Below are 61,714 nucleotides of genomic sequence, written 5' to 3' on the forward strand. Positions count from 1 at the left end.
CATACAACAAAATAAATGAGCCTGGTGCATCAGAAGGATCTATTTCTTGTCACATTGTAATGTAGTGGTCCTTGCCAGGGCTGTGTTCTAGCAGTGCCCCATGGCCGCTGGCACCTTTCTTTTGCTCTTGGGTATTTCTTTGCTGGGTACCCTGCTCAGAGCAGTTGGCTCCCTTCAATTAGCACTCGTGACAAGACTCTGTCCTTCACTTTGGAAGTGAAAGGTTCAAATATTACTGAGGTGTCATTTAACTTACTTAATCTCTGTTGTAGGTTGTTCTCTCAGGCGAGACAAAATTACTGGTTCCCCGTAAATTGGATGAGAAACAGTAAAATGGAGGATTGTTTTGTAAGTGTGTTCTTACTATTTTAAAGTCAAATTCCACCCACTAATTTTTCCTAGCCAAACGGAGAACATTATTTTAATTTATAATAATTTTATTGGAAACCAACCTTGTGTTTCAGGGATGTTCATATTGAGTTTTCTCTGTGTGCATGAAAATAATATTTATAATATTATACCTGTTATTATTAAAAGTGTCATTGCAGCACAAGGATGTTCCATTGATTATGTAGTCTCCCTTTTGTAGTTTCTTTGTTTTCTTGCTTTAGAAAAGAGATTTGTGTTTGTTACAGTGACAAAAGGAGAAATCTCATCTCATTTTAGTTCACTTTCGGGAAGGTTCAAGCCTAAGAATTTTCTTAAAATTTCAGTAAAAATTATGTGTTGGCCAGTTCAGGTATGGTCTGGTGTTCCATGATATGCACATTTCAACATTTTTCTTCAAAATCTAAGATAAGTGTACAATTTACATTCAGACGCACTGTAGGTCAAATGGTGAAAAAGGTGTTTGATCCTCTGAGCCTTTAAAATGCGGGAATTTCATGACATCAAATCGTGAAAATCTAAGCAGGTTTTTGTGGCTCACTTCATCCCCAAAATGCAAATTTGTGATCAAAATGTGGCAAAAAAATCTTTATTACATCAGCGCACTACCTTCCAATCAAACCATGTCTTACTGTAAAGTGTGTCAAGAAAACACTTCTATACACACTGAATAACTGGCTGCCCGGAGATCATGCTATATTTTCGTTTCACTTGATAGAAATCTTGCCCGACCGTGTGCAGAGAACAACCATGAAAGCTGCTAAAATTTGGCTTGATGAAACGTTAGAGAGAAAGTGTGAGAGCTGCTTAAATTCGGCTTTATCCGGCTACGAAAGATTGAATTCATGAGAGTGGAGTAAATTCTGTTTAATTCCACGAAAGAGAGAAAGTAGAAAATTCGCAAAAATTTTTGCCTGATCCAACGAAGTGGAATGTATCAGAAGAGCCGCTAAAATTTGGCTTAATTTCACGTTAAAAGGAATGTATCAGGGGCACCCAACGAGAATATAGTTCAAAACCACTTAAACATAGCATTGTTAAACGTATTTTAGCATTTAAACGATAGATATAGGCATATTTTTATCCCCTATTTTTCATCTATTCGGAGTTCCAAGCTGAAAGTCTAGTGATCCGAAAATTATAGGGATCGAAACTTATCTTTTCGAAAATTTCAGCCAGAAAAAAGGCTCCCGAAAATTCTAGGTGACCTTTTTAGAGTAAAAATCCGTTAAAAAATGGGCAGTTATACCATTTTTTAGATGTTCGAAAATCCTAGGAGAGGCAGGTAAGCAAGAAATTTTACAACAAATGTTCCGAAAATTCTAGATCTCAAATCGTCTTCCGAACAGATATTTTCCGAAAACTGACGTTGGGTGCCCCTGATGTCTGAAAGCTTCTAACATTTGGCCTTGTCCCACGTAAGGGAATTTATGAGAGTGGCTTGACTCCACCATGAAACGTGAGTAAATGTATGAGAGTTGCGAAAATTCGGCTTGGACTTCAGCCACAAATACGTTCTGATGTTTAAAAGAAGAGATTAAAATATTAATTTCTCGAGTGTATCGAACGATGGAGATTTCATGTGTAATCGTGTATAATATAATAAAAATATTAACACTGTATTTGAAGAAAGAAGACTGTCAGAGAAAAACACTCTTCCCAGACTCTCTGAGATTATGGCCTGAAAGGGAAAAAATAAACTTACCTTCAAACAATGGGGACGAGGTTGAGTTGTTTTGGTTGTGAAAACAAAAAATGGCGGACATTTCACTCGTTTCAAGAGTAAGAAATAGGACAAAAAATAGCTAAAACATGGCCAGAACAGCAAGAAAACAACTCGAAGGGCGATATTTGCTATTTGGAGAATATCTGCGGAGCTGAACAACCCTAAACGTGCACTATCGAAGGTGAACTTATCATCAATGGAGGTAAGCATGTTTGAGCTTTGTTTTTAAACTGGGAATTATTTTGAATGAATAATGAAACAATTATTGAATTCGGCTCTCGTATCATATGAAGAATTATGGAGATCTCGGAGGGTGTTATCCGCCTCGGCCTACGGCCTCGACGGATAGCACCCTCCTCGATCTCCATAATTCTTAATAAGATACTCAGCCTCATTCATTAATTGTTAAATATATTTCTAACACGCTGTTAATTTACTAAACTTTTTAAAAGTTTACTAAAAAAGTGCCAAGTGTTTGAAAACTGGAACTAGTGTTACTGCTGGCGCCATTTTGTGAACAGAATTTTGACTTGGTCGAGAAGCGTCAGAAAAATGCAAAGATAGTCGTATTAACTAATTCTTTATACATCCTGGTCAATGTTTTCACTTAATGGTGATTGAAATCCAACTAAATAAATTAAAGAACGCCTTCGACGTTTTACCGCGGTTTACTTTACTAGCAGGATATTTTCGTTTTAACCTTCCGTTCGCATACCGTGGATTAACACGTAAATTGACCCATGTATAAACAGAATTGGTGGTTTACCCTTTTGCTTAAACCCGATTTAAGCTGAACGTAGTTTTGATAGTCGACTTAATGCATTTATGTTTCAGGGGTTTAGTTTTTAGTTTTGGTCCGTTTCACTTTGCCTTGTTTTAAAAGTGTCAGGTATAACAGATTTTGTTTGATAAGAAAATAGTTGATCCTTCTGTTCGTATTAAGGGATATGAATAGCCTAAGTCTTTCTCAATAGAGTGCCAGTGCCAGAGGATATCGTTTTCAAAATTTTGTGGACGTACTTTTTCCTGGTCAATTTGTCATCTGTAAAAAACGCCTCCGACGTTTTACCGCGGTTTACTTTACTAGCAGGATATTTTCGTTTTAACCTTCCGTTCGCATACCGTGGATTAACACGTAAATTGACCCATGTATAAACAGAATTGGTGGTTTACCCTTTTGCTTAAACCCGATTTAAGCTGAACGTAGTTTTGATAGTCGACTTAATGCATTTATGTTTCAGGGGTTTAGTTTTTAGTTTTGGTCCGTTTCACTTTGCCTTGTTTTAAAAGTGTCAGGTATAACAGATTTTGTTTGATAAGAAAATAGTTGATCCTTCTGTTCGTATTAAGGGATATGAATAGCCTAAGTCTTTCTCAATAGAGTGCCAGTGCCAGAGGATATCGTTTTCAAAATTTTGTGGACGTACTTTTTCCTGGTCAATTTGTCATCTGTAAAAACTCCCAATGATTTCATTCACGGCGTGGTTGATAACCCGAAGTGTCCCCTCAGTTTGTATTAAGATTTGCTAATTGCTTTGCAGCCATAATCTTTGGCGTTGTGTTCAGCAGATTTGGCTGGTTATATCCAGACTTCATTTATGATCCATTGTTCATCTTGTTTCGATAGAAGTGAAGGTCAGACCGAGTCCGCAGGGTAATTTAAGTATCATCAGCATGCGCTCTTCATGAAGCCCTCTTCAGATGATTGATTTAGAGAGGTTGTTAACTTATAATATGAGAAAAGTAAATGTGCTAAAATATAATAGTATCCTGAATACCTACCCCACAAGTGATTCGTTTGGCTTGAGATAGACGGCCATTGACTTTGCACTTATGGTCTCGATTACTTCGGATACAACACAAAAAAAACACTTAAATCCCTTACAAAGCTTGCGTAATAGTGTGTGATGATCAAAAGTGTCAAGGTTTTTTAAGTCTATACAAATGACGTTGCTATACGAACTTTTGTCAATTTTCTCGACCAACCCACGAGGATTCTATTGAGCGAAGCTGTTAAATTAGTACTACATTTACGTAGTATCAAGAGCGATGGTTGCGTAATATTGATCAAAGTTTTGATAAATTGACCAGAGATTACTTTTTCAAATATTTTGACAACTTTTAGAAAAACAGATATTTTCCTGCAATAGTTGACGTGTAACCTTGGCTTAGATTAATCTTAGTTTTAGGCGTTACCTGAGCTTTTTCACTTCCTTTTACAAGGAACGATTCCAACACTTATTGAATAATGCACAGGAATATCTCCCACAATATTCAAAAGGTCAAAATATATGTGATCAAACACATTCAGTGCTGTCTTAGCATCAGGCTTTTCTCGTTTTTAAGTTACCACTAATTAATAGCTGAAATGTTTTTATCAGTAAACGTACGAGTTAAAAGTATTAGTTTACGATTTCATTCAACTGAACCGGCCGGCCGGCCGAGCCAGTGAACATCACGTGGTCGAGCTTCCTCCCACCCACTCAGTTCTTGATTGGTTTGAAAGTTACATGTAGTAGATAGAAACAAAGTTAAAAGGACTACTTTATTTTTCTGCTTCCTCTGCAAGCCGGGACATATTGGTATCCGTAAATATGTTTGTTTTTCCTTTTTACGTCTGTTAGGGTTCATAAGGTGTTAATACCCTGCCGAGCGAATGTTGTGATTTCTAGCAAGAGTAAATGCCGCAAAAATAACGACTTTATTTTGGGCCGCTGAGTGACATTTCTTCGTTTTTTCAAATATTTTTGTCTCTTGTGGCATTTGGGCGGAGCAACACAGAAAATATATAACACAGCCACTCTTATAAGGAGTGAGTTATAACTGAGTACCGGGCACTCAAAGCCTTTGTGAAGTAAACCCCACTTGAAGGAGTTTTATTAACTTGATTCATCAAAATCGTTTGTTAACGGGACCGTAACTATCCAGTTGCTGCTTTTTTAATTATTTTTCTGGAGAACAAAGTTTCTTTTTTGCAAAGTTAGTTTCAAATATCGGGCGCGGTATAGATGGAGGTGAAAGTTTTTGAAGTCAGCCTGATCGTGTTTGTAGTGATAGGCGTGTTTCTAGCGGCTTGCAGCTGTGCTCCGCCTGCAGGGTCATCAGAAAAACCAACTTCGAATCCTGACTTGGTGAGTGGAATTTTTTTTGTTTAGTTCAGTGCAACAGTAAAAGGCTAGGCATCTCCGAAAGGTTCTCAGTCCTCTTTTTTTCAACTGCCTTTGCTTTGTTATATCATCAATACTACCATAAGCGGCCAAGAGTCTTGAACTGACTCATCCAAAAACAAAGTTTGCGAAAAAGACATTTTTTCTCCTAAAGAATTTCGTGAAGCACGCTTGACTTCCAGTGAAATTAACCATCGGTTTCTTTTTGTAGTCAATTTTTTTAAGAGGATTATTCTTACTGAGAAAGAGCGGTTTTTTTCACGCGTGTAACAAGACTTTCAAGCTTACCCTTTTTTGCGCATTTTGTTACCCAAACTCCTGCAAAAAATCATTTCTCAAGCGTTAATTTTTGTTTTGTTCTGAAAAAGATTGAAAAAGAGTCGTTGCGTTATTAATTGGACTGATGATAGTGGAGAGGATTTATTTTAAAATACCGGCTAAGGAGATGAAGATTTGACATAAGTCGTATGCAAAAACCTAGTTTGCAAAACCAGTCCATATTGACTTTATAGCAGCTCTCAAACTGGTACTACCAGAACATATGAGCGCGGTGTTAATTACTTCTTTTGTAAACCTCTCGACCGGTCTTTGATCCTGATTATTGTTTTGTTATGCTTTCTTAAAATAATCTCAGTAGATAACATATCCTATTTAAATTTTTCTCAAAACGCAGCCTGACTAGGGAGAACAAACGTGCCGAAATACGACGGATTAGCAAGATAAATCTTGCAGAAACTTGACTCTCCAAAAATAAACACTAAACCTCTATATATGCGAAGTGCCGCGATTTATTGTTCTTAATTTTAGTGGTTTCACTTACAGTTTTAAGCGGATAGTAGGCCGGCTTCCTCCGTGAAATCAAGTCGCCGTTCCTAGTCTCTTTCTAATGAATTTTTCTGCAGAAACAGTTCACCCTACATGGATTTAGTTCTTAAGTTTTTCTTATTAAAGTTCTAGTGGTCTTGGCTTCTTACATGTACATTTCTGTCCTTTCCATGTATCTCTTTAGCCTTACGGCTCACAGATAACGGAAGATTTTTGATGAAGAAAAGGGATGCCGTTTCTACCTAAAGCAAAATATATTATTCACCATGGCTTACATTTGTCTTTCCCATGATAGTTCAAACAGAATGGCGCGCAGCACCTAGAATGCTTATTGTACAGATGTATCTAAAGCGGTAACTCATTTAAGAAAGTAAATAATAATTTGATGTTAGTCAAAGACGAGTGGGTGCGACTTTCACCTACTGTAAACTAATTTAAGGAATTGTCGCGGCTCAGTTATCTTGAGAAAATTGTTAAAAAAAGAATAAATCTTAAGTCGCTTGTCACATGAGTCTTTTTTTTTTTGGAGAAAACTTATGGCGATTATTTGTAACCTTATTAATTTTATTCAGCTCACATTAGCGTTGCGAACATGCAAACAATTGTATGTGGATAAACGTATTTGTCATCTGTATTCAGTCTGATTTACTCTCATTTCACTGAAAAACTGCTTTTTTTACAGGAAAGCGGCGCCTCTGTGAGCGAAAAGAGATCCAACGCTTCTAAACTCACTGGTGCGGCTAAAGCAACCGCAGAAACGGGTATTGAACTTAGGAAGAATCAGAAACAGCAATCGATGCACAAACGCGGTCACAAGAAGGAAAAAAATGGATCAAAACATCTCCTTCGCCGTCTACACAGCCCACAACCCTCAGCTATTCCAGTGTCACAGACAGCACCTTTCTCTGCGAAGAAAATAAAATCTTTGGACCTCTACAGGCCGATAATTTCTGCATCATTTTATAGCCAGCTGAGGTACGAATATGCGCAAGCGGCTGATCGTGGAAGAGGAATAAAGACAGCTCAAATTGGGGGAACGAAAAAGGCTGCTTCTCCATCAGCTGCTGCTAAACCTTCTTTGAATCAGACCTTAACTGTCCAACCAACACAGTCAACCACAGGTACAACGGACTTGAGTCAATTGTGTACTATGTGTGTAGCTATCTTCATCGAGGTCAATCATTTCAGGGTTTTTTTTTTCTTCTTTTTTTTTTCTGTTTAATGGGATTTCATTTACCGGTTAAAGGATTAATACGAGGATGTTTAAAATTGCTCGTTAATGCATTATTAAATAATAATTAAGTGGATGAGAATCAGCCACAAGAAACCCACAAAAAAGTCTGAGTTCCAGCTGTGATTATAACGCATTTATGTTTTGTTTTTTTGGGCTTTGACCGCAACTTAGTTGAGTTGTTTCTCGGCGGCAGTTACGAGTACTGATCGCCTCTGCGGTCTGGCTTGTTCTGAAATTGTCTCCTGTTACTGGGAATTTTTAACCATGTTTTGTTTTGAGTGAAATACCTGTAAAAGAGCTGCAAAAGCCAAGTGCTCCTCCATCAGAAACAAAGCCTCTAACATTTTTTCTGTATTTTTTTCATTGATATAGTTTCCGGCAAACGTTTGAAATGCCTCGCACCCGAACAAAATTATTGTGAGAAATTGTCTCTTTACCCGAAAAACTTCAATGGTAAATTTTTTTTAAAAGTTCTGAACTTTATGTAAATCCAGGAGCTCATGACACTGGGGAATCAAAACCTTATTGACAAAGTGAAAACTCAAAATGGTGAGAGTACCAACCTTAGCTTAGAGCTTTGTTCCTTAGCTTTTTGCAAATGGCTTTACTTGGAACGCCGTGAAGTTGCGTAGTCAGTGATTTGTGAGGGAGTATTCCAGTTAAAGTAGACTTAAGGTACAAACGAGTATTAAAAAAGGACGCGTCGCAAAAGTAAACTATAGTCACCTCATTACGAATGCTCATTTTCTTAATTAATGAATGGACATTTTACTTTCCTACACCTGTATGTGGACGGGACTTGAAAGTATTTTAGCATGTTATGTCAAATGCATTTTAAATTATTGATCTACATTCCTGGCGGCTGAGTCACTTTCGTGTTATGTGTCTCATAACTAATCCGCAAAGCTTATCGATAACGCGGATAGAGGTAGTAAGAAGCCTATTTTCCCGCATTAGCTACTAAATAAATATATGTATAACATAAATAGAACATTAGTATAATCTAATTATAAATGAATATATTTTGATAATTCTAAATATAACCGATCGACAAACAGTGAATTTAAGTCAAGGTCAGTCCCGTCCAGAGAAGCTCTTGAGTGATTGCTTGGTTCATGTGATAGAATGAATTTGTGCCGTTTGAACTGCTCCATGCCACTACCCGCTGTTAATTTTAGAACGTATAACAATCTATAGGGATAGAGAACGTAGCCTTTGTTTAATGATGGTAAAAATCGTTTAATGTAAAAGTCTTCTTTATACGGAAGAAGATTCCAGTTTTCATCACTATCTTATCTGAAAAGTTACAGTCTAAAGGAATGGCGTGCGTCCTTTGTTATTTCTATTAACTCTGAGAGGTTCTGTATTCGTTGTTCCGCAAGGATTATAGCCTGCAAAGTTGGTGGTCTTGTTGGAGGTTGGGGAGGGGGGGTTAGCAGAGGGGAGCGCGTTCTGGGCGTGTTTTGGTGGCTTTGCCGCTCATTTGCGCGCTCGCACAACAAACAGCAGCTACGCAGTTACGCATGATTATCCGTTGTGGTTCATCTTCCAGTGAAGAAATCGGAATAGCAAACTGATCCTCACGGCGAAGAAAAGAAGAAAACAGAAATTAAAATGATTGTTTTAAAGATCAATTAGCCGTTGTTTCTTTATATTTTTTTTCTCGTTTTTTTTTTTTTTTTTTTTGATCCAGTTCTTGTTTAGAGATTCTACCATTGAGCTTTTGGTCTGTAGTCGTGTTTTTATGTTCCTTTTTGAAGCTCATCTTCTGGTGATCAGCCAAATTGGCGATGGGTGTGTTAGAAAAACATTTTCGATGACAAATATATTTCTTTGTTATTCTGAGGGTTGAATAACAAGTCTGTTACCTTTTTTGCCATCACCTCAACGCAACACCAATCTCCTTAGAATCGAAAGATTACAGGCTCAACTCTTAGTCTTAGATATGGGTGTATAAAAGCAAAATTTTTAAAACAGTAACAAACTTAACTTGGGTCGGAATGAACATTTTGATAGTTAAGACTGTAACTGACCTCTTAATGTTACGTCATAGGAACTCCAAAAAAGTCAGACGATCCCTGCGCATTATGGGAAAAATGTGCCGTGAATCAAAATGCAAACGTCAGTCGATGGCTGAAGAGATTACCAAGCTGCCCTTGTCGTGTTCAATTATCAGAGCTTCTCTACAACAGATCCATTTACGATAAGGAACTTGATAAATACTTTGACTGGGGATACATGCAAGTTGATCAGCGGGCAATACTCAGGCGCACAGCTCAGTTCTGCATTCGGCAGCGGCCTTTGTTCACGAATCCCAGCTTGTCGGCGCAAGTTTGCTGTTACGATTCCAATATGACTCTTATTACAAGGGGAGTGGGTGCAGGGACACCTTTCCTTGTGTCGCCAGACTGGTACATGTATAGAGAGTTACATATCAAGCATGATGTGCTACCCATTCAGCTTTGCAATGGGGACTGGACACGCTATCACGCCGTGCGCCCACCCAATAATGGCCGGAACTGCACTGCGAACCCGGATGATGTGGAATATGCACGCCAAGTCGCTATAGCCCGTGATTTTTAACTGAGAATCAATGCACCCGTAAATTAGTGTATTGTGATCCGTAGAAAAGAATGATGTAACTAACACACTCGTATAAACTAAAAATAATAGCTACTAGTATTCAGTATGCACTCTATTAGATAGAGCCGGGTAGTATATTGTCAGCGTGATAATACCAAGAATAACTCTTTTTCCAAAACTTGAAATCTAGAAAGTATTGACTGTAATGATCGTGGAAATAATTTTTTAGATCGTTTAAGGGCTCTTCAGTTAGTGCAAACCTGAAAAAAGGACTAGAATACACTGTAAATCAGAAAGATCTGTTTTAGCCCTAAAAATGAGGCCGTTTCAGTGACATACAGCCCTATTTTTTTTTAATTGTGCACAAGTGGCTCCAGTAGGGGCTGAATCAGACTTTGGCCTACAGGGCTGAATTGGCACTTTGGGGCTGAAACAGATGTTTTAATTTTCGGAGTATTTCGAAATTGCGTTTGGGCATCGCTGGAGGAAAAATACTAATTCTAAATAACGATGAATATCTTAATCATCAAGTCACCATCACACAGACCTCTAGATATCACAATATAAACATAAGAAGATTACTGATATAACGTAGAACTGCTTGATTTATTTTCTCTGAATCATTGAGGGGTACGTCCGAAAACTGGATATGTTTAGGTAATTTTCCCAGTTTCGAAAGCAACCCCCTCTAGAACTGTAGGACTCTTGTAAAAGTTAAAATTCCTAGCGTTATGACCGACCCACTTGAAGGTATTTTCATTTCTGGGTGACGTTTTCAAGAAGAGAAGAATTTTTGAATTTACTTATATACCACTCCACTAAATGTACTTTTGACATAATGGCTAAAATAAATTTGCCGTTGAAGGATGCATATTCTTTGCTGTGAATCGGATGTGCCGGGGATGTCATATCATTAGTCATTCACTCTGGTACACACTGAATATTAAGTATCTGTAAAAAAAACCCATTGTCAGTTATCCACTTGAGGTTCCCTTCGTTCTGATTGACGATTTCAGGAAACGAGCTGTATAGGGGGTTATTTTAACCCCTGTATTGGGGGTTATTTTAACTCCTAATTTAACTCCGAATTTGGGGTCATTTTTACTCCTGAAAAAGAGTTCTTTTTACTCCCAGTCTGGAGTATAAAATAACTTCGAAATGGGGTTACTTTTACTCCTTATATGGGTTGTTTTTACTCTTTTTGGAGTTAATTTAACTCTGAAAGTGGAGTAAAAATTTTAGGTACAGGATAACTCCTTTTTTGGGGTTATTTTAACTCCTCAATCTCTGGGGTCACTTTTGCTCCTGAAAAAGAGTTCTTTAAACTCCTTTTTGGAGTTAGGGTTAGGGTTAATAGCTGCCTCGATTTTCTTATCTCAATTTCTCTCGTGACTGACCTTTTTTATTATAAATATGGTACTTTTTCACTTCAACTATTCGTAATAAATCTTAAGCCGTCTACACACCACCTGCTTCGATTAGCCTTGCTATTTGCAGGTGGTGTGATATTTGTAAATTTAATGTAAGAAATAAAGATGTTGTTGTTGTTGTTGTTGTTGTTGTTAAAATAACACCCCAAAAAATAACTCCACTGTAAGGAGTTCAATTAGCCCCACGAGAGGAGTTATTATAACTCCTTGAAAATTACTGTGTGTGCACTAGTATTTCCCATTACTCGTCCCTATGACAAGCTGAACACAATGTAGCTAACAAAAGCCACATTAACGGAGCCTAAGAAGGCTGCTTATCTCTCTTATCTCTCTTCAAAAAATGCTTTGAAAAATTGTCTTTTAACTCTCTAGTCCACACGAATCCGGACATTTTTTGAAAACGCGCATTTTCTAAAGCAAATAGGCCGCGGATGAGTGAGCAGATTGGCGTATAATAGTATGCCGAAAAACCTTACGGAAAATATCCGGCTTTGCGTGGACGGCGATCCTCCTTAAAAGCCCCTGTTTCCTTTGGCTGTTTTTTCTCCTTTTCATCAGTAATCATTGTAGAGAAGTGAAGTAGAAGTGTTACAATACTCTGGGTTGTGGGACTGAAATCAGTATCCTCTTGGTGTCTCCAGTTTTTCGTAATTGCCAACGGAGATAGAACATTACTGGAACCGCTGGAACCTTATTTAATGACAAAGAATATTTGCGTATTTACCCTGTTTCGGTATCATAATTATATTGTTACATGAAAGTGAAAATCAATTTTAAAAATTACCCTAGGACAATCGGTGAATGATGGTAAAGTATTTTGACTTACTTTCTAACAGCATGGCAAGTATATGAACAGAAAGACCTTTTTTTTTTCCACATGGAATGTTGGTCAGAAATACTCAAGTTGTTTAAAGCCTGAGACTATGGGGTTTACCTGTGGGAAATGATTTATCGGCGCAGATTATGGACCTGAATCAAATTTGGTTCTTAACATTTTGAAGTATTAAGATTGTGTTAATAAGTCACGTGGTATGTCACGTGACCATTTTGCTCAAATCGTGAAAAATTGACAGGTTGGTGACTGGACGGGTTTAGGAAATTAAAAGAAATCGAGCAATAGCACTTTTCTTATTCATATTGAATATTTCTAACACTTCACGTTTGGAATGACTGTCCAATACACTTCAATAAAAAATTATGAGGGAAAACATCATTTTAAATGCCAAAATTTAATCTTGAATTATTTAAAACTTTAATTTTAAACTTCGTGGACATTCAATCCAAAAGTAGAAAGTTAGGTACGTTTATCTACTATCAAAAATACCAATTTACTTAATATCTGAAGAAAGTAGATTCATCACCAATTCGCCAATTTCCTTCATTTTCAATTTTTGGTCACGTGACATGTCACTTGACTATAATTAAACTTTAAAGCACAAGGAAATCTCAAGATTAACTTTTGTGGAAAATTTCATTTTGGTCTAGGTCTCCTGGCGAGCGATATTGCCAATCAATAATATGCTGTTAACACACCTTTGACACAGGCCTTAAACCCCTTAAGTATTTAACCAGTTTTTTGTATCTGTTTTATCCGGCTGTTGCGTATTTTAAAAGTGAAAAAGAAAAATTGAAAGACATGATTTATTCAAGAAGCCGCTGGCCGATAAAAAAAGAACGAAGAAGAAGTGAGAAACAGTTCAGTTTTTTTATTGTGGAAAAACAGTTCGTGTTTTCTTAATCTGCTTGAGCTTCACTTTTTTTGTCAATTAAAATCCGTCAGGCAATATTGCTTCCATTTAGTCCAGCTGCGTCAACTTCATGGCCATTCCCTACTTTTTTCATTTTTTTAGAAAACGTGTATTTATTTTTGTCACAAAATTTGCAAATACATACCTCGTTTGGATAATAACACGGTTTAATTATATTTTGCATGAAAAAATGGTTCCATTTGCTCTCTGAGACTGAAACTCATAGTAATGTTTGTTACCTTAACTTTTAAATGCCCCATTGAGGGAAAGTGTTGCTTTGTAATAAGGGTTTTAGGAAATTATGAATTGATGTGGCAGCTTTTGAATGGATAACAACCTCTCTTTTTCTAATCCTTAAAGTTGCAAACCGCACGTAACACTGAGGGCAATTTTTTTAACCGTTTAGACATCTTGGCTGGGTTTCCTCGACCCTTTATGATTCTCGTTTAAATTTCAGAAAATGACAGGATATTAGAATAATTATATGACTGAACGAATTCGTTGCTTAGAGGTCAGATCAAATGTCATATTTTTAGTGGTAATCTTCTAAAATCCACGAATACATAGAATATTATTTCTTAATATTTTTTATATCTATTAAGAGATATGAGATAATAACTGCTAGATATCAAGCATGTTAATATGTGAGTTAGAAGTAGAATTTAGTCCTTATTTGTATTTGCTTACTTACTTCTCAGCGAGGCCGGATTAGACCGCAATGAATAAGAAACTAATTATGAGGAGGACTTTCACTTTTGACGTCAATGCATTTCATATGCAAATTAATGTCAGTCCTCTTGAATTAAAACAGGTGAAAAAGTAGAATATATAACAGTTTACTTGAACGCTCTATAACACCGCATCATTCTGTCACCCATGTCGTTGGAAAAGTAATTTCATATATTTTAAGCGAAAGAGAGCGTAAGTTGGTTGAAAACCGTTAATAGTCCGTTATGGCCGATGACCAAAAGATAGTACCTTATTGTAAGCTTGTGCTGGGGCGTCCTAAATTATGCTTTGGTAAGATTTCAATCTCAGTAATAAGTGTTCTCGAATCATATTCAGTTTATAGAATAAGCAGTTGGGAAAGTTTAAGCCTAAAAGAATGAGAAAAGTTATCGGGCTCAGCAGTTTCATGAAGACAACCCTGTATGCCGGTCTTCATACGAAATGCAAACATTATTCGATTCAGCTGTCTATTTTATATATACTGACTATACTTTGTAATAACAAATGAGTAAGATGTCGAGAAAAACCATTTCTTCGTTTTCAAAACCCTCTTTGCCAGATAAACACGGAGTGATAAAACATTGCCTGCGAAAAATCAAAATCTGTCCCACAAAACTTACCGGAAATTTTGCGTAACAATATTGCAATAACAATAGTTACTTGTGCAGTTTAAAACTGACATGTTAAGCCCAAGAAGAGTAAATGTTTGTTATAAACTTGATAATTTTCCTTTAAGGTTTATTGCACTTATTTAATACTTCAAGGTTTTATTTTGTCCCACAGCCATTGCACTTGCTGCCCATGTATCGGTTATTTTACTCACTGCATCTCTTCACATGTCTGGCTACAACATTCTCCCGGTGGATTTTTCTCGAGTTCCGCTGAATTTGGAAAACGACAATTCCAAGTTGAGAGCAGATGCTTGGAAATTTGCCAGCGAAGATCCGCGCGTTAATTTAAATGCAGCCCCCCTAGGCGTTCAAGGAGAAAGAAAGGCGAGGTATGACTTGTTGTTACTCGTCTACGAGTTAAAAGAAGGAAATGTGTTCACCAAAGAAAATCTTCAGCTGATTCAGAAAACGGAAGAAGAATTGTTTTCTAACTCAAATTATCAGGAAAAGTTATGTTTGTTGATGGAAAGCGGCAAGTGTAAAGCACCTACTTCAATTATCAGATTTTTTGATGGCACATATAAAATGCTTCATCCTTGGCTTAATGACCCGGATTTTGAAAATATTTCACGAGTTTTGAACACTGCAAAAGATATAAATCGTACTCGAGTAATCTTAGACTTTCATCTCAGCAAGGACGCTGTTATAACTCCTTCAATTGCCAAGTCGTCATACACACGATCTTTCCTTACGCTCGGGTTCCCGTTTAAAGGTTTCCGAAGTGTTTCAGACAGCCCAGATGAGCAATTTAATTTTTCGCAAGAATACTCCGGTAGAGCTTTCTCAGAGAAGCTTGCTAAGCTTTACAAATCAGGAATTGGAAACTTGAACTTTTATTATGATCTGAGGTCGCTGTTTTTTGAAGCCACTTCTAAACAAGTCATAGCGGATCTCTTGCTTGTTTTTGGTAGCTTTGCGTTCATTTTCATTTTTATGCTTTTTCAAACTCATTCTCTGTGGATCACCGGTTGGGCATTGTTCAGCATATTTGCATCCTTTTTTAGCGCCAACATGATTTACAGGATTGTCTTCGATTTCCGCTATATTGGTATTTTTCATGTGCTGTCCATTTTCATTATTCTTGGAATCGGCGCTGATGATGTTTTCGTCTTTTATGACACTTGGCGCTCATCACAAGAGAAATCTTTTCCAAACCTCCTTACCAGGTTCTCGGATGTGTATCTGCATGCTGCTGGCGCTATGTTTATTACATCTTTTACAACTATGGTGGCTTTCCTTTCAAACGTGACCTCTCCGCTGCTAGGCGTTTCATCATTCGGTACGTTTTCAGCGCTACTTGTGTTTGTCAACTACTGCTCAGTGATCTTGTTTTTGCCGACCGTTCTCATTACGTACGAGTTTTACTGGAAGGACTGGGAATGGCCGTGCTTCAAAGTGTGCAACGTTTGTGCCAGAACTCCTAGCGACAACCAGGTTGCTCCAAGCCCCACAAGAGAGAATGAAGAGAAAGCTGACGCTGCACAAGACATCCCCGGGCAGACACCTAACCGCACTCACAAAATGATAACAAGGTTCTTTGGAGGGATTTTCGTCGATAAAGTAGTTGGTCACAAAATTATTCGCTGGATCATCCTGGTCATTTTTGTAGCATTTATATCCCTGTCTGCAACATATGCAGCACAAATAACCGCTGATCAGGAGGAGGTACAGTAATACACACTTTTGTTATACACAGAGCTTAATTCCAGCAGCGAGAATCCAAACTTTTAAAATCCTCTGTTTTCTAAACCTGTAACTCGAACCAGGGGTGTCTTTATTATCTCAGAAAAACACTGAAATTTTTCCCCTGATTTTCCAAGCTCGCGATAAGTTAATCAAATTTCTATTTTCGCAAGAACTGGTAAAAACTATCGGCTATTTCCACTGAAAATTCTGACAAATAGCAGGAATCAATCCCCAGTATAACACGAGCAACTCTTCCCTGACGAGAGGCAACAATTTTAGACGTCCAAGGAAAACGTTTAATTCATATACGCTCCTTTCTTCCTGTCAAAACCTTCCTTTAAGTTGTAGTAATTCTCGGCTGTGGTAATTAAAGTAATAGTTTGCGTACTTCGCGGCATAATTCCCTGCAATTATCCAGTGGTCTTCACAGCCTGACGCGTTAAATTAGAAGGAGACCATATGTAAGTACCGTAATCATTTTTTGGGAGGAATGATGGGCTTTTGACGGGAGATACTTGAAAAAACTGATGCAGTGAAGAGTTTCTCTCATATCTTACAGATTGATATGTGGGGAGAGGGAACCAACTGGCACAGTGTTCAACGTCTTAATAGAAACCAGTTTAATCCAAGCTCAGAGGACAATGTAATTAACTTGTACATTGTGTGGGGACTCAAGAACCAAGACCGCAGTGAATGCCATTTCACTGACTATAAATGCAAAGGAAAGACAGTGTTGGATAGAAGTTTTGACATGAATCCTCCACCCTGTCAGATAGCTATGCTGGTAAGAAACCACTCTTTAACACTCGTCAAGATCAATAACTGGCTCAGGCCTTTTTTATTTGTCATGACTGATCGAGAAGGTAACTAAGTATGGTATCTATTTGTTTGTAAAATTGCATCGCTCATCGCTCACCGTACGTCCCCGCTTCAATCCATTCGAACCACAGGTAAACCAATAACACCTTCATGGACTGGGTTCTTAAGTTTATTTATCCGTTGTGGGAGGTATTAGTATTTCACGGTTTTTTATTTCTTTACTGTAACTCGAAAGTTCATCTTTTTTCCTAAACGGTTACTATTTAACGGGAGCTCCGTAGCCCAACTTCTGCCTAAAAGCATAACAAGAACAGCAAAAATACAACTCAAAGGATGACCACTTCTATTTGAAGAATATCTGCTAGACCAAACATTCGTTTATATTCTGAATTCGTGCAAGAAAAGACAAACCTACCTTGATCTGTATAATTCTTCAGAATATACTCAGCCTCACACAATAATTGCCAAATATCTTAAGGAGATCATGCTCCATCATTATCTGTTTTACAGATTTAAACTTATAGTGACCAACATTGAAATCCGTGGTCAGTTCCCAGCTACCCAGCCTTTAATTAACCTGTTTATGTGTATGCAAAGAATATGCTCGATGCTCAAAGGACCTTCTAGATGGTGTAAGAATCGATGGGAAGAATAGTTTCTATAGTTTCTACTGAATACTTTTGAAGATGTTCTTTGCTTTTATTTAGGAGTTTTGCAAAGAACTGAGAAGTTTGAGCAACGAAAAGCTGGAAGAGTTAAAGATCAGACGAAACGCAGTAACCAATGAACCGGACATACAATGTTTTGTGGAGGACATGAATACATTTCTTACGGTGAGTGAGTAAATTTGTTCAGGAACACTGAGTGAGACAACAACACCAAGTTGATTGACGCAAACTGACGGTATACTATAGGAGTGGCATAGGAATAAGTTGAATTATTTTTAATTAATCAAGAGTCAATGACTCTTGACTTTAAGTCAAATATGAGTGGCGATATACATTACACAGTGATCTTTACAACCCGGAAGGGGGACTCCAATATAAAAGTGAGGGGAATGCTCGTCGTCTCGCTTAAGGGTATAAATTGCAAATAATTTAATTTTTGGGCTCACTTTTGGTGTCTGGGACAGAAATTCACTGTATTTGCCCATTCAAGTATCGCTTAGGGCTTATGTAAAGAAATTAACATAAAAACAAGTGACGTCTGTTTTAGTACGGTCTTCTTTAGGGATCAGTTTAAGCTTGAGCCACAGCCATATTGGTCTCCCTTAGCGGTTGAATTTTAATTTTCCGACGAGCATTCCTGTCACTTTTATATGGGAGTTCTCCCCCCAAGCTTTACAAATAGTATTTTTCAAATAACAAAATCCCCTGTACTTGAATTTATATGTAAGGTGTTTCTTTCTGTATGTTTTTGTATTTCTTTTCTTTTCTTTTCTTTTTTCTTATGTAATTTAATAACGTTTTTATTTGAAGTCTTGTCCTGCCTAGATTAGCATTATAGCTATTTGCAGGACATTAAGTATTGTAAACTTTGTATTTCTTTACAAATACATTGTTGTTGTTTGCTTGTTGTTGTTGTTATTGTTAATCGACTTACAATTTGACTTAAGTTGCTGTGGACCTATGAAACGGAATAATTGTTTACCCATTTTCTGGTATCCAAAACTACAGTTTGAAATCAGACCTTTTCAGAGAACAAACTTATGAACAACTATATAACCGCCTTTGGTCAGATGATACAGTTTAACTTCTCCACACACGGTCACCTTGGGGAAAGAAGAAAGTGGCTGTTGTAGAGAGGCGTAAACAAGAGTCAACATATGGACTGTCTGCCAAAAAAAAGTGGCCGTTGTAGAGAGGTGGCCGTTTGTTGAGAGGTCGCTGTTAGTGAAGGTCCGACTGAAAACATGGTAAAACGCACTTTTGTCCAATGAGGTGCACTAAAAGACAAACAATTCTACTGAATTATAGTAATGTCAATGATATTGCCGTCAGGTGTTTGATGCCTTGTATCATGTACCGGTGGTAAGTTATGTAATACAGTAAGTTTGATTCCACTGTTCCATGATATGTTACTTTTCAGGAAGAAGCAAAAAAGTCCACATACCCAAACGGCACAGATTTTAGCATCCCTGTTAACAGCCAAAAAATCAGAACATTGATGCAGTACAACCCCACCATGTACAACTCTTCAATTCTCTCGCAAGCATATTATCGCTATTATGAAGTAGCTCTCGGCTTTTGGCTGACGCACGGAAACACATCATACAGTAGTGATGATTACTTAACTTACAGTTCGCTTCTTGGTGGAGAGATTGATGCCACCTACGAGCTTCAGAAACCCAGTTTTCAAGGTTTTTAATCTTAATTTCTTTAACAAGTACAGGTTAGAACCTTTTATAATTGAACTACCACCTTTCAATCGGAAAAAAAGAGTTGTTGCGTTGGCTATCAAGAATAGCGTATGAGCTAGAGAACTACAGTAATGTTACATACATCTTCTCTTGTGGTTAAGGGTGTCATGTTCAGCGGTATTTTCTAGTAAGCATGCGTGTATATTTTGCTAGGTCTTTTGAGAAATCGGCCATTTTGAAGAACCATAGAAGTTGTTAATTAATCCTGCTACATCGTGGTCTCCAGTAAAGATTTTTACAAACGGGTGAGGTCCTAGAGTCATTTTCAAAATGGAAGTGCAGTAAAAAAAGTCCACGAAAGTAAAATCCTTTTCATTACTCTCACAGTTCTCCCTCAAAAAGATGAAGATCAGAATCTCTTCTTCCGTTCGTCGCATTTTTAGTCACACAATATTGATTTCATCTTCCTTGCAATCCACCCTAGGAGTTTTTCAGTTATTGTCGTTATTACGCGTGAATTTAAAAGATCGAGGACTCCCAGGCACTGTTCAGGCTTGGTTTCTGAGAACGAGTACCTGGGTTCCGGCACAAAATCAATGGTGCTGTGTTCACACCTTGCTACCCGATTTATAACTGTGTACATATATAATTATTTCGCCCTTTAGCACTATTTTGAAACGTGGGTGTAGCAGGAAGTTATGGGTATGCAAAGCAGTGGACTGCCTGGGAACTAACAGAAATCGTGTGCACACGGGGTTGTTCCAGACGCTGCACCTACTTTGGTGCCCTTTAGTGCCCGAGTATAAGGCCTCGACGTCATCACCTGGGCAACAACAGCGTGCCCGAGTTCTGGGGTGGGTACTTTAAAAAGGGTGTGTTCACATTAGTGCATAGCGAGTACCGAACTTGAGCACCTTGTCCGTGTACCAAGTGGGAACGCTGCCTAACATACCCTTTCGATGTATAGGCGGCAAGTATGGAAACAACATCTTGTACGCTGCAGTCAAGATTCCTACAACACTAACAGGCGGAAACATAGCATACGATAAAGGACTTCCCGTACATGATGCCTGGGAGGAGTTTGTGAAGACAAAGGTAAGGCGGCCATCTTTATACTATCGGATGGTCAGTTGCTTGTTAAAGCATATAACAAGAAAAAATAAGTAACGTTATTGTTATTTTTTGTTTGTTTCTTCTTAATGATGTGAGAAAAATGGAAACGTCGAATGACGTTATTTATCCTTAACTAAAGCTATGTTTATGTACAGCCTGTACGTATGGCAGATGCTTAGAGGAGGAAAGGAAACGGTCAATTAAGTCATGAGACTGAAACGCTTTTCTTCTTTATCTCGTGCCTATCGAGTTCTCCCGAGCTTAAATTCCTCTTTTCTTATTTCTTCTTATTCAAACGCCTACCGCGAACGCTCAACCAAATAATACAGTGCAAGTGACATGCAATCAAGTCATTTTTTTTTTCATACCATGTATCAAGTTTGTTCTCTTATATAGAGGGGAACTTCATGACAATCGTCAAAATCTTATCCTTTGTTCACTTCTGTCCGTGCCTACATATATCCTTTTACTGGCCTTATGTGTAGGAGATTGGTCCTAATTGTTTCGTCATTAAGCCGGCGTTATTGCAATTTAACTTGGCGCTGAAATTTTTACCACCCATGACTTTTTCAGATGAGCATTATGCCAGCATCGTGCAACAGTGCTTTTCAGATCACGCCAGAGTTTAACAATCCATGGCACTGGATTAAAGTGCAGAAGGTTTGTAGAGATCCTGTTCTCTGCAGCTACTAGTATCAAGTTAAGCTTAAGGAATCCATGTTCATAAAATGGAAGAAACCCGACCTCAACCAGCAGGTGAAACACCTTTGTAGAGATCCTGAACTCTGCGGCTATTAAGTATCAAGTTAAGCTTAACGAATCCATGTTCATAAAATGGAAGAAAGCCGACCTTCACCAGCAGGTGAAACACATAAACCTGACTCTCTCTCTCTTTCCCCCTTTAACTTCACTGATTTAAACTTTTAAAAAACGCAATATTGTCAACGCAATGTAATGAACTTTGTAACATCGCGCGCGATTTAAATACAACGGCGATTACACAATATGTAACCATGTTGTAAAACTGAAGATGACGGATGTACTGTCGAAACAAATTAAAGTTGTTTTGTTTATGCGGCTGTTTGTAGAGTCAATATTTGGGCTTCTCCTAGAAACTAAGGGTCCGTTTCATTAGTAAAAAATATTCCGAAGGAGATTGCACAATGACATTTAACCTCCTTTTTTCTATATTACACAGGTTCTGGTCCAAAGTGCTGTGAATGGGATTGTAATGGGTCTGTGTTTTGCCGCACCGCTTCTCATAGTAATGACAACAAACTGGATTGTAGCATTATTGTGCTGCATGACAATTTGTCTCATCACTTTAGGGGTGGTTGGTATAATCCCAATGGCCGGATGGAAGCTTGGAATGCTTGAGTCACTCAACCTGACTCTGGTTGTTGGTTTAGCTGTTGATTACGTCGTACACCTTGCAGATGGTTACGTTCGTTCCCAGAAGCACTCTCGCAAAGACAAGGTGCGCGAGACTCTGGGTCACGTGGGTATCTCTGTGTTGTCGGGGGCGTGCACGACAGTAGGGGCATCAATTTTCATGCTTTTCGCTAAAATCGTCTTCTTTTTTCAATTTGGTGTCTTTATTTTCTGCACCATCGGGCTTTCAATATTTTTTGCTCTGTTTTTCTTTACAACTGTGCTTGCCCTAATGGGGCCTGAAGGTAACAGAGGCTCTATCTTGCCGCTAGTGCAATGGATCAAGGACAAACTCCGCGGCAAGAAACTAACTGATGTCACTTGCCAGAAATGTGACGGACGAGGATTTCATGCCCCTCACCCTCCCCCAGCATCGAGCGTCGTTACTTTTGACCATCCTATTCCTACATAGATCAACTGGCTCAGTGGAAACCGAATTAGTGTCTTAACGTAAAGATTATCTATGGTTGTATCATTTCTTCATTATCAGAAAAAAACCTGGAACACTTGGGACGCTCCTAAACAGCCCCAGAACAACTCAGCAAACCCGGCAAATAGGTTAAAAGACAAATGACGAAGAAAAACGCTAATAACTTGTGAAATTTTCAGGAAATGTTTTTGTTTTGTTTTGTTTTTTTAATTTGGTTAACTTATTGGTAAGTGTTGAGAGGTGTTCCGTCAGTGTTCCTGGTTTAAGTACGTTCGCCCTGAATCGGCAATCCGGCCTTAGCTAAAACTAGAACTTCTGCTACAATAGGCTCTGTATATTGAATAATGAATCAGGAATCAATGAGCGCTTCAGAGAGCGATTTCAAGGACTTCTAAGGGAATTCGTGCTAAGTTCAAGGTATTATTGATCATTAAAGTCCCATTGTTCATATATTGCGGGTTACTGCGCAGCACGGAAAGTTGTGTAAAATTTGGACTTTTAAGACATCTGCCTCGTACTCAGGCGTCTCTCTTTCGATGTGCGCGCAAAGGAAGGCGGGTCCCTTGTGGTTAATCACTAGTCACTCGCGTTTCGCGCTCGCCTCTGCCATGCGAAAAACGAAGCGCCTGAGGAGTAGGCTGGACCACGGTGTGTTATCCAGAGATCAGGCTCTATTTTCGTTTCGCTTTGTAAATAACATTTTAGCGCGACCAAGTAAGGGAGAATGTATGAGAACTGCTAAAATTGGGCCTGATCTCAGGTTAAGGGTTGTGTCAAAAGAACTTAACATTGCCGGAACTTCCTATAATTAAACCATGGGTAACAAATAATGTCACAATCGTAGGTTTCCGACTTTTTTATTGTGTTGAGAGCTCCAAACATTGGAAAGCATACATGTTGATTGTTTAAAGAATGCTTTCTAGGGCACATTTTTAGTTAAGACTTCAAAATGATCTGTACACATGACATAATTTATTACTTAGTCTTGTTATGCAACCAGTTGAGTTATTTCAAAGGTCAAATTTAATGTTATATTTCTTTACTATCTTTAAGTATAGCGGACTAGATTTGCTTTCCCGCCTAGTGAGATTAGCCCTGCTCTGACTTGCAAGTAGAGTAATATAGTAAATATTTCAGCTTGTAATGTTGTAAAACCTGAACTATGATTATGGCGTCATGAAGACGGCGAAACTTCGGGTTTTTAAATTCATATTGGCTTAAGTTCCTAATATCATGGATTGTTCAACAAAACTGAGCCCAATAGAATCTAGACTTGCCAAAAGTCGACTGTGTGAGCGCCGAAGGCTCGAAGGACGCTCTCGAAGCGAGCGAAAGCCAGTCTACATAGAACCGTTCTTCTATAATATAACTGGCTCTTTCGTTATCCTGCAGCGTTTTTTAATGCATGCATTTTAATATCTTCGTGAGAAATTCTAAATTAGTATAGGTAATAGCATGATTAGTAGTGATATTTGGCATAAATACCACGAGTGATATTTCAAAATTGTTATACGTAATTTCACGAGCCGTTAGGCGAGTGAAATTTTAGACAATTTTGAAATATCCCGAGTGGTATTTTATGCCAAATATCACGTACAAATCATGCTATTATTTGTTTATACTACTACCCGCAAAAGGTTTGTAATTTTCACATGTAGGTATTTCAAATTAAGCTGAAATACCACTCCTCTAAGCCAATCAAATCGCAGAAATTTCTTATGTAGTAGTATAAGCGCTGTAATTTCGTGCCAAAATTAAGGAGCAATTTGTCATCCATGATATTAACTTTGTAATTAAAGTCGCGATGTGACTGTAGTCAATATATTCCTGTCCCCTAAACATTTCGGCCTGGTCCTTGTAAATAAAAGCCTTATTTCATGTAAATAATAGACTTTGTAGGCCTTCTGACCTCATTCTGGAATGGGAACATACATTATGGATTATTCCAAAATAACCTTTATCAAAAAAACGATTTCTCCGTTTTCAGAATAGTGACCGCGTTTTTCTGGTATTTGTTTTGAACATTAATTGTTCAGGAATATTATCACAACTTAACACCCAACCTTGTTAAGAGCCAAGATATTGAAATTCTGCTGGAAGACTGAAGACGGAGGAATTTTATCCTACGGACGATTGTTTGACTTTGCTTATCCTTATCCTCTCTTGATTTAGAAGAATATTTTATTCAAAGAGCACTGGGAAGCTGTTTACTTTAGACTCATTGAGATCTCTGAGAGCTTAAAAATTCACGGACAAATTTTCTCGTTTCCTGTATGTCAAGAGATATGCTCAAGAGTTTCTTCTCTGATCATGTTTTCCTGCTGAGTGTCTTACGACTCTCGTTTAAATATCGTGTATTTCACTAAGGACATCTGCCTTCACTGTGCCTTTTTTTGAAAGAACTAGCTGCAACGCGATCGAGGAAACTGATCCACCTGACTACTGATTCACCTACCCTTGGACCAGGAACAGTTGTTTATTACTATATGTGTTCTTTTTCCACAATAAAATCAACCGAATGCAACCTTATAGTAATTCCTTATAGTAATCCACTGCCTGTCAGGTTAACCAGTCTCACTCCGGACTTCTCGCCAAGGCCAATACTGAAAACTATGAAGAATTGTTTGGGGTTTTACTAAAAAAAGTCGAAATCTGTAGAAGAAATTCAGAAAGTTGTTCATCCCATGTTCTTTCAGGAATTAGAAAAGTGAATACGAAACCCTTGAGAGAACCATTGGTTACGCATGCACAGGAACCTTGAAAGATGGCGATTTAGGGTACTTTTAGTCAATGAGAAGAAATTTTGACACAGGCTTTCCAACGCCATGCTCATTTACATGTCTTCTCTCTCTGGACAAGACTAGGGTTTAAAAATTAGAGGGTAACAACTGTCTCGTCTTTCCGTGTATCTGTGTTCCTCTCTTCTGTTTAGTTGCAAATTTGTGAAGTAATGTTGCCCTTGATGATCCTAATTACTTCATCGCTATTTAAAGCTATTTAAAATATTATGGGAAATATTGATGTACTTTTAGCTGCAAAAGAATAAAGAATGAGATTCAGCGCAGGTTGTGGTTGCTTAATTAGATAAGTTAGCGTTTCACTTCTTAAAAAGTTATTCTATAGATAACATGTTGCTTAAATATAGAAAAAAACCTTCGCTTCTGTTATTTCCGGCAATGGCTTGCTTCGATTAATTCCTGTTTTGTGGGAGTATAACTGAAGACCCATTAATTTCTTCTCCAGCCTTCTTATTTATACATGAATTGCTTTAGGCAATTTAATACACATGATAGTTAGTTGTAAGCAATACAAGAATAATCATTCCTCTTTTGTTTATGGAAAAATGAAAACATACGGTACATTACTTTATCCAGTCACTTGAGAGGACTATTTTATTACTTTCATCGGCGAGGTTTGTCTCGTATTTCCGACAAAAAGTGTCGTTAAAAAGGCATTAAAAGGTTCAAGTTCTAGCCAAATTGTATTAAAAACCATTCAAAGAGAGTAACTGTGTTTTGGTCACGTGACCCCCGGGGGGGGGATGACGCCGCATGTGAAAGGGGTGGGGATGCTCGTCGGAAAATTTTGAATTAAACCCCTAAAGGAGACTGATCTGGGCGTGGCCCAAGCTTTTTTTGATCCCTAAAAGAGACCATGTTAAAACACAGACAAATGAGAAAACTTGGATTATATGAATGGAGTAAATAAAACGAATTAAAAATACACATATCAAATATATATTTTTGATTTTTTCGCGTGCAACCCTAAACGAGACCTTTACGGCTAAATATGATGGCGTTTTGCCCAGAACACCCTAAATGAGCATCCCACCACTTTCATATGCGGAGTCTCCCCACGGGCACGTGACTAACTTGTCTGGAGGCGGGGAGAGGGCGGGACCGAGCTTGCGACTGTTTAATTCTGGGAGAAGCAAAATGGCGGATACAAATGCACTCCTTTTGTTGTCAATTGTACGTAGCGTTTTCGTTTGAAGATCTCCTTTTAAATGGAAATTTCTGAGATAATAATGGAAGCGTTTACATTTGGTACTGCCATCAGTTTAAACATGACGCATAATGTTTCCTTTTATGCTGAGAGCGTAAACGCTGCCGCGTGGAACACAGCGAGGTTGGTTGAAGCTAAACTTTATAGTTGTTTCTGCTGGTGCATAAATGCACTCATGAAATCAACCCGACTGGAAAGTTTCCAAAGAGACCATGAGAAGAGAGTACAGTTCACTAACGAAGGAAGTATTTGGAAGTATTGGTGTTTTGTTTGACTGAGACAGGAAAGGAGCAATGCCGTAAACTTCCGAAAATAAGCCCCGTGGCTTTTATTTTTCAAAGACCATTTTTGAGGGGCTTATTTTCGGAGGGGCTTATGTACGGAGGGAAATTTGCGTTTAAAAATCGATTGGGCTAGCCTTCTTCTTTGAAGGAAACTTACCGTTTTTCTCTGTTTTACTTTGTATTTGACGGAAATTTCCAAGTACAAGCCCCCCCCGGGGGGCTTATATTTGGAGGGGCGATTTAACGGAGGTTTTTTGCGTTACAAATTTTGGGGGCTTATATTTGGAGGGGCTTATACATGGAGGGGCCTATTTTTGGAATTTTACGGTATACGGCGAGAACTACCAACATTATATTTTGAATTCAACTGGAAAAATAACCTCTTTGCCAAACGTGTGAGGACAAACATTGGCAGAGTAACTGCCAAGACATACAGTGGGGATCGTCATTTCCATAATGTGCGATGTTTTAATATTTTAAATGCTTTAAATTAACTACTGCTATGTTTGTTGTCAAATTGTGAAAAAAGACACTTCAATATAAAGTTTACCAGCTTACAGTATTTTACAGAGATGTATTGAAATACTTTACTTTTGGTGGCTTTATTTTTTGGAAAAAGAAATGCAGAAACCATTTATCTTTTGTCCCTTATATTGTAAAATAATGCATTTTAAGGCTAAGAAAAATTTACTCTTCTAACCCAGATTATGTTAATGTAATACTAAACCAACACCCTTGATATTAGCCTGTGCCACAGATGGAACTCTGGGTGAAGTCCGTCTGCAAAACAGCGGCAAAATCCAAGTTCTGGGCCCCCTGTGTGTGGATCAGGATTTGAGTACATGCCAGGACTGGACTGTTAAAAATGCCATTGTCCATTTGTCAATCATGTTGAAGGGAAACTCAAAATGCTGGTAATTCATTGACTATGTTGGGGCCCAGAACAAGGATATTAGTACCCTGTGAGCTGTGGTTTCTCCAGGCCGGTCGCTACGCTACGAAGGGAGAAACCACTGCTCACAGGGTAGGATATTAGTGCTGCTTCGCAATGTTACTAACCAGGGTTAGAATACATCTGCAACACAAGCTAGCATTACTATTTTAGTTTATTATTTGAGATTGTTGAAAATTTGGAATACTAATGTAGATGTCTTCGAGACTGAATTAACTTATGCTATGACATTGTGTCCCCAGAGAAGTGGTCTTACCAGTAGATTTCAATTTTGTACATGTTGTAGTTAATATTTATTTCAGTTGATTTTTATTTTTCTATTGTTTCCGGGTATGGTTATGTATGCTAATGAATTTAAAACAAAGGAAAACCAAAAATTAACTGAAAGCCTAAAGTCACCTTGAATCGCCTTAAGTTACCTAAAATTACGGCGACTTAAGGTCCCAGAGTAGGCCTAAAGCCTGGTTGCCGTATAATCGTCTCGATACATACAGACACTACTTGAGACTTCTCAAAAGTGCTCAAGCGATAGAAATGATCATAGAATACTTCTGATGCAACACAGGGTGATTCAATAAGCCCCGAAAAACTGACCACGGAAACTACCCAGACAATTACACAGTTTTGATTGGGATGCGATGTGGAATATAAAAAAAGCTTTTAATTGGTAGCAGTTAAGTAAAAACTGAACCTAAATAGATCATCCAAGGATGGCTAATGTCACCTCGGTCACGGATGAATTCTGTTAGCGAGCGGGTGTAGTTTTATTTTAGTTGAATTGTGTCAATATGCGAGAAAAAAATGAGAAGAACTCAATTAAAAAAAACAGTTTCCAAAAACAATCGTAATTTCTTTGTCATATATGTTGCGGTTAAATTTTATCCTTGGTTTAAATGTTATTTTCTTTTGTGTTGGGGCATGCATGGTAATGTATGATAATGAGTTTGAAACAAAAGAAAACAAAATTTAAACCAAGGATAAAATTGAACACGACATATATTTTTCTGGTTAGTTAATTAAAATCAGCCTAGCAGAAAATGGATTACCTAGCAGAAAATGGATTAACATTAAGTTTGACTGACCTTTCACTGAGCTCCACCGCAGACATTGCTTAAACACTACACTGTAAAGGTAGATAACAACGAAAGCAAAATATAGTTCGAAATTCTACACGTCAGAAGCAATCCTACAAAAAAATGACTTTCCCGATATTGCCAACAGGTTTGGTTTAATTTCTAAACAAAGAAGAGTGTTGATATTTTTGTACCTCCACGTGACACGCAAACCATTGTCTATTGAATTGAAGACAGCAAAAGACTTTGATCTACATAGATTAGGTGTTAAACGACAGACTGGAAAAATAAATTGTTATTTTGACTAAACTTCTACCTTCCTGCAAAGGCAATACCAGGATCGAGCTTTTTCAAGTAAATTACAAAGTATTCTCGAAACAAGTTCCTTTTCTAACATCACTTCTAAAACTTTCTTTAATTATTCGCGAAAGCAGGTGCTAAAGCCTTAGCAATTAATCTATAAAATAAGCTTTTTATAAAGTTTAGTTTTTGATACAGCATTGTTGTCTCTTCCCTTTCGAAAAGCCTTCCTTGTCAATCATGCTCTCTAGGTATCTTTCAGTTTCTGTCACAAAATTACCATAGGCTATTAGCGATGCCTTTTAGCGATGTGTAAGCTGGAGACAACTTATTGCCCACTCTGCTGGAAAGATCTAGGAGCTTTGAGAACACGAGATGACTAGACTCCCCGGTGGCATCGGACAATCGCTGCCAAACACCTGTCTATCGGCTTAGCTGAACAAGGGAAGTTGTGCTGCGACAAACCGCTGACGCAGTCATTTGCATACAAAAACAGGCCTACACAAGCAATTATGTAAATACTTCTTCGCCAATAGAAAGGAAAAAACAAAAAATCAGTTGAAGAAGAAGACAGATATAAACTGGTGGCATATATTTGACCATGTGTTTTCTGGCTCATCAAATTTCTGTTTTAATGAAGAGTTCAAAATAGTCGGGCTCGTATCATGGCCGCATGGATCTTTCGATTTCTAGTTGAAAGGCCAAAACTATGTTTCGGTAAGAAATCTTCTTACTATGTTTTTTCGGTGTGTGTGTATGTGTGTGGATCTATCTTGTTTAATACACATGTCAATAATTTTCTTGTCTTCTGAATTCTACCGGTAGGTATAACGCTTGGAGCGCATTTCATCTTATTATTGGTAACTGGTTCGTTGTATCTCTCTGGTTATGACATCTTGCCGGCCGATTTTACCCAAGTTCCTTTGAATCTCGAGGATGATGTGACTAAACTTCGTGCGGATGCATGGAAATTCGCCCGGCAAGATTCGCGAGTGAACATCAACCCGACTTCCGTGGGAATTCAGCCCGAACGTAGTATCCAGTATGACGCTCTTGAACTTATGTACGAAGCCGAACAAGGCAACACGTTCACCAAGGAGAATCTAAAATTAATTCGAGACACAGAATTTGAAATCTTTAACAATTCAATTTATCAACAACGCCTTTGTCAAATCGCAGAATACGGTCTTTGTAAGTTCCCACTGTCAATCATTCGCTTTTTTGATGGCAGTTATAGATCGATTCATAGAGATTTATTTGATCCAAACTTTGAAAATATTACAGCAATTCTAACCCTGGCTAACTCAATCAACGTGACGAGGGCGATTCTCGACTTCCATTTAGACAAGCAAGCGGTCATCGCAGACCCTACTAAAGGCCACATACCAGTGAAATCGAAATATACTAGATCGTTATTTTACATTGGGTATCCACTAAAGGGATTCCACAACATCGAAGATCGTGTTGATGATCAGTGGGAAAATGCCCAGTCATTCGCAAGCGAGGCTTTTGCAGAACTGCTAGACAAGAAATTCAAACAAGGGATCGGCGACATGAAATTTTATTATTTTTTGACAGCTTTATTTTTTAATGCCATTTCTCAGCAGGTTATTTATGATCTTCTTCTGGCCGGTGCAAGCTTTACTTTTATTTTCCTCTTCATGTTATTTCAAACTCAGTCTCTCTGGATCACCGGCTGGGCGGTGTTTAGTATACTTACTTGCTTCTTTGGTGCCAATTTGATCTATCGTGTTCTCCTGGACTGTCGCTATATCGGAATTTTCCACGTTCTTTCGGTGTTTATAATCCTGGGTATTGGTGCGGACGATGTGTTTGTATTCATTGACGCTTGGAAAGCTTCAGAATCTAACTCATTTAGGGATCTTTCATCAAGGCTTTCTTTTGTGTATCGGCGAGCAGCAAGCGCCATGTTCACGACTTCATTCACCACAATAGTGGCTTTCATCACCAGTGTCTTCTCCCCCTTATTGGGTGTGTCCACATTCGGCATATTCTCAGCGCTACTGGTTTTTGTAAACTACTGCTCTGTTATTATTTTTTTCCCTACTGTCATTATAACATATGAATACTATTGGAAGGACTATCGTTGGCATTGTTTTGGAGATTTAAAGGCGTGGCAAGCTATAACCTCGCGCCGAGACGACATCGTACAGGGCGACCAGGGTGAGGAGCGGGAAGGAGAACGAGAAAAATTCGTGGAACCAAGCAAACATGTTAGCGAGTTTCTGGGGGGGAGATTCTTTGACCATTTTATCGGACATCGAACAATACGATGGATCACCATGGGAATATTCCTGATTTTTCTTTGTGTGTCGATTGGATTTGCGACACAACTTGCTCCTGACGAAGAACCGGCAAGTTAAACTATTTTTTATGCTCTGTAATAGTAATTAAGATGGCAACTTACCATGTACAAACAACACATTTTAATGATTTTCACAGATTTTACGGACCGATTTTGTTTGCTTCCAATTAGGTAACACGGCGCGAAAAACTTTACACGCTCTCAACTTTTTTTAAACATATTTTTTTTATCCTGTTTCAGTTGAAAGGCTTTCGTTTAGCAGTTTAAATTCAAAAATATTGTCAATTTCGGACTTGTACCTAAATTACTTTTCGGATCCTGTTTCATAAAAAACTGTCCTTTTGAGACAGTTTCACAAAAGTATCCATTGTTGTTGACAGTAAATTTTGTTGATAAAGTTTTCATCTGTAATCTCCAAGCCAAAACTAACTGAACGAATGACATTAACAGGTTTGATGGCACATAAACATGTCGTAACGCCCGTAATTAATGTAAGCCGGCAACTCTTGACTTTGGTTGATCAAACGTAATGTTTTGTTTGTTAATTTGTTTATTTTTTTGTCTGTTTTTTTACTACCGTGAGCAGTAACAACTTCCTTAGTTCAATCTGTTTCCAGTTGTCCAGATTGAAAACCGAAACGTTAATTTCAGGACGATTATGGCATAAATTAATGATGCTATTTTGGCGTATCAAGATGGAATTAACCATGAAGTCATCCAATGCGGAGAAACAACATGCTGTATGTTTTGCAGTGATTTCATCAAGTCAACTTAGCCAAAGATAAGCAAGCTATTTGAATCACACAGCTTTCTATTTGTTGATTTTTTTCTCACGTTTATATTTTCCATGCATTTGAAATGTATTTTGCGATATTAAATGTTTGTATTTTATTTCCCTGACAAATGTTTGTATTATTTGCCATTGAGACAAACGTTGTATCAAAATTGGCCACAAATCCTGTGGTCATAAAGCCCAAAACAATTTTACTTTTTGACAGATTTCAGTTTTTCTGTTAAATCAGGTTAAATGAAGCAAAAACCTACATTAAGCATTGAAATTAAAATTATGTATATGTCTTGATAATTATCCATTTATAGAAGTACATTTACTGTTCTCAAGACAGCTGGTCACCCTGGCAAAAACAAAAGTTATTCCACCCAAATGACGAAATTCTATTCATATTTAATAACTTTAAACCCATCAATCATACTTAGGTATCCAGGTGGTGTGTTGGATAAAGAAGCAAAATGTATTAAAGGCAAAGATAATCGTTTTTGTAAACAATCTCTTTTGTTATGGTTCCAATAGTTGTCATGAATTATTCAAATGAGCCTTTCAGTTTGTTTTCTTTTTATCTTGACAATTAAATGAAGAAAACAGAAGGCTGAATATCATTTACTTCTGGCTTTTAAACTCAGCCAAGTTCTTTTATGTCTGTACTACTCAGTTTTGTTTGGTACAAAATCGCATTGATCAATGCAGCAGGCGAAGCAACGGAGTGATATTAGAAGAACTTAGCAATTTATACTGAGTTACTATGAAGCTTTTTTTGGGGGGGGGAGGTGGCTGGTGGAAGGTCATGTGACTGTTTTCATTGTGTAACTCATTATTTTCCCTGTTTAGGTGGACGTTTGGGGACCAGGCACCAACTGGTACAATATAAAGCTCTTAAGACGCTCAGCATTTCGGCCAAGTCAGGAAGATAACGTTGTTGAAGTTAACATCATTTGGGGACTAAAGAAACAAGATCGCAGTTCCTGTCACTTTACAGATTTCAAATGTAAAGGAAGGACTGTATTTGATACCAGCTTTGATCTCAATCCCAAAGAATGTCAAGAAGCCTTACTGGTAAGTTAAAGGCAACTATTCCTACCACTTGAATTTGAAGAAGCTAAATTTAAATCAAATGCAAGGCTGATCAAACAAAAATAAAATATCCCTCCATGGCTAATCGATCAGTCTTGCATTTAGTTAAAAGCCTTATTCTAAATCAGATGATCCTGGTCTACACCAAGATCCAGATTCTCTTCGCTAGTCCGGCGCTACTGCTTTTCCGAGTGGTCCTCGCAAGATTTTACTCAACTGAAGAAACGGTTACTAAAGCGGGGAGCGGGGAACGAGCCCGCAGAACTGGAAACTAAAAAAATGGAAACAAAACAGAGAATTGGAAATGAAGTCACTGACCTCACTGATAGGGCTAGGGTTCATTAGCTAGGTTTTCTTCTCATTTTTCATTTCCCTATTCCGAGTTCTCATTCCCTGCTCCTTGTTCCCCGTTTTAATAACGTGCCTGAAGAAACTAATGATTTAGTTGGGGTTTTTTTCTGCGCCCCACCCCAGCTCTCATTTAGCAGAAGTGTGAATAACAAGCTGACCAATAATTAACATAACAAGCTAAATTTTTAATCTTCTGCCAACTTCGAAGGATTTTTGCCAAGAATTGAGAAGTTTGCCAGACCACCAAATCAGCAACCTGAGAATTCGACGCAATGCTGTCAACGGAGAGCCAGAAATTCAATGTTTTATGGAGAAACTGAAAGATTATCTGCAGGTAAACATCAGTTTCATTCTCTTAAAAGTCGAAAATGTTAGTCCAGCCTCGCATATAGTCAAGACCGACCGATTGACAAGGAGTCTTTTTTAGACAGTTTTCCATGTTCTCTTACTCATATTATTGGTGGGGAATTGGAGGGTGTAGTCATGGTAACATCATAAGGAAGATACAGGGGAAAAATTGTGGGTGAGAAAGAAAAAGCAGTGGAAGAGGAAACCGAGAAAACAATGTAGTCGCTATAAAAATCGTAACAGATCAGGAATAAGTAAGCTTAATTAGTAGTCTACTTTAACATACTCTCGTTGTTGTTAAATGGAAGCATTCAGTGTGGCGCAGTGGTAAAAACAATCTTTTCGTAGAAATGTGGGATGTAATTCGTACATCTTGATGTTTGTATAAGGGTTGAGTTTATTTTTGTTAACCACGGCAGGATTAGCTCAGTCGGTAGAGTGCTTGACTGCAGCGGAAGATCGCGGGTTCGATTGCCGCGGCCGGACCAATACTCAGAGTCTTAAAATAACTGGCCTTCGCGTGGCTCGGATGACCACGTAAAATGGCAGTCCTGTCTCCAGTTGGAGACTTAAAAATAGTGTCCCCAATTAGTACTTTCGTGCTAAATACCTTGACACTAAAATAAAGTGCATTTTTTTCCTTTTTTGTGTGTGTGTTGCCCTTTCGTTGTCACGCAAGTTTTCCCTCTTTTCTTTAAAAACAAACACTTCCAAATTCCTGTTCGACCTGTAACGCAAGAACATTTGTTTAGCGACTCTTTATTTACTTTGTTGGTGATGAATTAATAATTATGTATTTTTTTGTGTGTGCTCCTTCATACGTTATTTCATTGATTTTAACCATATTTTACTTAGCAGACAGAAGCCAGTAAGCCAAAATATGCCAATACCACTCCTCCCACAGTGCCTTCTGATGAAGAGGACGCACGTCTACTAATGGCGCGAAACCCGCAGCTTTTTAACATCACACTCGTGGGTAACAATTACAACAGATACTTTGAAGTGATGCTGGGATATTGGTTAACAAATGCCAATCAATCTCTGACGTCAGATGATTATCACACCTACGGTGCCCTGCTGGGTGGGTCAATGGACCCCACCGACCCCTCCAAAATGCCAAACTATCAAGGTCAGCGCGTAACTTCTTATACTAGTTATTAAGAGAAAATAAACACTGATTAACAATAAGTTACTGTTCTTTGATTCAATGACCTTGAACTGCGCAGTTACGGTTGATCAGGCCGTAAGTGCAATTCGGAGTCAACCAGCATCGGAGGTAAATTAGCATTATATCCTCGGTAGTTGCCATAACACCTCATATGCTCTTTTTGTAGTTAAAGCGGGATTAAAGCTAGTCCAAACATTGTCACAATTTTTTTAGGTATTACTTTGCTGACGAAATCATACAAATATTGATACTATGTAGAATTGGAACTCTCCCGCAGGTGGCAAGTATGGAAACAGATTATTATTCGCTTCAATTGCTGTAAACACCACCATGGTACTCAGCAAGACAGGACAAACAGAAGGTCTGAAAGTTTATGATCACTGGGAAAAGTTTGTTCGGCAAAGGGTATGTACCATTGATTTGGCTTGTCGGTCTTTACTGGTCGGTAGAAAAAAGTTTTCTTCCTTAATTTGCAACAAAATCATGAAAAATGATCCCCGAAACACTGTCAATTGAAACGTAAACAAACTCCAAGTAAGTTACGTCTTTTGTTTACAAAAAGTTCCTTTTTTAATTTTTATCCTCTGATTTGGTAAATACTAAAACAACTATCCCCCTAAGGATCGGTTCATAGCGCGAGATATATACACCACTATCCACCTCCCCTTAGGTGGATAGTTGTATAATATTCCTACATAGTTGAAATAGAGTCCATTGAGTTATATACAGCACGTAATTTACACATGTATCGGGCACATATATTTCGCGCACTTCATTTTTTTGTACATGATATGCTGACCACCAAACAGATCTATTGAAATCTTAAATTCAATATTCTTTCCAACCGAACATTTTGTATTCTTATATGTTTACCCAGATTGCGAAGATGCCTGCCTCATGTAACAATGCATTTCAAGCCACTCCCAATGGTCATAACGCTTGGCATTGGCTCAAAGTCAAAAAGGTTCGTAGTGATTTAACTTGAGAACGTTTCTCTACAAAAATCAGTCAACCAATCCTTAAAAGAGGGGTGGCCAGAAAACGCACTTTGCCGAGGGTTTTTAGATTACCTCTTATGGCATTTAAAATGTTTTCTTACTGGGTTGGTTGCACTAGAAATGTGGAGAAGGGAGACCAAATAAAATGTAGCATTGAAACAGTTTATTTTTTAAAAACACCAAAAAGTTATGATAAAAGAAAGACGTCATTTTGCTCACAACACTGAGTCGTCTTCCCTTCATTTTTATTCTCTCACCAGGTCCTCGCGTCCACTGCAGTGCGAGGTATCCTATTGGGACTGGGACTGGCCATCTCGTTGCTGGTATTTATGACGTCAAACTGGATAGTGGGTCTGCTGTGCGGAGCCATTATTTCATGCATCACTGTGGGTGTAGTTGGAGTCATACCACTAGCTGGGTGGAAGCTGGGAGTCCTCGAGTCTCTAAATCTTACGCTGGTAGTCGGACTTGCTGTTGACTACGTAGTTCACCTTGCTGACGGTTATGTGCGATCCCAGAAACAATCGCGCAGGGACAAAGTCCGTGAAACTTTAAGTCACGTGGGTATTTCGGTGCTTTCTGGCGCTAGTACCACTCTGGGAGCCTCTGTATTCATGTTAGCTGCTAAAATCCTCTTCTTCTTTCAGTTCGGCATTTTCATGTTTTGTACTATCGGTCTTTCAATCATTTACGCTTTAATCCTTTTCACTACCATACTGGGGATCTTTGGTCCTGAAGGAAACACAGGATCACTGGAGCCATTCTATGATTGGTGCAAGAGAAAGGTTGGGGAGCCTGTGGAAGAGGAGATCCCTTGCGAAGAAATGGCTGGTCCTAGTTGCCGATCTCCCTCCGAGAGTCCAACAATTAAGGCCACGCTTTTATGACAGCTGCTAAATACATGACTGCGTAAAATTTTCTTCAGAACAGGATCACTGAGTTAATCTTTGAAATCTTGCCTTGCTCTTGTAAAAAAATCCTCATAACATAGATTAGAGTAGTATGGTGTCTAGAGTGAGTGAATAACTCCAATAGGAAATAATGGAACCCAAGAAACCTGTTGTATGGAACGCAATGAGTTACATATCAAACAGTTTAGTGAGGTGAAAGTACCATATGATAGGATAAATTTAAAAACTAAGAGTAACTATCTCTTGAGGCCTACAGAGTCGCTCCCTTACTACTTTGAGCTATGTCATTGGTTTCACAACCGTAAAAAGTTTCGCGTTGTTACTAATTTGGTCGAGTATTACAATGAAAATGAAATTATTACCTAAACAAAACTGAAACCAAACAAACAAGACAGAAAATAAACGCGAGTTTACAAACTCTAAGTTATTCCATGGATACCAAAAGGGAACATTGTAACATTATGCAATCACAGCCAACCCCACCCCTCCCCCCTCCCTTCCCTGTTTTCAATACAAACAACAAGACTTGAATAAAACTATCCAAAGATTTTTCTGAAGGAAAAGATTGTTTATGAACATTTACTCTGCAGCGAAAAGTGTGTGGAATGGAAAAGATGGGGCAATTACCATGAGGATAAAATGATAATAACCAAGTTTGTCAATAGTTTGGAATAAAGTGTATAAAAGTACAAGCTATTTTTAAGCCAAAATCGTTCTAAAAATAAACCGGTCTCTGAAAACGCCATGACATTCGCTTTAGGTTATGGGCTCCTAGAAGCACAAAGAGAACGTAGAAAAGATGTTTACAACTTTGAACCAAGGTGAAGAAATAGTATAGAGTAAAAGGTAATTATAATCTGAATATAATGTAGCTTCTACCGTATTCTCAAAGAGTTTTGAAGGTGTTCAGCAATCACCCTTTCAGCTTTGGATCATTTTAAAATTTATTTACAATATGAAATACAATAAAGCTACTCGTTTCTCAAGAAAACTAGTCGAGGTTCATCTTAACTTATAACCTTTATTTTCGCCCAACAAGTCTCCTTAGTCTGTTCACATTTTGACATATAAATAAAAACGATGGATGTTAGAGTGCATCAAAACAATTCGTTAAAACGTTTTTCGATGTATTTCATCTCAAAATAAATACATGTAGTTTCTAACCAGTTTCACCAAGAAAATGATACAGAAATCAGAGACTTTTAAGAGGTTTGAAAGAGAGAACTGGTAAGTCATTAAACTAGAAATAGCATGCAAGGGTATGAATTAAGACTCAGAAGTCCGGGTGCAGGAAAGGGATCGCTTGTGTGTAGATTGAATGAAGCAACATCAGGGCATAAGGCTACGCTGATACGCTGACAACGGTCTATAGAGTGGTTTTCGCTTGAGTGTCGTAAAACCAAAACCAAAGTAATTACTCTGGCCAATCACATAGGACACAGACAATACATTGAACCAATCAAAACTCGAAGTAATTACATGTGGCTGACGCAAAGCGCGGGAAAATGCATGCGAGCGCGTCACAATTGGCTTTGGTTTTACTTCTGATTGGATGAAAAGGTGGCGCGAATCTTTTAAGCCAATCGCATCGTGTAGAAAGTGCAAAACCAATTACTTTTCGACACTCAAATGAAAACCGCTCTAAGAGTCAAAACGAAAACACCTACTACCTCATGCGCCAGAGGATTTTTCCCACTGAAAATCACACCTCGACAATTGAGCGCTGTGTATTATGGACTTCATTAACCTCTAGAGACCCTGGGAATGAAACACACAAATAAGATTCAAAAGCTGACAAGTCCTTCTTCGGAACATTGTTGGTTGTATGTGGTTTATGTACCGAATCGTGGGGTTACACTGTAGTGAGGAATATCAAGACGTGAAAAACAAGAATAAATGACATGAATTAAATATAAATCGTTGATTCCTTGAAGATTAAATAATTAGGGATGACGATTTAAAAGATAATTGTGAACCCTGATGCTTGCTAATTTAGATCGTGCGTTTGTCAAATTAAGGCACATTTCTGTTAGCTCAAGTGAAAGACGAGCGTATGATTCTCCCATTCAGCGGCATAACCGGGCGAAAGTTGTCAACAATATTAGCCCCAGGCTTCTGCCAAAAAGGGTAACCGTGCAGGGACCGCAACATCTCCATATGTTCGCTTGGAATTGTAATGGTTTCCTTCAACACTATCCAGGTAACGCTCTCCGAACAGGGTGGTGTAGTTAAAGACCCACTGTAGGTCCAATAATCCTCCGTGCACGGGATAAGAACACTTGGATCAAACGGAGTTTTCATTCTGTATTTATCATCTTTGTGTTTGATCCGCGGTAGTAGATCAAAGATTGGTATCATCTGCGGGCAGTCTTCGCAGACTTCAATAAAAACTCCAATCACAGCAAGACCGTCTTCCTGTGTCACAGCGCTCTCAAAACTATCAAACAGATCAACGTTCCAATGAACCAAATGGAGTTCAGCAGCGTATGATTTTCCGTTGACCTGGTGCTCGGAGCCATGATCGTCGCTAGCGCCCCAGTGGAAGTGAAACTGTTTGAACTGATATTTATGAAGCAAAGGTCCTCCACTCAGCTGATAACCACTACCTGATGAGCGAGAAACCTGGACTGAGTGTCCATTGTTTGTGATTGTATAATCACTGTCCTTCATGTACAGCAGATGGAGAGGGGTCTGGGATAGATTCGGGTCGTATCGTACGCCAGCAGTCTGAATGTCAATAGGTGACTGTTTTTTGCCCGCAGCAGCAGGATAACTGCTGGCCCAGGTAGCAGGCCCACGGTGGATGGTGTAGTCCCAGGAAAGACACTGGACACCTGACCGCATCCTAATCAAATTTAAAAAGAAATTCAAAAAAAGAAGAGTGAAGCTTATCAAGAACACATCGCTTGAGACAAGCAAAGGAATTGAGCCAAATGTGAAATTAAAATGCAGATGAAATATTAAGATAGGTTCAATTTCGGCCGCTCTTTTGGGTCTGGTCTTGTTCCTCCCGGTGTTTTCGGTGAGGAGCGCGGGCTCGAACAGCGGCTGGTAATCGAGGCTAATATCAAGAGACTTGAATCAGTAAAAAAAAATAGCTGACAGAAAGATCCTCACTAACAGTATCTATATTGCTGCTATATTTTGCCATATTTTTATCGCCATTCTCATGCCTGGCATCACTGTGGGAAATGAAATTCACCAAAAAAATGAATTTTTTAAATGAAATTTATTATTACTATTATAAGTCGTCATACGAACTGCCAATACAAATGGATTCCTAACTTAAAATAATAGAAATTCTACAATATCAAAAATTTGCGTAGTCTTTTGATCTAAAATAAGTAAAATTTTCATGTAAATTTAGAAGCGGCTATTACAGTTAATAGCCCTCTAAGGACTCATTTACATACTCTGCCATGTACACAGTAACTGGGAGGTTATGTTATTAAATTGGCGCTTGAAGCTGATATATTTGCTTCAGCGGCACTTTTTGATAAAACTTACAATACAGCTTTCGGAAAAAATTGGAGGCTACAGAGATGTCTTCTAGATATACTGGTCCGAGTTACATTTCGTGATTGTTGCCTTTTAAAGAAAACAAGATTAGTTGTCTTTAAGTTGAATGTCATACTCAGGTTATTATGTCTCGTTATAACATATAACTATACAAGACTTCAATTGAGGACCAAGTATATTTATCGAAGTCAAATCGCGCCCGAGAGGAACAAGTTAGATTAAAGAGTAATTTAAAGTGAATACAGTGTGGCAGAAACCTTTTGAGAACACATTTTGCTGTCTTCAGCCATCCGTTTCAGATTAAAACATTGCATTCAAAATAATTATTCGTATAATACATGTTTCACTAGAAATAATATCTTACCTACTACTGCGACAAACTTCAACACTAAAATAATAGCAGAGCTTTTTCGCGGCTTTCGCCGATAACTGAACACTATGATCAAGTAATTAAAGAGCTTCGTTGTTCTGTAGAGTTTTATTCCACCCGAGATTGTTAATCTGCATCTGTTTGTTTTGTAGCAACACTTAATGTACATTTGGGCGGTAAAAGATTAAACACTAATTAAACCACGTGGATCATTACAGTTGTACTATTTTGCATGACGACGAAAAGAAGAGAGAAGATTTGCCAATTTTGAGAAAACGTAACTACCCAGAATTGGTGTTTTGAAATACATGTAAAGTTATTATTACTAGCATTAATTTTTATCATTATTTGTTTTATTTACTTATTTCGGAATTGCACCTTTTAGAGAATCACTGGATCACAGGTTTGAAATATTCATGTAAGGAGCAGGAAGTGCTAACAGTGCTTTTTTATTTAGAAACTCGCATACTTTGCTAAACTGATCCCGCAAACATAAATTCCCTCCGAGATTTGTATAATTCTTTCTTCATAACATACACAAGACGAAAAAATCGATAACTTACCATTCCAAATTTCTCCAAGCTCATAACATCCTAACATCTATGATTCCAGTTTTCAAAACATTTGCGTATTCCTTAGATATGTCAGTTTTCAGGGTATAAAAGAATGTCTTTTCTTGTAGATTTTTGTTTAATGTCAGAGTTGTTACCCTCCGAGCGGAAGTTTTGTGTTCGACATTGCTATATTTTTGAGTTAATAATTTAGCTATTTTGTCTTCGCATCACTTAAAACCCCACCGCCACTTTTTAACCAAACATCTTAGTTGCCGCGCCGTTCTTTTTGCGCGACGTTAATCAGTCCCTGTTTTAGTGGTGGATTTTAAGATTGACGTCAATAGTAAAATAACAGCACTCACGCCCAGGTCAAAAGTCGAACTTCACACCTGACGAACCTGAAGATACGGTAAAATGGGCGACAAAAAACGTGCAACTTCTTGAACTTGTTTTGTGACTTTGCTAGCCTGTACAACGAGTTGAATAGCGATGTTGTGCGTTTTACCGCCCACGAAAAAACCCTTGCAACCTTATTTGCTGCAAGGCAGGTTCAAACCTGGGTGGTAAAACGCACAATGTCGCTATTCAACTCGTTTCACAGCAATGTTGTAAAACAAGTTGCACGTTTTCACTTTTGTGTTGTCCGTTTTATTGTAACACCAATGAGTAAAATCTATACAAGGGAATGTTAACGAAAAAAATTCACGCGACCAGAGGCAAACCAGTTGTCCACGGGCCATTAACAAAACCAGGATCGGATTAGCCTGCGAGCAAGCTCTCCTATTTGGGCGAGCTTCGCTCGCGCGTTCTCGCGAGACTCGCTTCGCTCGCCCAAAAAGGAGAGTTTGCTCGTAGGCTAGGATCGGATTGCTTGGATCGGATCGGACTCCGGATCGGATATCTAGCGCTGTTCACCGACCCTGAGGGGGATAGTTGTTTTAGTATTTACCAAATCAATTGGATAAAAATCAAAAAGGAACTTTTTGTTAATAAAAGACATAACTTAGTTAGAGTTTGTTTACGTTTCAATTGACAATGTTTCGGGAATCATTTTTTTTTAATGATTTTGTTGCAAATTCAGTAAGAAATTTTTTTTCCACCCATCCAATAATGAGTATGTGTTCCTTGGTCCGGCCGGTTTTACTTTGTGATGTTATTTTCGGGAAGAAAATAAAGTTACAATACAAACGAAGCTTTCCCAGTGATTATTGATTTGCTTACCTTCTTACGCTCGATTCGAGGTTTTCCTGATGCTAGCGAAGGCTGGAAAATCAAGTTAACGAGAACGTCTTTTTTGTGGCGCCTTTAATTACTTGTATATATTTTGAATTTGCGATTAAGTGCGTTACGAAAGCTAATTTTTGGTGCACATAGCGTACAAGAAATGTTCTTTCGACTTGCAAAAAACTCGATCTTTCTATAGGTTGAATTTTAAAACCAAAGTTGTAGATAATATTTCAAAGTAAGGTTTGCGTACTAGGTCCTCAGTCCGGCCAGCGGACGACAGGTAAACCGGTCAAACAGTCTTTGAAAAGGGAAAGCCTCAAAAAGTTCAATGAATTGAAGTGACGATCTTTTAACTTTGAGTAACATTTTAGGTAAAGCACTTTCAATGAGTGGAGTAAAAAACCGGAACCGCATACAGCGTTCAAGTTAAATATATTGCTCAAGACTTTCCCAGTAGCAGTGCACTTTTTTATAAAGTAATGATATAGAAGGCCATAGAAATGAAGCTTCTATCCGTCCGATCGGTTTCATTAGGGAGCTTTAGCAAAGTCAAAAAATCTGACAAGAAATAGGTTTTAACGAGCAAAACATTACTCTGCACGGACTGCGCGTGCATGATGACGCACGCTTTTCGGTTTCCGAGCCACCTGTGTCATTATTAAAAACAGCTTTTCTCAAAATAATTCTTCTGCACCAAAAGCGAAAATACCAGTCCGATCCGATCCGGAGTCCGATCCGATCCCCAGTCCAGTCCGGTGCGGTCCGGTCCGGTCCGATCCGATCCCCGCTTTTGTTGACGGCGACAAAATTGGAAAATTGGATGAGTCGTCGAATCTCCCATGAACTAAAATCGTCCGGCAGTCAAAATATAACAAAACAAAGCTAACATACCTTTTTGTTGAGTTTTGCAATCGTAGGTACCATCCAGTACCTACGATTGCAAAACTAGAAAATGCTTGCTAATTCAACGATTTTATAAACAAGTCTTGTAAGTAATAAAGTGTAATTATAACTCCGGCATACTTACACGGTACCACGAAGCCTGCAAAATGTCGAACCCACTTGCCTGGTGAAAGAGACGAAAGCTTGTTTTCTAAGAAAGAACATTACTGAAGGAGCTTCCGGAATGCATGTGTTTGATGGCACGTTCTTTATCTTGTTGTCAAGCCTGTCTTGTTGTGTTTGTGTGACATAACATGTGACCAGTAACGCAATGCCTTCGCAATGCCTTAGTGCCTCAGTTGAAGGGACTGGCAAAATTTGTTCCCTATAACGAGGTTTCGTTATATCGAGGTTCTTTTTCATATATTTTATTATAACTGGGGTAAAAAAAATCGTTCGTTTTACTGAGGACCTCACATGTAGAGGTTCGCTAAATCGCGGTTATTCTGTAATTAATAATGGCTGTGGTGAAATCTGGAAGGGGCAGTGCAGAAAGAGAGGGGAAGCAGTGTCTAAATTATTCATTGAAAAGAGCGAATCATATCTAATTTGAACAATTTATCATATGTCATTTCCCGAGGATCATGTTTTTATTCGCTGGTGTTTAATTTCTCGATTTCTTTGCAATCGTGAAAAACTGGAAATTAAACTGACCCGCGTAAAAATAAAACTGCTTTGATTTATTGTTGTTTTTGTTTTGTTTGTTTGTTTGTTTGTTTAGGCAATTTTGATAATTATTTTATTATTATTGCCTTCGGGAAGAATTTTGCAGATCAGAGCAGAGGCTGTTATCCACAGGGGCCGGTCGAGCCCTTCTCGATGTCCATAATTCTCCATTTAATATCCAATTAGACATAACTTTGTTCCTTGTTTTGTCTTTATTCGCCCTGATCTGTCTACATTGTTTTAAAACCAAGTAGCATAATTTAGAGCAACCAGAAAAATTTCGCCATAATTTGGCATGATACGCCACTCGAGAAAAGCCTCCTGGCGCGAACCTCGTCTCAAATATTGGGCCAATATTGCACCGAAAGAACACAGTTAACTACGAGTTAATTAAGACTGTAGAAAATACTTAAATACTGTACAAATACTCAGATGAATTTAACCAGCCTGGTTTTCTTGTACTCTAAAATTGCCTTTTTAAGCAGCACGGAAGCAATTCATGAGACTGTTATGAGCTTACTATGGTCTGCTATGGTCTGTCAAGGGAAAGAGATCCACGTCAGCTTTGTAAGGTGGCACTGCTGACCTGCATTACCAAATAAATCATGTATGCATGTATGTATGTGTGTATCCATTTATGTATGTATGTAGACAGAAACATACGAAACTGTATGGCCAGGTTCCGTAACTTGGTTTAGATTATAGATATCAGCTCCCTGACACTCTATCACAACTCACAACTTCTCGGTAAAAGTAAATTTATCAAAAAGAGATCACACGTCAAACGGATCGGCCAAACAAGTGTATAGCCTGCGTAGCAGGCGTCGAAAGGGTAGGGGATAGGGATTAAGAGCAAAAGGGAGGGAGACGCACTGACTAACAAGTGTACTGAAGGAAAACTGCAATCAATTTTAAAACCAAGCTGAGAAAACGTCTTAGCAACGAATTTTCCATTTTGTGACTCTTTCGGGACAATTACCAATGTATTGGCTTATTAGTCTAAAACGAAACCCACTGCAAGTGTGAAAGGTGTGATACTCTGTTATACCATTGGGTGTAAAGAGTATAATAAATATGGCTTTCAACTATTAAGAATCAATTGTGGATATAGTAATGGTTCAGTAATGCATACCAGACACTCTATTACTTTTCAGGATTAAGATGCTTCTGAGGGATTAAAAATAAAAAGAAATTAAGTTCATCACGGGTCAGTTTGGTGGGTCCGTCTAGTGAGTTATCTTAGTGTATTGTGTCACACTAAAGAACTGGATTAAGACACTTAATAATCGCATTATATTAATACTATGGATGAACGAGGCAGGTCATCATTGAATAAAAGCCTCGGCGGGAAGCCGTTGGTTATATAAAGGGATGTTCAGTGAGCAGGTGCATACAGCTAAAATATGCTTCAGTACGAGGACACACTGACTTGAAACCGGCAACATTTGAATGTCTTCAGCGCAAGAAGCAGGTACTTATCTCTAACAATGCTGACTGTTCAAAAGTTTTGGTGCTAGTATTTTTTTTTTCTACTTTAAGAAAACCTCTTCTTTGAACTGTCCCCTCACATTCTAAGGTTGCTTTTGTTTGCTGAATTGTGTACTGTGTTTTAACAAGTTATATGCTAATCACCAAGAATTCCCATCCATTACCACTCTGCACCGAAAATGATTGCAATTTCAAACACCCAAACGTTACAATGTTAGCACTATTGAGAACTAAGTCAGTGAGAGGACCTTGACAAACTAAGACAACGCTTTTTAATAAACATTTCCAAGTTTTCTTAATCATCTGGACTAAGTGGATTAAGTGAATCAAACATGAAATTAAAATGAAGGTGAATGAAGAAGTACTCTCTGCTTTGATTTTACACTTTTTTGGCTACGCAGATCTACTCTGGAAAATTAAGTAATTGCTCAAAATTAGTGACAAAACAGAACCGTATTTAGTTACTAGTGCAACTGTCAAAGTATCAAAACATCTCAGGGTCAAAATACGTCCATTTCAACATTAAAAATTTGGTTCTTTAAGGTGCTATAGCCGCATTATCTCGCTCAGTATCCATGCATTTCCGCTATCACGAAGTAATCTCGTTAATTGAACAGCATGATTAAAGTATCTTAACAAAAAAGTCATCACCAGAGAATGGTCTAAAAGCAAAGATAGACTCTGCTGACTGAAAATTTTTGTGGAATGAGCTATTCATCTTTTCGAACATCGAAATTCGATGGACGGCCCTCTCGTACTAAACTGAATAATTGAATCACTCCACACTGAGTGTCTTTTCAAGTTCAATGATAAAAAGACGCCCGGTGGGGAGACCAGTTTCAATTCTTTTGGAGTTTAAATTTTCAAAAACAATTTTTTGTTTTTGTTTTCAGGCTAGGAGAAATTGATCGACGATAGATTCAGAGCGGGTCGTAATAATAATTAACCTAAATGTCGGCAATTCTAAAGGTGCAAAATTACGCACTGCAAAAATATTAAATATCTTTTTTAATATTTGCGAGCGAAAATGATATTAAACTCGCAAAACGACGTTTTCTTTTATTATTATTGACGTACATGGACAATTTATTTTCCTGAGAAATTCAAATAGTAATTATCAATTTGAACGGCCAAGTCTAAAATAGAAAAAACCCGGTAATTTTCATTTGGTTTCAAAATTCTAATTGGGTAATCTTGGTAAAGACGATTATCTTAAGTTAAAAAAACTCAATTGAATTGAAAAAAAGGAAGTTAGTGTTGTGCTGATCTTTCATTTCCGGCGATCGTAACAGCTGCCCGGTACATGGGCTCGCTGCCGGATTTTTCAGTCGGAACCGACAAAAATGGCCTGACGAGCAGACGCCTCTTTATTTTGCATCCTTCGTAGAAAAATAGAAATGGAAAATAAAGAAACGCAACGGAAGTTGACCAGTACACCAAACCAACTGATTATCGTTTTCTAAAGAACATTCATAATCATGTGGATTGAATTGTATTAACGATTCAATGAAATTCATAGTGATTTCAAAGTACAACACTAAAATTTTAAGGAGTTTCATTTCGTTACCGACAAAACGTACTGCTAAGGGCTGGTACAAAATGAATTTTTCTCGAAGAGAAGTAACATGGAAGCAAGATTGTTAATGTAGTCCAAATAATATAAGGTGGTAACCGATTTGCCAAAATAATCGCTTATACACATCCGTTGGTTTCAGTCTTACCATTTCCTCTGCGTCGCTGTAGTCAAGACCACGTCTCAGGAATAACTAGACAGTAATCTTAGGAGAGGGAATTAACGATATATCACTCTAATTCTCTACATCCTGTAGGTCTGATCTATGATACTGGCTTAGCAATGAAGGTTTGGAGAAAAGAAATTCTCACCTCGCTAACCCTTTTAACAACAATTCAAGCTTGTTATGCTGTCGCTGTTATAGAGAAGCTATCAGAACATCGGGCTGTGCATGATCTCAGAGGTAGGTTAACTCAGTATACGTGGCTGTTAACACTGACCGACAGTCATGAATAGCAAAGACAAAACTACAAGACTAGAAATGTGCGACATCAGAAAAATGTTTATTTGCAATTGCTACGTGACACCTGTCAAGAAACCTTAACTCAGACCGAACTTATACCAATATAAAAAATACCAAGATTCATCACTTATACTGACACAATAAATACACCGACATATAACAGAGCATACAATGTAAAAGAGGAAGGAATTATTTTTAATTAATGGATTTCGTTTTGTCCTGTACTCACTCACTTGTAGCAATTTTCATCTGTAAATAGCCCTTTGTTGGTCAAGGTAAAAAAAAAAGCCACTTTTAAAAAATACAAAATATCACCCACAGAGGGAAAACATGACTTGGCGACCGCATGTTTTGTGGGTGAAAGAACAAATTAAATCGTCTCAGAAAAAAAGAATTAGAGCAGCTAATGTTTTTAAAAACAGGTTTGGCCGGATTCTGCTTTATAACATTCCTTTGCCTTCTTCTCTCCACGGACTTCTCTTAAAACTAATTTTCCTAGTCTTCTAGCAGGTGGATGAAATTCCTTTCACGGCGGCGCTTCTTTCTTTCTTAGCTTCCGCTCAAGTTGTTTTCATACGCTTGGTTATCTTAAAAGCTACAAAAGTGATGAACAAACTGACGTACTATTTATCTTTTCATTGAAGATATTAAGCTTAAGCAATGCGGAAGAAGACACTCTTCTCCAATAAGACAAAAGCACATGAGGAGCAAGATGCTTATTAGACCTCATGCGCTTAGAAAGCGGATAGTTGGAGGCCATGTCAGCGGTGATGGCGCATGGCCATGGCACGTAACATTGTTCTTAGATGGGTCGCAAGTGTGCGGTGGATCACTCATCTCTGAAGACTGGGTCCTAACTGCATGCCATTGTTTTACAGGTATGTAATCAGCTCTTTACGCATGTCACCTTTACTAAATGAGTGTATTAAAGAAACATACACATAAACGTCTTTTCTAGAGAGCTGCAACAGGTATGTTATCGTGCATGGTTCTAAGCAGTAGAGGGTAGCGGTGCAGGTGAGACGTGATTGTAATCGCACGCCGACATTTTATCAGGTTAAAGCAAATTCTCAGCTCAGTTGGGGTTGATTATTAGTGAGCTTACGCAACAGGACAGCAGAGAGAAGAGGACGGCAAAACGTTTGTGTGTGACAAACATGACAGGGCTATTAGTAGTGTGTTTTGTTGTGATCTTTTACTCAACCTTACTGTGTTTTGGTCTTTCACAAAAACTAGAGATCTGTTTAAAGGAATGTGTAGTTTGGCGGAGATATTATATTACATAATAATTATCAACGCCTGTCACACAGGTTTTGCCGTCTTCTTTCCCGCGCCGTCCTTTTGGGTAAGTTCACTATTACTGTTCTAGCGACGAGTGATCATGTTTGTGCTCCTCAGATTACCGCTCGTCAAAGGATCCATCTCGCTGGAAGGTTAAACTTGGTTCACATCAAACCGCACATGAGAAGAGAATATTTGAACAAGTAAGAGGAGTCAACAAGATCATCATGCACCCGAGGTATTATGGGAAAACTGAAGATGGAGTTCTTGTTCAGCCGCCAGATTATGACGTAGGTTAGTAACATGTTCACAGGCATATGAATAACTTACGACATGTAAATGATAGTGGTATGTAACTTTAAAAGACTCGTTCTCTTTCGAATACGTCATGTTTACAGACTAACTAGTTTAACAGAAAACACATGCTATATATGGATAACGGTCATAACTGGGTTTTTCCTCTTTTAAAAAAAGAGCACTTGTTTAAATAACAACTTCTAGCCTTCCGAAATTATCATATAGTGACATTTTAAAATTCTAAATCATCGTATAGTATGTGCAGTTGGATTTAGAGAAATCACTTTGCAAGAAACTTTCTTATACAGTGTAAATGCACGGAAATTCCTCTGGTTTCATTCGAAACAAACGAGATTTCATGTCAAAGGCACCCAACGACGGTTTCCTCCTAAATATACAGAAAACTCTTTTTAGGCCATCAAGAGTACTTTTCAATCTTTAGAAATGCATTCTTAGCGGCGCTTTAAAATTTGTTTCTCTTCGGTATATCCTATAAGGGGAACTTGAGTCTTTTCGAAATTACAAGGGCTTCCGTATTATTTTCTCGAAAATTTTAGATGTCACTTGACGTTTTATGAGAGGGAGATTTTTATTAATTCTCTCTCCATCACATCTTTGAATCCGAAAATTTCAGGTTTCCTTTTTGTACGAAAATTATCCCAACATAGGGAGTAAAATGTGAGTGAAATTAAACTTCAGAAAATCGTAGGGAAGTTATAAGATAAGCTTTAGAAAATTCCGGGCAATATTTGCTTTTCCGAAAAGATAGTCACAGAAAACAGTCGTTGGGTGCCCCTATTCATGTATACAGCTTAGCTTAACGTGTGGCACGAAAGTTTTGCGGGAGTTTATTTGCGGATTGGCGTTTTTTTGTGTTTTGCGGCAACTAATTTTTGCGAATAGGACAGATTGGTCTTTCTTGCTTGAAATTAATTTTTGCGATTTTCAGGAAGTACCCAGTGCCCAGCATTGAGAATATTTTCCTTTTTATTGAGTACGTGCAATAGAATACATATGTTCAAACAATAAACCAGTATTTCGTTGTATACCGTTTCGTTTCTGAATGAAAGAGACAAGTTCTGATTGAACAGACACGATTTCTTTGTACTGTATTGCGGGAAAAATGTTTGTGGTAATTTTTATTTGCGGGAACTTATTTTTACGCATCGCTGGAAAAATTGCAAAAATCACAAAAAATTTCTTACCACACGGTAAGTATCAATATTACATCTTCGTTTAGGATAAAGAAAGTAACAATATGTGTATTGTGTCACTCTTTCAGCTCTTCTTCGACTTTCAAACCCAGCCAGATATGATAGTCACGTGCTTCCAATTTGCTTAGCAACCGATAGAATAGAATTCCCGTATGGGAAGATTTGCTACATAACGGGCTGGGGAACAATTGGATGGAACAAGCCGCGATCTAAGCTTTTACAAGAAGCTCCAATCCCTTTAGTATCGAGAGATGAATGCAATGAAAAAAAATCATACAACGGAACAGTTCCCCTAACGGCCTTATGCGCAGGCTTTAAAGATGGAAGGGTTGACGCATGCCAAAAGGATAGTGGTGGACCGCTTGCTTGTGAACATAGCGGACGCTGGTACCTCGTGGGTGTGGTATCGTGGGGGAAAAGATGCGCGTTGCCGAATAAGTACGGTGTTTATGCCGACGTACGAGTTTTACATGCGTGGATTACAAACATTGTGGGAAATGACTGACATACGATTAGGTGAACACTCTTTTTTAAGTTATACATCCGAGACTCTAATGAGAGGTACGGAAGCGGCGAATGTTACTTTAAGTTTCCTGTTTGTAGCTAACCTATCTCTGTGATAACCTCTTATATACAAAATGACCACAAGAACAATCATTCCAACAATTAGAACACTGACTATGATAACTGACACCTGCCAATCCTTGTCTTTCCGTGTTTCCTGCTTTTCGTGCGTTGTAAAATTTGAGTTGTTGTTGACGTTGGTAGGCCTGTGTTCTGCCGTGGCGTGCGTCATGTCTAAGATCGTATGCGACGCCAATTTTGACATTGTCCTGGTTATGAAGTTCTTGAATTTGTCTCTACTTGATGAATTTTCCGACATGTTTTCGTTTGATACAAAACGCATGGTGAAAGTTTCAAGGCTTCTGTCCCTTGTAGTTATCAGTGTTTCTACCAAAGGTGTCGATGTCATTGCTCCAGGTGTTGTGTGTCTTTCAACTGCATTCACACTTGATGCTGACGTCATAATTTTGACAGACTGTATTGAGGTGTAAACAGTGCCTATGAATATGGAAAAAGTTACATCATGACCAAAAGAGTCACTAACTTGCCCGTGCAGGCTCGGGCTTGGCTCAGGCTCGGGCTTCAGTTTTTCAGAGACTTCTGGGATTACTACTTGGGGCAAGAAAAAAAAATCCCTAATATATTAGGAACCTTACAAAACTACGACGGCGACGGCAACGAGGACGTCAAAAAAGCAACAGGTTTAATGAGCACAACAACAACTCTGCACGTGCATCACGCCTTTTTGTACATTTCTTTGCTGTCCCTGCACAACTACGACGTGAAATGACCAAATTTTAATTTCACTTGAAAACGGGAACGCCAAGGCGATAAATTCTACCACCTCTGTCTTAACTCGGGCGCGGTTCCCTCTCTTCAAATAAATTAACAGCGTGTTGGAAATATGTAAAACTTTAAAAACTTTAAGTAACAACCTCAGCTTTAAAGTACTTCCCCCAGCGTTTTCAAATTTCTCTCATTTGACCGCGGTGAAAACCTTGTCGTGGTTTCTCCGAGAAATACGATCGGAAATGCCTCTACGTCCGAAGGATACGGTGCGATTGGCGTATTAAAATTGGTGTAACTATGGCAACATGACATGTTGCGAAACGCTTCTTGTTTATTATCGTTATCCATCTATTCATCATTTTCACGGAGATAATAATGCACCCTGTTTACCCCCCGAAATTTTATATAACCTTTGTTTCCAGTTTTTCCTGGGTACATGTATAAGAGTAGTCCCAAGAGAAATCAAAGCCAATGGTTATGTAAAACTTTTGGGGGTAAACAAGGTGCATTATGGTGTCAGTGAAAATGGTCCCCTATTTAAGCCTTAAATCCTTACCAGTAAAAGATCTTGAATGGTTACATGCATTTTATTTGAATATATTTTGCATGCAATGGAGTCTTTTTTGTGTCTTTCGAAGTTGAAATAAAAAAAAGGATGAACAGGAATTGTTGAAAAGATAGAGGCGCTCTGGAGCTCTCAAACTTTTCCAAATCGTTTTTCCACTTTGTCAGTGATGTTAGCGACGTCGTCCTTGCCTTTTTTTGTACCTTCGTTGTATTGAATTCAGTTGTAGTTAGGAATTACCAAACCATTTCCAGCAGTTACCTACTGCCGTACACTTTAACTTTGTTACTTGATAAGCATAACTGCATGATTAATTGCGCTACTAGGCAGAGAACGGCAAATCTTTGACTCCTTAGCTAATTCGTGCACAGAAGCACGATTAATTCTGTAAACACTTCAGATTCACGATCTAACTTACCTAGGGAACTCGTAGCAAGCTTAGTTCGATTTACAAAGGTTGTTATTCCCTGTTGGATCAGTAAGGCCATGAGGAGATAACGAAGTTTCACGGTTTTCAACACCATGATCCAATGACTACTGTTTTTATTTTTTTCCCAAGTCGTGTGCGGGGTTTTTGGTCACCCAGTCACTTGCTGGTTTAATCAATTCAGTATGAGCTTTACGGTTCTGGATCACAAACAGTAGACATGTTAATGACCATGATCCTAAGTAATAAAAACAATCAGACTCAGAAGCCTAAAACACGCATTCATCAAGTAGTACTCTCCTTTTACCTGGCATGAGTAACCTAACCCTAAATAACTTAACTCTTCAATTTCTTTTTTTTTTTCACAGGTAAAAAAAAGGAAAAAACCTGGAATATAAGTGCTTAAAGGGAATCAATATCGATATCGCGGCCTTACAATAAACTTGTTGACACATGAAAGAAATTTGTAAAATTATTGTTTGCCTAAGTAAGACTTTTGTGTCACGTTCACTCGATTGGTCATTATTTTGAATGACGACAAAGCCCCTAAGCCTTTCTCCACACCTACTGTCTGAAAAGGCCGTCTGTAAGGGCAAATACAAGAGGTTGTTAGAGTTGTTGCGGATGATATTATACTTATCATGACCTTTTAAAATTTCAAGTTTTTTTCCCCATCAGCCACTGCTGCAATAATTTAGAAAGGGGCCCATTGCCCCACTGAGAGCGAACGAAACGAGAAAAAGAAAAGGGCATTGACACTTATTCAAGTAATTAAGACTGACCAGTCTACTAAATACGTGCGTCCTGTATTATTCCATTCACTACCAACCAAAACAAGCTTACCGACGAAACGGAAATTTTGTTGCTCTTACCAACATCAGAGCAAAGGCTATAAAACCAATAACTATTTATCTGGGAGTAATTTAGAAACAAAAATGTTATTGATTTGTCGTTTCCACTTCATCCCACTCCTCGCGAGAGAATTGTGATTAGTGTTTCTCTACCCCTTATCCTCAAATGTCCCTTCGATTCGCAGGGAAAAGATAATTATGTTCCTCCACTTCCCTAGCCCCTCACCCTCGATGGAACGAGTTTCTTAACATCACAAAGAGAAAGAGTCGGAGATTGAACGTCCACTTCCTTCAGCCTGACTCAGCGCTTGCTTGGAAACTTACGTCACGGAAAGTGCTCAATATGTTTTAAAACGTAAAAAACATTTCGAAAAAAAAAACTTTCAGTTATTTATTCCGGGCGTGTGTTTTTCTATCAAATTAAATTAAATTGCCTTAAGGTTTCCGTAAGTATCCTGTATGCGTATGAGTAAATGATACTTTAGAGGAGAAACTTTTTAAAACCTCTTCCCCAATATAGACCAATATAATGCCCCAATGATGAAATATCAAATGGTGGATTTACCTCAGTTTTGAGTCTGTAAGCGAAATCCTATAAGGTTGCCATTCAAATGAAAGGTCCTTGTCCGTAGTTCCATATGATACTATTTTTTGTTCGCATTTTGCAAAATGAAATTTGCAAATTTTGTTGAATTTTGACATTTTGGTCACAGTTTGGAAGTGAAACTGTTAAACACTCAAAATCCGAGAAACTGAACTCGAAGATTAAATAGGTGATTTTCTTTAAATTCCAGATCCCTCTTATTCCACGAGACTCAGAGAAGATCACGGCAGATTCTTGAAACACATTTGGTTAAATATGCTTTTAAAAAGAAAGCGTTCTGTTGTAGACCATTAAGGCAACGTGTTTATTAGTTCGATAGTTCACCTGCTGACTCAAACACGGTGTTTTGATATCAACCGTATCAACCGTATGAAAATTAGGTTCAGATTCGTAGACGCTCAGTAAGTATTGACCATTTTTTTTCCAACGAAGACTGCCTTAAGGAAGCTTAGAAAGACAAGAAAGACGTTTGGAGGAAACGTTTTTCAAGGTAAAAAACTGATCATTTATTAATTGTCTCGATCTGTGGCTGTGGCTGATCGTCGCAGTGTTACGTCGACGATACCAAACTTCTCATGTCATTTCAACTCCGCGATCAGCACGAAACGATAGAAAAAATGAACAAGGACTTGTTAAGCATTAGGAATTGGTGCTTTGATAATCAGCTTTTACTCAACCCAGATAAAACAAAACTAGTGATATTCGGCAGCCGGCAAATGACTGCTAAGGTTAGCGACTTTAGGCTATTTCTATTGGGGAAGGAACTCGAGCCCGTTAAGGCTGCAAGAGACCTTGGTGTCACACTGGACTCTAACTTAACATATAATGAGCATATTGTTTCTACTGTATCCTCATGCATGTCACGTTTGGGTCAAATTAACCGCGTTAAGCATATTTTTAATAAACACGCGCTAATTATTATTATAAATGCCTTAGTTTTTAGTAAATTATTCTATTGCTCTTCTGTTTGGAGCAATACTACTCAAACTAATCTGGACAAGCTCCAAGCAGTACAGAATTTCGCTTGTCGTATTTTGAGCGGCGCTAAAAAATTCGATCACATAACTCCTTTGCTAAAAGACTTGCGCTGGCTACCAATCAGGCAACAACTTTATTTTCGTTTTGCTGTTCTGGTTTTTAAGTGCATGACGAGTTGTGCTCCGGAGTATTTGACATCAAAGCTCGTTGGAAGATCCGCCGTCTCGACAAGGAATACGAGAAATTCTCAACTTTTGAACATACCACTCTTCCGCACTGCCAGCGGCCAAAGGACCTTTCAATATAGAGCAACCTCTCTCTGGAATGAGTTGCAGCTTGCGCTCAAACTTAGCCCATCCGTGACGGAATTCAAGTGTTTACTCAGGCAAAAGCTTCTTAATGACTGCTTTATTTAATTAATTTAATTAATTTTATTGACCTTTGTCTTCTTTTATCATTGTTATATTCTTATTGTCATGTACTTGGTTTATAATTTTGTAATGTAAAATTGACTCTGAAAAGCCCCGTGGGGACGAGCCAATAAAGTATGTATGTATGTATCTCGGTTAATTGTTGAGTGTCTCTCGACGTGTTCACGGCCGGTTGCTCGACTGTTTCAGAAAGACAAGATTTTTTGTGAAAACAGTTTAATACCAAAAAAGTTAGATTTTGTTCCATTTAAACGTAGTTAACTGTACACATCATTCACGCTAGAAACAGTACTTTTCTTTGAAGCAAAGAATTCTAATAAGGAAAAAGTCAACATCAAAGAAATAAAAAGAAAAATCAACAAAATAGCTGAGTAATACGTTTTCTCAAAGTCCAATCCAAGATAGAATTTAGTGAAAATAACTTGTTTTGTTTTTCTACAGCTCTCGGGCTTTGGTATTTGACAGGCGTGGTAGCATGACAGCGGGGATGGCGCTTGGCCATGGGAGGTAGCATTGTTCTTTGATCGGTCGCAAGTGTGCGGTGGATCACTCATCTCTGAAAACTGGGTCTTAACTGCATGTCATTGTTTCACAGGTATGTAATCAGCTCTTTGCGCATGTCACCTTTAATAGAATGCGTGTATTAAAGAAACATGCAGATAAACGTCTTTAATAGAGAGTTGCAACAGGTATGTAATCGTGCATCGTCCTAGTTATGAATTCCTTAAGAAGTAGATGGTAGCGGTGCAGGTGGGAGGCGATTGTAATCGCACGCCGACGTTTTTCAGATTAAAGCAAATCCTCAGCTCAGTTGTCTTTTGAACCTTAGCGAATTTTGCAACAAGACGGCAGAGAGAAGAGGACGGCAAAAGGTTTGTATGTGACAAACGTGACAAGGCTATTACTAGTGTGTTTTGTCGTGATCCTTACTTAACCTTACTGTGCTCTGGTCTTTTACAAAAAGATCTGTTTAAAGGAAGGTGAAGTTTGGCGGAGATATTATATTACATAATTATTGTCAACGCCTGTCACACAGGTTTTGCTGTCTTCTTTCCCGCGCCGTCCTCTTGCGTAAGTTCAACATAAGTGTTCTAGCGACGACTGATCATGTTTGTGCTCCTCAGATTACCGCTCGTCAAAGGATCCATCTCGCTGGAAGGTTAAACTTGGTTCACATCAAACTGTACAGAAGACGAGAAGATTTGAACAAGTAAGAGGAGTCAACAAGATCATCATGCACCCGAGGTATTATGGGAAAACTGAAGATGGGGTTCTTGTTCAGCCGCCAGATTATGACGTATGGATTACAAACCAACAGGTAATAGTGGCTTATATATAACTTTATAAGACACGTTTTTTTTCGAATACTTTAATTTTACAGACTATTGGGTTTCACAGAGAACAACACGGTTGTTCCTCTTTTTAAAAAAAAAGGCAATTGTTTAAATAATAACTTTTAACCCAGTTCCGTGATGATAATACTGACATTTTAATATTCTAAAATCATTGTTCAGTATGTGCAGTTGGATTTAGAGAAATCACTTTGCAAGAAACTTTCTTATAAATGCGAGGAAATGTCCCTGGTTTCAGACAAGACAAAAGATATTTCACGTATACTGCTCATACTTATTCGTATCAACACCATATCTTCTTTTAAAGTATGTTTTCGACATTCAGAGGTAGACCTTGCCTCAGCCACAAGCTAGCCGGACAGTAGTACTAATGTAGAAAGTAACAATAGATGTATTTTGTGTTACTCTTTCAAACCTAGTCAGATATGATAGTCACGTGCTTCCAATCTGCCTCCCAAGCAATATAATGCAATTCCCGTATGGGAAGATTGCTTCATAACGGGATGGGGAACAATTGGATGGAACAAGCCGCGATCTAAGCTTTTGCAACAAGCTCTAATCCCTTTAGAATCGAGAGATGAATGCAATGAAAAGAAATCATACAACGGAACAGTTCCCCAAAGGGCCGTATGCGGAGGCTTTAAAGATGGTAGGGTTGACGCATGTCAAAGAGACAGTGGTGGACCGCTGGCTTGTGAACATGGCAAGGCTGGTACCTCCTTAATTGGTCTGGTATCGTGGGGGTAAAGATGTGTTTATGCCAACGTACGAGTATTACATGCGTGGATTTCAAACATTGTAGGAGATGAAAGTTAAAACGGCAACAAGATTCACTAGCTTCTTGACATGGTTAAGTGAACACTAGTTTGAAAGTTACACAACGTAACCACGGCAGAGAAGTTTTTTCCAACTTATTCAGTTTCAAAATAAATCACACGTTAAATTTTAATTCTGGTCAAAATGTATTGCACAGTATAAAGATGGTTTTCAACAGCAACGGCTGACTTACTTATTAATCGTCTTACATGACTTCACATTGTACAAAGGAGGACAAAACGAGAAGATGAAAGGACAAACTGATCAAACTTGTTCTACTTATAGTGTTGTGAAAATGGAGTACAAAAACTTCAAAAACATCTTTAAATAACTCAAACGATAACACAAGCCACAGAAAGGGATACAGAATGCCTCCTCGGGAAATTTTTCTCGGAAGCCTGTGTCTAGAGGGAGGTCTCGAAGTGTCGTTTTCGGGTGATTTTTCGTCTAGCACGAGTTGGTTACTGCCATGCTAATTTAATTCAAAGGACCGCAAACGAATATGCCGCAGAAAGTTTGGATTCTGCAATGCTGATCGTATTACTTGAGAATGAACTTTACAAGACATCAACACGACACCGATAGAACCCAAAACAGAGCGCGGGTTTGTAGCCGTAAGTATCTTTTGGGGGCCGTAGATATGTTCTATAGATCTGATATGCTGTATAGTTTGTATGTTTTTAAGGTTTGGTTTTGGCCATCTTAAATATTTTCTTTGCGAGACATCAACGTTGCCCTCCGGAGATACGCGATGTGGCGTGATTTGGTGGATGTTAGGGTTCAATGTTAGGGCTTAAAACAGAGTGCTTCTCTGTTCTGTCTGTTGTCCGATGAGCCACAATAATGGGCGTTTTGGGTATTATCGTTGTCGTGTGATGTCTTGCAAAGTTAAATTCACGTAGTACGATCAGCATTGCAGAATTCAATGTGTCTAATCTAGTTCGTTCAATTGAGTTCTGTATAACATGCAGTAGCACGATGTTTGAAACAGGCCAAAGATACAATAAACTGTTACGTCTCGTCCGCCGAGACTCTAATTAGAGGTATGGATGTTACTTGAAGTTTCCTGTTTGAGGCTAACCTATCTCTGTGATAGCCTCTTATGTACAAAATGGCCACAAAAACAATCATTCCAACCATTAGAATACTGACTATGATAACTGACGCCTTCCAATCCTCGTCTTTCCATATATCGTGCTTTTCGTGCGTTGTAGTAATTGGTTTGTTGCTAGGGTTGGTAGGCCTGTGTTCCGGTGTCGCGCGCGTCATATCTGAGTTCACGTGCGAAGTCAATTCTGGCGTTGTCTTGGTAAAGGGTGTCTTGGATTTGTCTCTACTTTGTGAATTTTTCGACATGTTTTCGTTTGATACAAAACGCATGGTGAACGTTTCAAGGCTTCTGTCTCTTGTAGTGATCAGTGTTTCTACCAAAGGTGTCGATGTCATTGCTCCAGGTGTTGTCTGTCTTTCAACTGCATTCATACTTGATGCTGACGTCATAATTTTGACAGACTGTATTGAGGTGTAAACATTGTCTATGAATATGGAAAAAGGTTACATCATGACCAAGAATCACTAACTTGCCCGTGCAGGTTCGGCAGGTTTAAGATAGCCAAACGCATTATTTTTCGCCCTTGTCCTTGTATGCCATTCTTTTACCTTTTAAAATGGTCAATGAAGAGTGCTGGGAAAGAAATACCCTCTGATAATGGAGACGAGTTCACTTTTGCAAAGACTTCTGGGACTATTACTAGGGGCAAGGGAAAAAAATTCCCAAAAAGCATTTCGGCACCAGTGACACCAGTCCTCTTATCGTTTGTAAAGTGACGAATTCAGGGGCGGATCTAGGGGGAGGGTGCAGGGGGTGCGCACCCCCCCTGAGATGACCTGCGGTTTTCTAATACAACTGGTATTCTGCAAAAAAAAACTATGTGGTTTATTGGAAGAGACGAGTGCACCCCTCCTAAAAAAAATCCTGGATCCGCCCCTGGAATTAGTGTGTCTGCCGAGGTGGTTTTTTTTTATTTTACCGAGTGAGATTTTATTCACATTAAGCCAAAACATTGACCACGATGTATAAAAGAATTAATTAATGTGACTATCTTTGTTTAGTAAAGTCCAACTAGTGGTCTGTTATCAATGCTGCGTTCTGATTGGTTGAGCCACTACTAGGCTATATGTTATAGCCCACGGTAGCGAAAGCGTCGGCTTTTTGGCGGCAAAAAAAGGATTAGAGTCTAGCTTTAACCAGCTAAAGTTGTTTTGTCTCGATATTTCTGACCAGCTAGTTGGATTTTACTAAAACAATTATTCCTCTCGCCCTTATGGCCCATGAGGCCCATGAGGCCCATGAGGCCGAAGGCCGAATGGGCTATTGACTCAGAGCTCATTCGGGCGAGAGGAAAAATTGTTAAATATTTCTCCAAATAATAAGCTTGTCATTTTAATTAAAAACGCTTCGCGACCAAGTCAAGGATTCTGTTGACAAATGGCGCCGGAAGTAAATTGACAGCGTGTTGGAAATATATAAAACTTTAAACAGTGAAAGTAACAAACTCAACTTTGGAGTACTTTCCTTAGCTTTTGCAAATTTCTCTCGTTTGACCACGGTGAAAATTAGCCTGCGACCGCACACGTATTTCCGGTTGTCGGTTGTCGGTTCACTCGAAAATTAACCAGAAATACGCATACGGTGAAATTGGCATATCAAAATGGATGTAACCATGGCAACATGACAGGATGTGAAACGCTTCCTGTTGGTCGAGCTTGTTTTAGCAGAGCGAGACCCTAAAAACGCAGGCGTTTTTTTTTTCCTTCGGTCTTTCCCAATTGGTCGGCCATGGTCGCAGGCGTTCCTAGCGGAGATCATGAAAACTGGGATTAAGAATCGTGACGACTTTCGTCGTATGCAAATGAGTCTTGTGATGACCATGCAGTTTAATTTGGGAGATGACTGAAATAACGCTCAATGTTGATCGCATAGTTCTTTGGCAACATTTTTTCTTCCATGCAAGAAATCCCGCTTTATTTTTTTTTTCGACAAAACAGGTTACGTTTCAGGCCTCTATGACATTGCAAGGTGAAAAAATCGCAAGTGCAAAACAGACAAAAAAAGTAAAAACTGCCAAGAACACGTTCTCTCTCATGAGATCTATTTTTAATAATTTGTTTATGACCTTCACGTCCGAAAAATTTAACACAGAGCTGAACGACAGAAGGGATAGTTTTGTAAACACCTGTAGGGGGTCAGGTGGGGATGAGAATCGACACGATGCTCTCATCAGCACGTTTCGAAAGCAGCGTACGATTTTCAGAATGCTATGTTTTGAGAAGAAGAACTTGGAAAGGTTAATGCATTATACGGTCATGTCGCTTACAAATCCACACACCATTTGTGGTAGACCCACACTAAAAGATGCAGTGACGGATCCAGGGGAGGGGCCTGGGGCCCCCACTTATTTTTAGACCAAACTGGGGCCTGAAGAGCGGAAAAAAATTTTCTTTGAGACCTGCCTCCCCTTCGCTTATCTCGTGGTCTGGATTACCGCCCCACCCGCCCCCCCCCCCCCCTTATCTGAAGGTCTGGATCCGCCGCTGAGAGGTGGAATGGTTTCGGAATGGGTCGTTCTACGAATTCTGTCGTTTGAAAGCGTTGATTACTTTGGAACTATTGATCACTTCAGTGGTCCAAAAAAACAACAATCTTCATGAGCAAAACTTCCAGGTTTACTGGAAGATCAGGATCGAGGATCGAGCATTGGGGATCGAGGATCGGATAAAAAAAAAATGGATTGTGGTGATGTGGGCCCGAGACCCCGCCGG

At 38.5% G+C, this 61,714-nt stretch overlaps 6 protein-coding genes across 9 annotated transcripts in view; 5 read left to right on the forward strand and 1 right to left on the reverse strand.

The window, feature by feature from the left end:
* LOC140943731 (hydroxyacyl-thioester dehydratase type 2, mitochondrial-like) overlaps window positions 1–4,102 on the forward strand; it is a 10,146-nt gene extending 6,044 nt beyond the window's left edge. Inside the window, exons 4-5 of one of the 2 annotated variants that reach the window (XM_073392843.1) lie at window positions 273–348; window positions 3,741–4,102. In XM_073392843.1, the coding sequence (XP_073248944.1) occupies window positions 273–332 (60 nt within the window). In that variant the 3' untranslated portion in view covers window positions 333–348; window positions 3,741–4,102. Of the gene's footprint in view, window positions 1–272; window positions 2,193–3,740 lie in introns of those variants that run through there. The other variant, XM_073392842.1, reaches the window with a different exon arrangement.
* A 77-nt stretch (window positions 4,103–4,179) lies between these two features.
* LOC140943730 (uncharacterized) lies at window positions 4,180–10,879 on the forward strand. Its single transcript, XM_073392840.1, has 3 exons — window positions 4,180–5,244; window positions 6,788–7,226; window positions 9,393–10,879. Exons 1-3 carry the CDS (start codon window positions 5,122–5,124, stop codon window positions 9,920–9,922), a joined length of 1,092 nt encoding a protein of 363 aa, XP_073248941.1. The 5' UTR covers window positions 4,180–5,121; the 3' UTR covers window positions 9,923–10,879.
* A 3,102-nt stretch (window positions 10,880–13,981) lies between these two features.
* On the forward strand, window positions 13,982–22,499 carry LOC140943763 (protein dispatched homolog 1-like). Its single transcript, XM_073392875.1, has 8 exons — window positions 13,982–14,120; window positions 14,613–16,165; window positions 16,746–16,970; window positions 17,713–17,838; window positions 19,094–19,364; window positions 20,332–20,459; window positions 21,051–21,137; window positions 21,676–22,499. The coding sequence occupies exons 1-8, from the start codon at window positions 14,054–14,056 to the stop codon at window positions 22,318–22,320; spliced, it is 3,102 nt and encodes a 1,033-aa protein (XP_073248976.1). The 5' UTR covers window positions 13,982–14,053; the 3' UTR covers window positions 22,321–22,499.
* A 6,761-nt stretch (window positions 22,500–29,260) lies between these two features.
* LOC140942784 (protein dispatched homolog 1-like) lies at window positions 29,261–37,915 on the forward strand. The gene is made up of 8 exons (XM_073391777.1): window positions 29,261–29,669; window positions 29,778–31,327; window positions 32,903–33,127; window positions 33,705–33,830; window positions 34,703–34,973; window positions 35,290–35,417; window positions 35,890–35,976; window positions 36,271–37,915. Exons 1-8 carry the CDS (start codon window positions 29,618–29,620, stop codon window positions 36,895–36,897), a joined length of 3,066 nt encoding a protein of 1,021 aa, XP_073247878.1. The 5' UTR covers window positions 29,261–29,617; the 3' UTR covers window positions 36,898–37,915.
* Window positions 37,916–38,720: 805 nt separating this feature from the next.
* LOC140942785 (carbonic anhydrase 13-like) lies at window positions 38,721–43,738 on the reverse strand. 3 transcript variants are annotated; one of them, XM_073391778.1, is made up of 2 exons: window positions 43,619–43,738; window positions 38,721–39,766 (listed from the first exon to the last, which is right to left on the reverse strand). In XM_073391778.1, the coding sequence occupies exons 1-2, from the start codon at window positions 43,696–43,698 to the stop codon at window positions 38,956–38,958; spliced, it is 891 nt and encodes a 296-aa protein (XP_073247879.1). In that variant the 5' UTR covers window positions 43,699–43,738; the 3' UTR covers window positions 38,721–38,955. The 3 variants fall into 3 exon arrangements, with proteins under 3 accessions (XP_073247879.1, XP_073247881.1, XP_073247880.1); XM_073391780.1 differs by lacking the exon at window positions 43,619–43,738 and adding an exon at window positions 41,374–41,463; XM_073391779.1 differs by lacking the exon at window positions 43,619–43,738 and adding an exon at window positions 40,805–40,954.
* A 4,696-nt stretch (window positions 43,739–48,434) lies between these two features.
* On the forward strand, window positions 48,435–51,292 carry LOC140943319 (transmembrane protease serine 5-like). Its single transcript, XM_073392400.1, has 3 exons — window positions 48,435–48,601; window positions 49,122–49,298; window positions 50,584–51,292. Exons 1-3 carry the CDS (start codon window positions 48,436–48,438, stop codon window positions 51,018–51,020), a joined length of 780 nt encoding a protein of 259 aa, XP_073248501.1. The 5' UTR covers window position 48,435; the 3' UTR covers window positions 51,021–51,292.
* The last annotated feature ends 10,422 nt before the right edge of the window (window positions 51,293–61,714 follow it).

The sequence above is a fragment of the Porites lutea genome, chromosome 7, assembly GCF_958299795.1.
Source record: "Porites lutea chromosome 7, jaPorLute2.1, whole genome shotgun sequence".
Lineage (NCBI taxonomy): Eukaryota > Metazoa > Cnidaria > Anthozoa > Scleractinia > Poritidae > Porites > Porites lutea.

What these genes read in the sequence shown, in the direction of transcription:
- LOC140943319 (XM_073392400.1), top strand. Translation starts at nt 48,436, where the DNA reads ATGCTTATTAGACCTCATGCGCTTAGAAAGCGGATAGTTGGAGGCCAT. An exon ending in TGCATGCCATTGTTTTACAG is followed by an intron (nt 48,602 to 49,121) that starts GTATGTAATCAG and finishes TGTGCTCCTCAG; the next exon opens with ATTACCGCTCGTCAAAGGAT. An exon ending in GCCGCCAGATTATGACGTAG is followed by an intron (nt 49,299 to 50,583) that starts GTTAGTAACATG and finishes TCACTCTTTCAG; the next exon opens with CTCTTCTTCGACTTTCAAAC.
- LOC140943763 (XM_073392875.1), top strand. Translation starts at nt 14,054, where the DNA reads ATGGCCGATGACCAAAAGATAGTACCTTATTGTAAGCTTGTGCTGGGG. An exon ending in CCTGTCAGATAGCTATGCTG is followed by an intron (nt 16,971 to 17,712) that starts GTAAGAAACCAC and finishes GCTTTTATTTAG; the next exon opens with GAGTTTTGCAAAGAACTGAG. An exon ending in TCAGAAACCCAGTTTTCAAG is followed by an intron (nt 19,365 to 20,331) that starts GTTTTTAATCTT and finishes TTCGATGTATAG; the next exon opens with GCGGCAAGTATGGAAACAAC.
- LOC140942785 (XM_073391778.1), bottom strand. Translation starts at nt 43,698, where the DNA reads ATGTTCTTTCTTAGAAAACAAGCTTTCGTCTCTTTCACCAGGCAAGTG. An exon ending in TGCAGGCTTCGTGGTACCGT is followed by an intron (nt 39,767 to 43,618) that starts GTAAGTATGCCG and finishes AAATTTGATTAG; the next exon opens with GATGCGGTCAGGTGTCCAGT.
- LOC140943730 (XM_073392840.1), top strand. Translation starts at nt 5,122, where the DNA reads ATGGAGGTGAAAGTTTTTGAAGTCAGCCTGATCGTGTTTGTAGTGATA. An exon ending in CAACTTCGAATCCTGACTTG is followed by an intron (nt 5,245 to 6,787) that starts GTGAGTGGAATT and finishes CTTTTTTTACAG; the next exon opens with GAAAGCGGCGCCTCTGTGAG. An exon ending in ACCAACACAGTCAACCACAG is followed by an intron (nt 7,227 to 9,392) that starts GTACAACGGACT and finishes GTTACGTCATAG; the next exon opens with GAACTCCAAAAAAGTCAGAC.
- LOC140942784 (XM_073391777.1), top strand. Translation starts at nt 29,618, where the DNA reads ATGGCCGCATGGATCTTTCGATTTCTAGTTGAAAGGCCAAAACTATGT. An exon ending in TTGCTCCTGACGAAGAACCG is followed by an intron (nt 31,328 to 32,902) that starts GCAAGTTAAACT and finishes TTCCCTGTTTAG; the next exon opens with GTGGACGTTTGGGGACCAGG. An exon ending in AATGTCAAGAAGCCTTACTG is followed by an intron (nt 33,128 to 33,704) that starts GTAAGTTAAAGG and finishes CCAACTTCGAAG; the next exon opens with GATTTTTGCCAAGAATTGAG.